General features: G+C 37.0%; 6 protein-coding genes and 3 pseudogenes across 6 annotated transcripts in view; 4 read left to right on the forward strand and 5 right to left on the reverse strand.

Moving 5' to 3' along the window:
• Window positions 1-455: 455 nt before the first annotated feature.
• thoc6 (THO complex 6) lies at window positions 456-4,707 on the reverse strand. Its single transcript, XM_042720960.1, has 13 exons — window positions 4,571-4,707; window positions 4,250-4,341; window positions 4,045-4,109; window positions 3,815-3,918; window positions 3,629-3,666; window positions 3,441-3,489; window positions 3,145-3,216; window positions 2,092-2,194; window positions 1,933-1,982; window positions 1,738-1,794; window positions 1,379-1,489; window positions 1,148-1,276; window positions 456-1,040 (listed from the first exon to the last, which is right to left on the reverse strand). Exons 1-13 carry the CDS (start codon window positions 4,583-4,585, stop codon window positions 960-962), a joined length of 966 nt encoding a protein of 321 aa, XP_042576894.1. The 5' UTR covers window positions 4,586-4,707; the 3' UTR covers window positions 456-959.
• A 594-nt stretch (window positions 4,708-5,301) lies between these two features.
• LOC109058474 (serine/arginine repetitive matrix protein 2-like) lies at window positions 5,302-19,041 on the reverse strand. Its single transcript, XM_042720961.1, has 14 exons — window positions 18,844-19,041; window positions 17,144-17,398; window positions 16,408-16,503; window positions 16,116-16,301; window positions 15,846-15,929; window positions 15,686-15,751; window positions 15,060-15,089; window positions 14,868-14,975; window positions 14,489-14,621; window positions 10,566-12,403; window positions 7,229-7,939; window positions 7,033-7,140; window positions 5,945-6,055; window positions 5,302-5,855 (listed from the first exon to the last, which is right to left on the reverse strand). The coding sequence occupies exons 2-14, from the start codon at window positions 17,389-17,391 to the stop codon at window positions 5,801-5,803; spliced, it is 3,774 nt and encodes a 1,257-aa protein (XP_042576895.1). The 5' UTR covers window positions 17,392-17,398; window positions 18,844-19,041; the 3' UTR covers window positions 5,302-5,800.
• Window positions 19,042-22,648: 3,607 nt separating this feature from the next.
• Window positions 22,649-25,122, reverse strand: LOC122136608 (annotated as a pseudogene).
• Window positions 25,123-26,031: 909 nt separating this feature from the next.
• Window positions 26,032-29,754, forward strand: LOC109058482 (mucin-5AC-like). The gene is made up of 2 exons (XM_019075679.2): window positions 26,032-26,233; window positions 27,319-29,754. The coding sequence occupies exon 2, from the start codon at window positions 27,327-27,329 to the stop codon at window positions 28,833-28,835; it is 1,509 nt and encodes a 502-aa protein (XP_018931224.1). The 5' UTR covers window positions 26,032-26,233; window positions 27,319-27,326; the 3' UTR covers window positions 28,836-29,754.
• A 1,626-nt stretch (window positions 29,755-31,380) lies between these two features.
• On the forward strand, window positions 31,381-35,108 carry LOC109058578 (location of vulva defective 1-like). Its single transcript, XM_019075779.2, has 2 exons — window positions 31,381-31,698; window positions 32,715-35,108. Exon 2 carries the CDS (start codon window positions 33,038-33,040, stop codon window positions 34,331-34,333), a length of 1,296 nt encoding a protein of 431 aa, XP_018931324.1. The 5' UTR covers window positions 31,381-31,698; window positions 32,715-33,037; the 3' UTR covers window positions 34,334-35,108.
• Window positions 35,109-36,553: 1,445 nt separating this feature from the next.
• On the forward strand, window positions 36,554-42,658 carry LOC109058608 (tetraspanin-4-like). The gene is made up of 8 exons (XM_042720962.1): window positions 36,554-37,019; window positions 37,871-37,940; window positions 40,273-40,464; window positions 41,347-41,421; window positions 41,520-41,615; window positions 41,693-41,806; window positions 42,214-42,297; window positions 42,390-42,658. Exons 2-8 carry the CDS (start codon window positions 37,872-37,874, stop codon window positions 42,456-42,458), a joined length of 699 nt encoding a protein of 232 aa, XP_042576896.1. The 5' UTR covers window positions 36,554-37,019; window position 37,871; the 3' UTR covers window positions 42,459-42,658.
• Window positions 42,659-56,061: 13,403 nt separating this feature from the next.
• On the reverse strand, window positions 56,062-61,753 carry LOC109061686 (annotated as a pseudogene).
• A 5,310-nt stretch (window positions 61,754-67,063) lies between these two features.
• Window positions 67,064-69,862, forward strand: LOC122136609 (annotated as a pseudogene).
• Window positions 69,863-72,057: 2,195 nt separating this feature from the next.
• LOC109058641 (nitric oxide synthase-interacting protein) overlaps window positions 72,058-72,089 on the reverse strand; it is a 3,254-nt gene continuing 3,222 nt past the window's right edge. The window contains exon 8 of the mRNA XM_042720963.1: window positions 72,058-72,089. This exon is cut by the window's right edge and continues 125 nt beyond it. The gene's annotated coding sequence lies outside the window, so the exon portion shown is untranslated.

Raw genomic sequence — 72,089 nt, forward strand, 5'->3', positions numbered from 1 at the left:
TCATTGTGAATCAAATCAATCGAAATACGAGTTCTAACAGTATACACTGATCCCATTCAGAAATCATTCTCGTGTACTGCTATCATTTTGCTGTTCAAAATAAATCCGAAACTTTTATTTTCTATTAACATCAATTTCAGATCAATAGAATAGAAATAGAATAGAAATGATATCTGAAGGATCACTGTGAAATGAAGCTTAAAATTCAGTTTGATAACTGAAAATTCAGCTTTGAAATTAACAGGAAAAATCACATTTTTCAAATGTATTCATTTTTGGATCAAAACTAAAAACAGTCTTTGACTGAGAATGTAAAAAAGACCACTGGTAATGTAGGTCCTATGAGACTGAAAATATTTTCAGTCTGAAAATAAATTTATCCTCAAATGTTTTAAAAAAGAAAGTAACTAGGTTTCTTTAAAAAAAGTTTACACAAAGAAATGAATAGTGCTTTAAGATTTTTTTTAAATGATCATGACATACATGAAATGAATTTTCCAGTTATATCAGCAGCTTAATAAAATGTATTTTTACATGGAGCCGGTCGCCTCATGCTGCTGTTTTGACAAATGACCAACTGATACTGCTCACACGCATTTCTGTTACCCGGTGTTTTGACCATTTTCCTTGAGATAATACCGTTTAGATACAGTAATTAACATTGTAAATCTAACACAATTTTTCTATATTTTAATTGTAAAAAAATAATAATGTACATGAGTAATACTATACTTTGTGTATTTTACTAGTGTAACACAAAAACGACCAAGTGCACCTTCAAAGCCCTTTTCAGGGTAAAATGCATGATTCAAATGTAAAGCTAAAAACACACACAAGCGAACAATAACCAAAAAACGAATTCTTATAAAAATACATTTGTTTAGTTGCATTCTATCAAATCGTAATTCAAGAGTCAGCCTCAGACTTCAAATCAAACTCAAACAAATGTTGAAGTGTGCTCAAAATGAGAGAGAAAAGGCTCTGTAACTGAAGTTGGTGAACACATCAATTTGGTGACTGCTGCCCCCTACTGTCATAACCTGAAAGACGAATATTGGGTAAAGGTTACGATCATTCCATTCACAAGTCTTTACTTTCCACACAAATAACCAGTGAAGATGAAGAATATTTGTATATATGCACTGACCCTATGTTCAGTGTTCTTGAGATTGAGAGCCAGTGTGTTGAGTGAGGAAGGAGTGCAGGGAATCTGAGCTTTCACTGTCCCTCCATGTAAACAGTGGGACACGTATGGACCCTCACCTACTGACATGATCTAAACACAACCACAACATAATATATATTTTTATAAAACTGTAAATAATTGTATATAGATATGTATAAAATAGTGCTTTTTCTGTCAACTAGTCCTTCTCACCAGGTCCTGGTGAAAGACAGCTTCCCTTTGACAGCCGGGCAATGGGAAGACAGAGGTGGGGGACATGGAACGGAGGTGCCATAATGAAAGCGATGGGCCTCCACCACAGAGCTGGAGAGGAAATAGATAGCATTTTATAACAATAGGGGCCTTATGCCATTCTATCTTCACATACATAGAGGGGCATTCCAGAGGAGCAGTACAGCGGTACAAGCATGCAGATATTAACTGAGGTATTTAAAAACAAGCATGTCAATGCATATGCAGAAAAATGAAGCGAAATCAGACACGAGATAAACAAGAACAAATAAAGACAATAGCTTCACTGTCCCTGCCAACCAATCACAAGTCCATCTTACCATCCAATCAGAGTCCGTAGCAAGACAGCTAATCCACTCCAGAGCACGAGCGCATTCCTGACCCACCATTCCAGAGCAAGTTTGAAAGCGAGAGAGTGGGATTTCAGTGCTGTATTTTTTTTTTCTTACAGGCATGAATGCATTGTTTTAGCTTATTTGTTTATTCTTCATCACAAGTAGAGGAGTGTGTTTTACCTCGTATTTGAAAACTTCAATACAGTGAACTGGGCGGTTTGTCCGTGAGTCTGGTGGAGGAAGTGTATACTTTTATTAAATAATGTTTCTCTATTCCTGGTTTCATCTTCATCAAAGAAGAGTAAGGGAAATAGAAACTGCGCAGTGTTATACACTGACCCCATATCCTCACGGCACCATCCTCCCCTCCAGAGAGGATCTCCTCTTCCCTTTCTTTAAAGCACAGGCAGTGGATGTAGTCAGTGTGGCCCTTCAGTACAGACTGCAGGACAAACACAAGGGGGAGAAACATTTAGAGGATCCTACTGTGTTGAAATTTATTTATTTAAAAAGCTGAATATGCAGCCCATTAGGGGCCAAGACATTCAAAAATAACAATAAATGCTGTTCTTTTTAAACTTTTTATTCATCAAAGAATCCTGAAAAAGTATAGGAGTTTCCAAAAAAAAAAAAAATATTTGGCAGCACAACTGCTGCCAACATTGATAATTCTAATAATAAATCAGAATACTAGAATGATTTCTGAAGGATCATGTGACACTTTATACTGGAGTAATGGCTGATGGAAATTCAGATATTTTAAAGGATATTAAAACAGAAACCAATATTTGATATTGTAATAACATTTTGCAAGATTACTGTTTTTTTTCTGTATTTTTGATCAAATAAATGCAGTCTTGAGCATAAAAGACTTCTTTAAAAAACACATCACAAGTCTTACTAATCCCAAACTTTTGACCGGTAGTGTACATATTTTATTTTATTTTATTTTTTTCTCCCAATTTATTTTTCAGTGCTGTAAACAGCATTTGCACAAACTAGTGACCATTTTTTTGTGACATTTGCCCTCTCAAAAACAAAAGCAACTGTTAGTGTACCTCAAATATGTTTTTTGGCTAACTTTCTGTTGTTGTTGTTTTTTATTTACAGAGCTAGAAAAATCCTTAGATACTAATAAACAAAAATGTTTAATTCTTTAAAATTCTTTAAAAATGTCTGCTTGCAAAGTCAGTATGGGGTGTGTCTGCAGTAACAATTTCTATAGTTGGAGAACATGTCAAATCATTTGTTTTGTTAGATATTTATTTTATTATATTTCATTTTTTTGGACAACAACCCTTGATATCATTTAAGCAGATGTCCAAGAAAGAAAATCATAGCCTGTGCTTCAAAATAATGCTCCTGGAGTTATATAGGTGTAGTCTAACTAACCTTAAAGATGCCAGTCTCCATGTCCATGATGTGAATGTTATTGTCACCTCCTCCAACTATCAAGCTGTTGTCCTGAGAGAAAATAGAAAAAAAGAGCATTAAATCAATAAACTTTAAGGTACTTAGACATACACAAATACATAATTAAACTTCATGGAAATTAAGCAAAGTAAACTAATGTTGTGTTAAACAATCAAATTTTAATAAAACCATTTAATACACGTAACAACAAAATATGATTACTTAAGGAAGAGCATGTATTAGGAATAACCAACAAAAATAGATGAAGTACAAACCTTTGGGTTAATGATCATTGCATTGATCTCTGGTATTTCAAGACTAGTCCTGTATGGAATGAGGCATTGCACAAACATTTGACATCCCATTCAGGTAGTTCCCACAGTAATGAAACTCATAGAACCGAACTATCACTATCTTGAGTGTCTGCAGTACACGTGAATCAGAATGATAATCAGTTTCTCACTCATAACTGGGTTTCCTTGTCCATGCAGCTTTGGTGCTCTATGGAGACAAAAATATCAAATATGCGCTGAGCAAATTTTTGTTGTTTTTACAGGATCCATATGTACAAAGCACAACAATGAAAAGAAATATACATTTTCCCCAAACCTAAAAAAATACACATACATTTACTGAACAACTGACTCACTTTTTTGATGAGCTCTGCCCAACTCCAGGCACTGATCTCTCCGTTCCCAGCACTCAGCAGATGAGTGTCCGTGGACAGAAGAGAGAACACCGGACCATCATGAGCTGAAACAATTAAAAAGCCCTTGCACTTGTCATTGTTGCAACACTGGAAACTGTAATGTTTGCGAGTTGGACAATCAAGGACTGTAAAGGTAAAATGATCTGTGAGAAATTCAATCTGAGTCTAACCAGTGAAGTTAAGGATGGGCTTCTGGCTCCCCTCTGATGCATCTGGACTCAGTGCTGCTGAAAGACTGTGAGAACGAGAACACTTCAACATCAACACGCACTATATACAGACAGAAGATGCTCACACACGAACATTATGAGACCTGCTGGCCAACAACGCCACCTGAGCTGCTGTTATAGCTGCAGGATTAAACTCTTCTCTTACCTGAACAGCGCGATCTCTCCGTAGTTGTTCCCCGCTGCCAGGAAGCGACCGCAGGGAGAGAAACTCTGCGAGAACACGGACATGTGCAGCAGCTGGAGAGAGACAGCGTGTCACGGACCAGGGGGACAGTTATTCACACACTTCTATGTGCATTAATACAGTTATTGGCATATAAAAATGTGTATGAGCCATTTGTAGAAACCGCTAAAACTTTATGAGTAACGTTACACTGCAGGATGAACGATGTTTTCTATAGTTTTTGGTGATTTGAAAAATTCGGCTTGCTGATAAATTGAATGAGATCCTGATTGTATTACTCACCTCAACTGGACCCATGTTGCTGGAGTTTATTAAACTATTAATTTAATAAATCTTCGGCCAATTCCCATACAAAGCCTTTTCGTGCTGCTCGTTCAAACAGCGTCGCGTAAATATGACGCAATATACAGACTCGCCCGCTACAAGGCTTGACCAGCCACATTACCTTGTTTTTATACAGCCTATGGTTATTACTGGTGTTACGGTTGTAATCCAAACATGAATATTGCAAAATATTATATTAATCTTTCAAAATAATTTATTTTTGATGAAAGGTGTGGTTAATGTCACATTGCAACAATTTTATTATTTTCCATAGTATTTTGTGGGAAACCGCTTACACCCTTAGCACATTTACACACTTAGCACATTTTTGTGAGAGAGATGGTCTTTATATACATATATATATATATATATATATATATATATATAGAGAGAGAGAGAGAGAGAGAGAGAGAGAGAGAGAGAGAGAGCTTTGATTAATTAATTAAATGTAATTCAATGTTAATTTTTTATCCAATCCCTCATTAACCTTCAAACAGGCAAGACTGTAAAATAAGCAAATAAGCCAAAAAAACCCGTCACTTTTTATATTATCTTAATCATTTTATATAATTGATATTGTTTATCTTGATATAATAACATCAAACACATGAGAAGGGGTCAGAACCAACCGTTCCTCTTACCAATGAGAAAATGCCTTTATGTAAAATTTACACTTCAGTTCAGACAAGAAGATTCTACTGCCATTTTATTATTCATAATTCTTTTTTCCACAAATAAACAAAAAGGAACAGACTCTGTCCACATATGCAGGAACAGAATACAGTCCATTCTGATCCCCAAATTACAGATGTTCATCTACATTCAGAACAATGTAGCAGACAGAAAACCACAGGACACGTGTGATTTTGTTTGTGTGTGTGTGTGTGTGTGTGTGTGTGTGTACAAATAGCATCCAGCATCTGTTGGCACAGAACAACAGTTGTCGAGATATTCAGTCTCTCAGCTGGCCTCTCCTTAAACATTAATTACACCATAATAAAAGTAAAAATAAATCCTCCCTTTTGGGACGAGTTACAAAGAACCAGGTTTTGAGAGACCTTCCTCTACTAATGGTGAAAATATCACCATTAAAACTAATCACATTTCCAGTCTCATCCGTGTGATACTGAGATGATTCAGTTCAGTGAGGGTCAGATAAGAGAGTCCAGAAAACAAAAAAGGCTTCACTTATTTCCTCCGTCGACTGTCTGGAGATCTGCTTCTCGACTTCCTGCTTGCAGTGCTGGTGGAAACCAGAGATGAAGATCAATATCAGCAAGAGTAGTGGGTTGAAAATTACAGTAATAATATGTAGATCTGTTCAGAACTGACCGTCGTGAGGGTGGAGAATGTGCAGGTCTTCGCTGCCTCGCTGGCGGAGAGTAACTGAGGGACCGAGAGTCTCTCAGTGAGTCTGCTGGCACTCTCTTGGGCCGTGGAGGACTGCAGAGTTCAAAGGAAATCATTCAGACAGTGTTTTAGTGTACAGCAGTGAAATGGGATGCAATTCATGTGAACAATTTATCTACTGCGACTTATTTCAGTTTGATAAGGGATACTGCATGGGCAAAGACCATATTCATAACCTATTTTTATCATCTAGCATTAAATTATTGTTAACTTTTGACAGAAAGTTTAAAAAAAAAGCTACATTTCCTATATTTTTTTTTTTACTTGTTCATTATTCACAGAAGTTTTTTTTATGATCAACTGCCACTTAAAATGTGTTTTTTTTTGTTTGTTTGTTTTTTTAGAGATCTAAGCTATAAAAAAAAAAAAAAAAAAAAAAAAAAAATTACTTTTTTTTACTACTAAATAATAAAAAACAGGAAATATTACCATTGTAAATTAACTGTAAAATAAAAATATTATAAGAAAACCAATATTAATTTTTATATTTTACAGCACACATTTTTAAAACATAAAATAACTGGGATTTTTTTTTTGTGGAAAAGTGCAGAGAGCACTTAAATCTTCTCGTTTGTTGACAACAAGCAGTTCATAAGCGGTCCTCATTAAGAGTTTGGGAAGATGGTTCATGTGTTCCCAAAAAAACATTACAAGTGACCCAGATTCAGAGTAGATGCAGAAAGGAATGTGTGTGTAAACAAGACACTCTGAGATGGTGAAATCACTGGATTACGAGCTGCTTTTGTGTAAAAGAACACTTTGAAACACACAATGCATATTTATTTTTTAAATTAAGTCACAGCCAATGTAATTTGGCATATGGCATTTTCAGTTATTTCAATAATTCAGTAACCTAAAACTGAAAATGTAAGATTGTTGGTTCATGCATGCAAACCTGGAGGGTCAATTTTGAATTTGAATTAAATGCAGTGGAAAATTCTACATTTCTTTAGCAGAGGAGCGAAAAAAAAAAAAAAAAAAAAAAAAAAAAAAAAAGGAAAATATTCTAACTTTTTGTCTTATCTTCTTGTTCACTTTCTGACGAGGATGATGATGACGAAGAAGCTCGGCTTTTGGCCTTCTTGCTTGCTTCTTTAGTTGTACTTGCTTTAACACTCCTGGAAAAATAAACATTGAAACGAAGGGTACCATTTATCATTTATATACACATTTAACTGAATAAATGCAGAATTATTTGGCACTTACCCTTTGGCTTTCTCTGTCTCAGAGTCTGAGCTGTCGGATGAGGAGGATGATGAGGATGAAGATGATGATGAGGAAGAGGACGACGATGAGGAAGATGAAGAAGAGCTTGAGCTGCTTCTCTTCTGCTGTTGGCCAGAGGTCTCCTCCTCTGGTTTCCCATTCACGGCAGTCTTTCCTCTCACTGGCGGTCCGTGGTGCCGCTCAAGGACAGATGATGGGGACTGGCCTCTTGATCGGTCACCAGGTGGATCCCTGCTGCATGACTGGTTGGTCATTGGTGATCTAGAACGGACAGGTGGTTCACGAGAGCGAGAGCGATGATGCGATTGGTTGGAATGGAGACGGGTGTCTTTAGGAGGAGAAGACGACGGATGTTTCGAGTTCTTTTCTGGTTGCTTTACATCACTTTCCCTTGATCTGTCTTTCTCTGCATCTGTAGACTTCACACCCTTCATCTGTCTTTGAGGAGAGGGCGAGGCTGAAGAGGACGAACTGGAGGAAGAGGATGATGATGAAGAGCGGCGTGGAGGAGTGGGATCTTTGGGTGGCGCCCTCGTTCTTTGTTCTCGCTCTCGTTCTCTTTCTTTCTCCTGTTCACGCTGTCTCTCTCGCTCTCGATTCCTCCTCCTCTCCTGCTCTCTCTCCCTTTCTCTTTCTCTTGACAGTGAACGACTTCTGCGCCGGCGTACAGGAGAGGGTGAACGCCGAAACCTGGGTGCCGGGAGAGAAAATCTTTGTAATGATAACAGCAATTACAGAATTTTATTCTAAACTTAATTTCACACGCTATTTACAGAATGAACCGTAAGCTTTTTTTTTTTTTTAACATACATTTTCAATGGAGGAACAGAAAGCTCTCAGACTAAATCTAAAATATCTTAAACTGTTTTCCAAAGATGAACGGAGGTCTTACGGGTTTGGAACAACATGAGGGTGAGTCATTAATGACATAATTTTCATTTTTGGCTGAACTAACCCTTTAATGGTTTCAAAAATAAATAAATAAATAAAAAGCAGAACATTAAATAATAAATGTTTTTTTTAAAACCAGCATATTAGAATGATTTCTATAGGTCATGTGAGAAATGGGTTTTTAATCAAATAAATGCAGTCTCAGTACGAATTAATAGAGATGTGTGTGGGTGTGTGTGGTGTGGGTGTGTGTCAGATTATATATATATTATATAAATAATACTATATTATATATACAGGCCATATATATATATATAATATATATCACTGGAAAGACACTTGAAACCCATGTGGTTTGTATAATAATAATACAGTATTTGAAGTGGATCAAAATAACTCAAACTTTGATGAAGGTCTTTGACGTGTATATTGTTCCAACATTGAGGGTGTAAAATGTCATAATGCATAAATAGACATTCTATTATTCAATTCTCAGCCCAATGGCTTCTGTCCCCTCACTGAGGCAGAAGTAAAACCTTCTTCTCAGGCCACCTTACAATATGCCCTCTAGACCCAATCCCCTCACACCTCCTCCAAGCAATCTCTCCACCATTTTACCAGCACTCAACAAATTATCAATTACGTCAACAGGCACAATGGTTCTCACTGCATTCAAGCAGGCTAATGACCGCAACTGCTCAAGAAACCTGAATACAGACTGTTCACTTCCTTCCATCTTAACTGTCATTGTTTCTCTCACCAGAACAACAAACTGGATGCTTATCAGGGCCAACTGAGACTGTGCTTGGTGAAACCATGCAGATTGGGCAAAAGCTGATTCCAAATCATCAGTCCAATTTACAGATCCTCCTGTCTGCCTCATCACTGGGCATCACAGGGATTCCACTTCGGTGGTTTGAATCCTATCTTACTGGTAAGTCTTTCAGGGCGGCTTGGGGAGAGGAGGTATCCAAAGCACATCAACTTGTCACTGGGGTTCCTCAGGGACCAGTTCTTGGACCCCTCCTCTTCTCCATATACACAACATCACTGGGTCCCATCATACAGGCACATGGCTTCTCCTACCATTGCTATGCTGATGATACACAGCTCTATCTTTCATTTCAACCAGATGATCCAACAGTAGCTGCACGGATCTCAGGCTGCCTGGCGGACATCTCGGCATGGATGAAAGAACATCAACCGTGGCTCAACCTGGCAAAGACTGAGCTTCTTGTCTTCCCTGCCACTCCAACTCTACGGTATGATTTCTCCATCCAGCTAGGTTTTTCTACAATTACCCCATCAACTTCAGTCAGAAATTGTGTAACCTTTGATGACCAGCTGACCTTCAAAGACCACACTGCAAAGACTGCTCGATCTTGCAGGTTTGCATTGCACAACATCAGAAAGATCAGGCCCTTTCTAAAGGAGCATGTGGCACAATTTCTTGTCCAGGCCCTTGTCATTTCTAGGCTGGACTAATGCAATGCTCTTCTGGCTGGACTTCCATCAAGCACAATCAAACATCTACAAATGATTCAGAATGCAGTGGCACGACTGATCTTGAACGAGCCCAAAAAAGCCCATGTTACACCTCTCTTTATCTCCTTGCACTGGCTACCGGTTGCGGCTCGCATCAAGTTCAAGACATTGACTCTACATCCCCTCTAGAAGTCTGAGATCCGCAAGTGAGCGACGCCTCATGGTACCATCACAGAGAGGCTCAAAATCACTTTCCAGAACATTCTCGTTCACCATTCCTGGCTGGTGGAATGATCTTCCCCGGATCTTCCCCTATCCGGAATGTGGAATCCCTGACAATTTTCAAACGACAGCTGAAAACTCATCTCTTCCGAAGCTACTTGGTTTCATCATCATCAAAAAATAAAAATAAAAAATTGTCTCTCTCTTTATTTATTCCTTCTCTTTCTAGCTCGTACTTATTTGTAATAGCTTTGTAATTATGTCTAAAACTTGGTATTACAAGCACTTCCTGTGTCTGTTTGCCTCTTTAAGAAGAATCGCTTTATGTATCCCCCAATTGTAAGTCGCTTTGGATAAAAGCGTCTGCAAAATGACAATGTAAATTAAATCAACATTTGGTGTGAGCATACTCTGCGTTTAAAGCAGCTTTTGCCCTAGATGCACTTGCACATAGTTTGTCAGATAGCTTTGCAGGTAGATTTCTTGAAGATATTGCCACAGTTCTTGTGGATCGAGTCGGTCTCAGTTTGTTCTGTTACTTCATGTAATCTCAGACAGACTGATGATCAGATCAGATCTCTGTGTGGAGCACTGGCTGTTGTCAGACTCCTTGTGCGTAAATAAAGTAAAAAAATAAATAAAATAACCACAGATTGTCTACTGTAACTACTTTTAAGGTTGAGTTTGGCTTTCCAAAAACTGTGGTTCTCTGACTAACCTGTAAAGAGGACTTGGTCTTCGGGGGCTCCTAGATCTGCTGCTCCTTGTTCTCCTCTCTCTGGAACGTTCTTGGTCTCTGTCCATTGGCCTTGCCCTAAATCTGTCTCTCTCTCGCTCTCTGAGGCGCTCCCGGCTGCGGTCCCTTCGGAAAGGGGATGAGTTTCGTGAAGGCGATGGTCTCCTCGCTCCTCGTCTGGGGCTGGGAGAGCGTGAGCGTTGTGGGTCCTGGTACTGTCGTGGTGGAGTACGTTTCGGTGAAGGTCGAGAAGCCGTCTGTTTGACCTGTGGCACGTCATTCCTTCCTTTCCTCCTCGGAGACAAAGGTGACGCATCTTTCTTTCGGTCACTTGGTCGGTCTCTTCCTCTGCCAGGAGAGGGAGGTGAAGACTCTCGGTCCAGCTCTGATGGGGTGTATCGCTCGCCTCCTTGATCTCTGCTCTGAGATTTGGTTTCTTCTGGAGGCGTGTACTTGTCCCCACTTGGGGCTCCTCTGTCCCGGCCTCTCTGCGGGGGTGAGGGAGGTGGGCTTGAACTCCCAGTGGGAGTGTACCTCTCTTTTCCACGTTCCCGGTCTTTGGCTCCTGTGGAAGGAGACGAGGAGTGGCCAGGTCTTCGCTCTCTCTTATCAGCATCATCCCTTTTTCTCTGGGACTCAGGAGGTGAGCTCTGTCTTTGTGTGGGAGGGTACATCTTTCTGCCTTCATCACTCTCTGCATTTCTTCCTCGGTTCTCCTTCTCTCGGCGTGCAATAGCCTGAGCTATGACAGCATTAGAAACTGACCTACCAGCAGCACTGCTGTCTTTTGAACTTTTCTTTTTCTTCTTTTCATCTTCCGAGGATGAAGATGATGAAGAAGAGGAGGAGGATGAAGATGACGATGAGGAGCTGTCACTGTCACTCTCGCTGCTACTGCTGCTGCTGCTACTACTACTACTACTGCTCGCAGCTTTTAGTTTGTCTTTCATCCCGGGCTTTTCCTTTTGCATCTGTTTGTCCTTCTTCTGGTCTTGAGGACTCCCGTCTTTCTTGGCCACCTCTTGGTCCATCTCACTTCCTCTGGCACCTCGTCTGTCCTCAGGCTGACCGCTAGAGGAGGACTTCCTGTCTGATCGAGACACTTCTTCTCTTCTGGTGCGGTTTCTCTCCTTTTCTCTGTCACTCTCTCTGGCTTTTCTCAAAGCTTCTTCTTTCATCTCCTCCTCCCGTCTTCTGTCCTTCTCTCGCTGTTCTTCTCGTTCTTTCTCTAGTTCATGATTTCCTTCTTTTTGCCTTCCGTTGGCATAAGGTGAACGCTTAGCAGGAGACATGGAGTCACTAGATCGGTTTCTGTCTCTCTCCTTCCCTTTATCACTCTCCCGTCCTCGGTCATCTGTTCTAGTAGATGGGATTGTATCTCTATCGCTATTCCTCGGTCTGTCTCTCGCTCTGTCCCCATGCCTCTCCTTCTCCCTGTCCCTGGGGGAAACAGCTCTCTCTTTCTCTCCACTGTGTCCTCTTCTTGTTCTATCTTTACGTGGAGAGGGGGACGGGGACGAGGACGAGTCATGTCTTCTTTGACCTTTGTTCTTTCTCTCATTGTCCCTTCTCTCATTGTCCCCTCGGTTCTTGTCTCTCTGCTGCTTAGGAGACGGAGAGCGAGACAGAGAGTTGTGTCTTTTCCGCTGAGAGGGTTTCTCTTTCTCTTCGCTCTGTTGTCGCTGCTGCTTGCGTGGAGGAGATGGTGATGAGGACTCCTGTCGTCTTCTCTGAGGTTTTTCTTGCACTTGTTCTCTCTCGCGTTGTCGGCCTTTGTCTCTTCTACTGTGCTCAGGTGTTCTTGAGCGTCTAGGTGACCTCTAAAAATGGGGAAGACAACAAATGAGGGAGGTGCAAAACTACTTTTAAAATCAACTAGTCAGAGGGTTGCTTGAACAACTGCTCAACTAATCTAGTTCAAGGAAGGCCTGTATAACTCGGCCAAGCCATCAAGTGTTTACAAGACAATTTCTTGCATTCAATGTAGAGGTCTTGAGGTGCATTTTTAGAATATGGACTATTTTTATCTTGACATACTATATTAAAACTCAATGCTTTTTGTGGCAATGCACTCAAAAAAAACAACAACGCAACACAGGAGATGCAACAAAGGCCAATGACCATCTGAATGTGTTCAGCTGTAATTTAATGTGGTTATTGTTTAGAATAGAATACATACTAATAATAGGGTTGGACCAGAATATTCGATTATTCAAATATTCGTTCGGTGGGTTGGCATTCGATTTTCATTTTTGAGATTCGAATAATCTTTTTTTTTGTTTTTGAGCACCTGGCATCCCCCACGAAACAGTCTTCATTCGCGCTTGAATATAGCGTTTTTCTTTTCTTCTCTCCGAACGGTTCTAAGGACTGTCAGGTATGGTTACAGTTGTATTTCCACATGAGCCTGGTATGGCGCGGCACGGTTACAAACTGTTCTCGGCCCGGAATTCTAGGCACGGTTAGACAGCAGTGCTTAATGTTAGAGGGCGTGTGCATGACTCCGCCACTCTGTTGCCTGGCTACCAGTTTCTCCAAACAGCCAAGTAAACAGCTACGCTACGTTCAATATAAAAAAAATGTCTTGAGACAGTTTGGTCTATGGTGAAAACATTTGCGCTTATTGATATTATACCCGTCGTCGCCTTCGGTTTATTTTATTTTTCACGTAGAGAGTTGTCTTTTTTCTGTTAATTGAACAAAGTAAATATCAAATTTAAAAAAAAGGAGTCACAAAAACAGAATTATCTGATCATCGTCCATGTCGCTGTTTATATTACACTTGTGTTACCAAGGGAAGGACTGACGCATTTGTATTGCATTTCAATGAGGTCTATTATAAGCGCCACAGTGGAAAATGAAACCGTATCTGTGCTAACTGGCCCGGATCGGCACGGAATGGAACAGTTAAGCAAAGAGCACCGTGCGGCCCGATAGTAGAAAAGCTGCTTATGAATCGCCCATGAGTGAACGTCATGATTCAGTTCATCTGGAAGAGAAGACAAAAATGCAGAGGACCTCAGCTGTGTGGGAGCACTTTAAATTGAGTGAGGACAAGACAAAGGCAGTGTGCCAGATATGCAATTTGAAACTGACCTACCACAACAGCACATGAAGTTTGAAAAATCACCTAATAAAAAAAAGTAGTACGCCTAAAAAAAAAAATTGGTGTAAAAAAAAAAAAAAAAAAAAAAAAAAAAAAAAAAAAAAAAAAAAAAAAGAGCTGCATTTATCCGCCATGTTAATCAGTAATTTTACACATGATAAAAAGCCGCACTTAACGTGCCTTTGCTTGGAAAATACTTGCAAATATGGCAGTCATAAAAAAAAAAAGTAAAAAAAAAAACAAAACATACAAAGACCAGCCTAATAATAATTTGTCTATATTAAAATATTGCTCTTAACAGACCTGTGTGTTTCTCGGAGCATATAAGCCCTGCCCGTGTGAGGCGCGCCGCTTCTGGCTCACGCTGTTCTGTAGTTTATTAAAAGTTTATTCATTCTGAACGTGTCTAGTGTCCATATTGCACCAAAATGCGGCACTGCACTCCCTTGGGTCCGCAGCAACACACCCGCCACGCGTGAAGTTGATTGGATGAACGGTTCTTGACACAATAAAAATGCAAACAGACTGACACACAGAGATTCCTGTCTTTATTATAGAGAAGAATACGTTCAGCCCCTCCCTCCGAAGCTTCGAATATTCAGTGTTGATTACTATCGAAGCTTTGAAGCTCAAAATTGGTATTCAGATCAGCCCTAACAAATAATATGTTTACTTTAAAAATATAATGCATATTTAAAAAGGAAAGACCATATACAAGAATGGGAGGAAACAAACAATGAATAAATCAGATTAAATAATTACAGCATATGCCTCTATGACTTCCAAAACAACACATTACCTCTCGGACTTCCACCCGTTTTGGACTTTCCTCACTACGTCCATGGCGCCTTCTGTCAGGTGATCTCCCTTTCCTCCCCTCATCTGGACGAGAATCTGATTTATTCTGTGGTTTCCCTCTTTGAGGGGATGGGCTGAAAACAGACGTCATGCATATATATTTACATTAACTTTCACTAATTAGGAACTACACCATTTCAAATGCTGAGCAAGCATACATATTTGATGTATTTTAGAACAATTAAAACAAAAAACATTTAATAGGAGAACTTTAGTTTATAGAGTGGAAAAATGTTCTTGCAATTGCTATAAGAATATAAAGAGTAAAATCTGAAGGCACACTGTTTTATGGATCACATGGTGTGCACATGTAATGATACCTGTGAGCTGGGCTGGAGGATGCACTCTGCCGTTTTCGGCTCTTACTGGGAGGTGGAGTCTCATTGTCACTCCTTTTTCTTTTGGTTGTTTCTCTGTCATCTGATGAACTGTGGGAAGACAAATGATAACATTTAAATTATAATACATACTGTTATCAAAGGTAACAGAGTGATGAGGAGGAGAAAACCTACCTCTCTGTGTCACTCTTCACTGATTCCTCTCTGAAAGCAACAATGTTTTAGTTATTTAAGCAGTTTAAGAAATGATGCAGAATCATTAAAGTTCTTGATCATTTCTAATGCTAAAACATTTTTCACACACATAAAACTAATTTTCAAATGTATCAAATGTATCCAGGTCTAAAATGTTGGTGATTTTGCAATGGATAAAATCATTCAAACTATGGGTCAAACATGACAAAGCTCAAAATTATTAAATTAAGGATTTTTCTCAATATGGCAGCTATAGGGTAAAGTGTATGGACAACATGCCTAAAAGCATCTCAGTTAATAGTGATATTATTACCATATGCAAATAATCTGGTTATTAAACCTTTTCCTGGATAGGTTATGAAAATGCAAATGATGTCCACACTGTCCAGCAGTGTGAGATTTTGAGAATCATTTTACATATGTAAAATTCATTCCCAATAAGGTTTTTTTTTTTTTTTTTTTTTAAATGGTTCACATATTCCAGAGTGACTCAATAAATAAACTGAATAAAATCTATTTAGGTGTATTGATTTGACCCTAATTTACTACATCTTATCCCAATATGAATTAACAGAATATTGTAATTTAAGGGCTTTAAATGAAACCTTTTCTTTTTCTTCTTTTTGTCCTTTTTCTTCTCTCGTCGAGGAGAAGGTGAAGGGCTCTCAGAGCTATTACAAGAGTGAAAATTGACTCATTAGTATATTATTCTTATAAAACTCACGCTTAAAGTGTTCCAAATTACTTCTCCATTCTCCAGTTTACCTTTCTCTGCTTTTGTTTTTCTTTTTCTTCTTCCGGCTCTTTTTTCGCTCAGGAGATGAATCAGAGTTATCAGACTCAATAATTCTGAAATAAAATGATGAAAGATAGAACAGAAAGTAAGTCCTCAGATAAGATACAACACGTCAAAGTCTGTACTTCTGAAAGTTACAGTACGCTTTTGCAGAACATCAAGCTCTTTTATCTCAAAAGATAAAGGAAAAAGTGATTCCTCATGAAAAGACCCCTTCAATCTCCCCTCCATCTACTCACTGGTACTTCTGCTGCTGCTGCTTCTCTCTTTCCAGCCTCTCCTGCTCCCTCTTCTCCTTCTCTCGCTCCTTCCGGTCAGGATGAAAGGATGAGCCATCAACGTAGTCAGAGCTGATACCGAACGCTTCTCTCAGACGGTCATTTTTTTGCTGGTTAGCAGCTGCCAGTGCATGAGTCTCAGTCACACTGTGAGAAAGAGCAAAACATGGATGGGAATAAAACTACTAACAGTGCACAGAAAAGGCCATTAAAGCGCCTTTATTTCTGTCTGGATGATCTGAAGTGTACTCACACTGGCCTCTCTGTTGGAGGAGGGGCAGGTTCTTGTTTTTCTTGGAGCATCAAGCGGAAGGTGCTGACTTTCTCTTCGATCTCCTCTGCAGAGTACCTGTCACACAGGAGGACTTAATATCTGCTCCTGAAGAATGCTTTCCATAACACAAACCCAAGCAAGCCGTAGAGCACAGGAAAAATCACAGTGCATACACTACAGTTCAAAATTTTGGGGTCAGTAGGAGTTTTTCAAGGTTTTGAGAGAATTCTCTTATGCTGCCAAGGCTGCATTTATTGATCAAACATACAGTAAAATAAATGTCATTTATTTTAAAACATATTTCACTGATGGCAAGGCTGAATGTTCATCAGCCATTACTACAGTATTTAGTTAGAGAAATCATTTTAATATGTTGATTTGATGCTCAAGAAACATTTGTAATTATCATCAATGTTTAAAACAGCTGCTTAATGTTTTTGTGGAAACCGTGATGCATTCTTTACTGGACTCTTTGGTGAACAGAAAGTTCAAACAGCTTTTATTTAAAGTAGATATTTTGTATAACATTACAAACATTTTTAATGTCACTTTTAATCAGTTTTAAGTGTCACAGTTGAATAAAAAAAAAGTATTACATTATTTTTTTTAAATCTTACAGTATCCAAACAAAACCCTTACAGTGTGCACCTAGCTTAAATCATTTTAAATACAAACCAGAAACACAGGGAATTTTTCATATTTTCTCTCATCTTACCCCTGCTCCTCCATCATGTCCTGCAGCTCGGCACATTTCACCTCCAGCTGTCTCTTCCTCTGGTGCTCAAGGATGTCAGCGTTAGGCTGTCTGTTCAGCTGGCTCTCCAGTCTCTCTCTGTCTTTCTCATCCCGCTCTCCTCCGCGCTCGTCCCTGTTCCTCTTCACGCGTACGCTGGACAGGTTCCGCTGAACGTAGCCATTCGTGCCACTGCCTCGCGGCGTGGTCAACCCAATACCGTTATACATCTCTGCTCTGAGAGGCCCAGACACAGCATGATAACTCAAGAGTAAGCACTGAACTGAACAACTTTGCATATCACAAACACCTTAAGTGGCCAAGGGTGGGATAAAAGCATTTGATACATATATAACGTGAATAAATGAGTGCTGCTGGGAGACATGGCACCTTCTGCATTTGTGGTTAACGGTGAGTTTTAACCACGAAAATAAAAAGCATTATGATTTTGTTCCTTTTTGATTTTTTTTTTTTTTTAAATGTACACTAAAACATGTAAACAGTTAATAGAGAAGGAAGGAAGCTAATTGGAATTAAAACTACAGAACTATTAGTTTCTGTTTGCCAACTCATCACAATGTAACAAAAACAGATTTAACAGAAATGACAACTTATTGTGCTGACTTCCTTTTTTTTAATCTTGCAAAAATGCCAATCTTGAGTGGATTTATCTTTATTTAGAGACCCTAGCAGAACAGCAAGTTTGCATAAAACAAATAATACCCAACATACACTAAACGGGTAAAAACTATAAAGAACTTGCTAAGGTCACACAAAACTGTGCCAGGTAACTAACACAATTTTTAACAGAACAAATGTATCAAATTGAAATGTTCTTTCTATGTGCCTAGTGACTGGAAAACGCTTACAATGGCCCGAGATTTTGAACAAAAATTTGAGACCTTTTTTGAAAGGCGTAGCAAAAAAATGCAATTACGGGCCTATTTTCCCCCCCCTATTTGTATTGTACTTAATGTCTCAAAAACATCAGTGAATTTATACAGCCCTAAAATGCCCAGAATGGCAAATTCACAATGTTATTCCAGATCACACCATGACGCAAATTTTGCCAAAACGAATGGCTTTCTCTAAAGACGTGTACATTAAGTACATCTTTTAATGTGCTGAATCACTAACAAAAATCTGTCCAGAAATACAAAAAATTTAGCACTTTTCTCTGACATGACTGGAAAGAAGAAAAAATTATCACACGAATATGGATCTAAAGCAGTCTTGGGCTGTTAATAATTAACGTTACAGAGACTGTGTTATACTCAAACTGATCAAACATATGTTAAAAAATGTAGCATTAAAGGCGAAGTAAACGATCCTAACATCCCATACTATGTCCTGCTGTCTCGGTAGCCCGTTTACTGTACTTTAATAACGTTACAGACACTGTATCGCGCCCCACAAGTCTTAAACAGTCTTAAACCAGCAAAAGGCCGAGGCCTTCTGTGCTGTGCTAATGCTTCCTCCACACAACAATCCGCGGATTCTCTTTCATTTTAAGTGTTTATGTAACAACGTTACTCACTAAATACCCTCAGTGTCTACTGTGTAACAGCATTTGAGTTGTTTACAGCGCGCTAACTTTGTCCTGTGTGCTAGCACGATCCCTGAACAGTACAGCATGCTAACTGCTCGTTGAGCTTCAGTAACGTGAGTGCTACGTATCTTACCTCCGGGATCCCGCTCAGGGAGAGAACAACAGTAGAACCGTTACAGGCCAAAGACCGAGTAACTGTGGCACAGCAGGCGAAAACCCAGCGATTTTATATCAAATAATCCTTGTAAAATAAAAACGATGTGCGCAACGTTGCCTAGAATGAACAGGTAACGCTCATTTGGACGTCATCGTGACGAGCCTCGCGATAATGTTCGGGGATTTGACTGTGGACTACATTTCCCACAATCCATTCACTCGCTTCATCCAAACGCAAGCGTGTTTGTGCTTCAAAGTGAGTTGTTTTTTAAAGTCTCTTATACTGCATAAGAGACTTTTAAACTGGAACTTTTGATCAATGTATTGCATCCCTGTGATGAATAAAAGTATGATAAAAATAAGAAAAGGGAGTGCATTTATTTTTATGATCTCCAAAAATTGTTATTAGTGGGCTACTTTGTGGGGAAAAAAAACATCAGTGTGCATCTGGCTGAATTTCATTTGTATGTAAACAACAAACAGAGGAATAACCCTAAAGTGTTTTATTTTACTACATTATTTCATACAATCTAATACAAAAGAATAAATACATTTAATCTTTATTTGAAATGATATTTTGTTTCAGAAGAAAATCCAATACTGATTAAAATATTGTTTTTTAGCTTTTAGTCCCCTGTGTGTTAAGCTTGAGACTATCTACTAGTGTACTTATAAACTTATTTATAGTGTGTAGTACAGTGTATGCTATATAGTTTGTAGAAAGGAGGATGTCACAAAAAGATGCCCGAATACACAGTATTCAAGAAACAGACAAACAGTCTCTATATTACACATCTGCTGAGATTCTGAAGTGTGCAACCAGTGGACACTTTCCAATCCAGACGATGGCGGGAATCTGCAATTAAGTAAAAAATCAAGTACATTTTCACTAACTTCACAGGCCAATATCACAACATTAAAAAACACACACAGTAAATATACAACACAAATTCATATGAATATTATCAGTAAAACATATAAGAACCAAAACCCCAGCCATGATAACTGAATATATAACAGATGACAAAGCACATATCATAGCTGCTACTGCACTCTGGACACAAGTACAATAATCTCAACCTCAAAGTTGAAAAGTGATCAACATTTTATATATATATATTCTGTAAAATTTTTGTTATATATATATATATATATATATATATATATAGTTTATATCAAAAGTTCACAATATATATATATATTCTGTAAAATTTTTGTTAAAAAAACAGCAACTATGATTACCAGAAATTCACCATATAAAGGTGATACAATACAAAGCCACAGGATGAAACAGAGTTTATCGTAAGTGGTCAGTATACTCGTGTATACAGACAAAACACCATCATTAACACAAATTACACTAAAATAATGCAATAAATATTAACTATTCAACATAAAATGTATCACAAAACATAATGTACATTTACAGAAATTAGCAGTAAAATTATTTCTGTAAAATATATAATATATCTGGGAACTTGTCCTTTTACTGTAACTTTCACTACAAATGATATTGTAATTCATAGTTTTTACTTGCAAAAACCATAAATCAATTACAGTTTTCAATGTATGGTAAGACAACTTAGTTTACTGATTATCAGGTTTTTAAATGGTTTTTTTTTATGTTTAAAATATATTGCTGGAAACTTAAAGATCACACCCCTTCAGCTTCTCTTTACCTCTCCACTTTCCTTTCAGCAGATCCTCAGAGCTGACGGTGTGCCGGAGAGAGCAGCGAGGTCTGGCCATCAGTTCTAAAGTGGCATGATCTAAAGTTTGACAAAAAAGGACAAGTGGAATCATCAGAGCTAGTGACAGAAAGCTTATAGTGCTCTTTATCTGGTTGAACCTATAAAGCATTACAGTACAAATAAGTGTAGAAAAAAAAAACTGTCACCTAGTTTGCCAGTCTCTTTAATAGCAGCAAAAACGCTGCATTTTACGGACGACAGCTTCTTCAATACCCTCCCTGGAGTGAAGTTTGACCAGTTAGAGTGTCTGGAGATGGTAAATACCCATACCGAATCAACCAGTCCTACACACACAAACACACACACACACACACACACATACATTGTTTGATTAATATATAGATTAATATATATAAAAATACATGTTCTGAAAGCACTGAAGCACACAAACTTGAAAATCACAAAGACTGTATATAGAGAGATGCATAATCTAATATATTTATTTTTAAAATCTACACAGTTTATGTTTGAGATTTTTTATGATAGCTTGTTTATTATTTACAGTTACTTTTGTATTTGATGATGATTAGATTATATCACCCAAAATCGATCAGATGGGTCATTTATTTAATTTGGTTTTTCACTGATTTCTTTAAAACAACTTTTAATGTTGAAATTTTATGAACATGATCATGAACGTAAAATTTTAACCTGAAAATTAATTTCAGGCGACAAATAGGCCTATTGCCCCTTAAAAACGTTTCTGACACTTATCTAATCAACACTGCATTCGATATACATTAAAATAAATTATACATTAAAATACTGTATTACATTAAAATATTTTATTGCATGTTCTTTTTCACACAGAGAGTATTTTCTTACCACTCCTCGCGCGTACTGATCCGGCATCATCACAGGTCGCGCGCTCACAACACTGAAGCGCGGCGCCGATCATTGTGAGAACAGCGGTCATGGTCATTCATTCAGTGTGATATCCACGCACTGTTCACACCCTCAAAACTACCACAGTAAGTAAACCAGCAAAACTATTAATAGCGAATCACGAATATATCCTAGAGCACAATTCAAACAGCTGAATTTTGTTAACATTAGGCATCTACAACAATAACAACAACAACAAATGATGTTGAAGTCACTGAGAATAGTGCATGTATTCTTCATCCACACAGTCACGCTTTGACCGCCGCTTCAGGTTCCTTCCCAAGAGCTGGGAGTTGTTTTGATCAATAACGTCCTGCACCTCTCTCTCTCTCTCTCTCTCTCTCTCTCTCTCTCTCTCTCTCTCTCTCTCTCTCTCTCTCTCTCTCTCTCTCTTCCCCTCAGTGGGAGTGACCTCATGAATGCACGTGTAACTCCTGATCATGGCTGCTGTGTATGAATAACCATATGACAATTGTTTGGGGTTAGTAGTTTAAAAATAAATAAATAATAGTAATTAATTAAACATTTGGTAATGTTACAAAAGACGCTAATATAATAATGTGAAAAAAATGTTTCCACAAAAAATTGTAAGCAGCACAAACTGTTTTCAAAATTAATAACAATGACAAATGTTTCTTGAGCAGCAAATCAGCATATTAGAATGATTTCATGTGATTAGCTATAAATATGTTGGAGGCGTAAGACCCCCTGATAAGAGGAAAGGGTATATGCATTGTGTTCTGATAAAAATAGGCAGGATGCTATGAGCTTCGGCGTGATTGAATGAATAAAGGGAAACATTAACTGCAATAAATAAATAAACCATGCATGTAATGGATCCTCAAGATATTTGTTCTCTTAATCATCATCAGGGCTTCCCTTTACCTCATCTATTCTTGCTGAGTTGACAAAACATCAAATCACCAGCATGTTTTCTGATAACGTTTTTTTTATTAGTGTGCAAGCAACACAACATCTCTCCAGCACAAACATCAGGAAAGTAACAAAGAAAAGCCTTTTCTTGTTTGCCTATAGCTTATGGTTTATGAAACCAAAAATACAGCACTACTCTGTATATTATGTTACCAGTCTTCTGCTGCCATACTGTGATTGATGTTCAGGTTTGGCTAGCTGAGGCTTGAAGGGTTAGTACTCTGCCTTATGATGCATGATTCTAGTGTGTTATTGGCGAAGTAGAAGCTGTCTGACCGGTCTCAAAAGGGTGGTTGATCATCTCCTCAACTGAAAAAAACACAACACAGTCAACATTGTACTCACACTCACACGTATATATTTCACACACATTTAAAAAATGTGAAAAACACAACAAAATTTTGTGTTACACACACTTGTGTGAAAACACATATCTTAAAAAGTAAATGTGTTCACAGGTGTTTCTGCTGTGTGGGAGGATACAGAAACCGATTTCAAAGTCAAATGTCTTCAGCAGCAGATCCCTGAAGTAATGCCTCTCAATTAGCCGAAAACTTGTTGACTGCCTTACCACCCACTGTAAACTCAAGCCTGTTCCCAAGAGAGATTACACATTATGCAAATACTGATTTGGATGAAAAAAAATCAATCTATTCTAAAGGCTCTAAAGCAAAAAAAAAAAAAAAACATACGTGGCTCCAATCTCCCTGAGGCTGAGAAATGCAGGACTGAAATGATACTGAATGAAACGGCCTGCATCCAGCTCTATGACATCCTTGATTTCTGTGAGAGAAAGAAGAGGAATTCATACCATGTTTAGGACAGTGTTTGTTCTATTTGAACTGAAAATGCGACATTTTAAATGAAAATGAGAAATATTGCATCTAAAATAAAAAATATATTAAAGCAAATCTGTAATAATAAAAATGACAAAAGCACATTAAAACACTAAAACGTAACCAAAAATGAAAATAAACTGCAAATGTAAAATTAAATGCTAATTCAAAATATTGATAAATACTATCATAGTAAAAATACAATGCTTTGACATGGTATTATTTGACAAAACATGACAAAAAATCACATTATGAAATCACTAAATAAACTGAAAATATAAAAATAAATGGTCATTTAAAGTGTATATAACTACTACAATAGTACATAAATATACATTGATACATTGTATTATTTGACAAACAAAATCACATAACAAAATCAGTAAAACTTGAATGAAAACAAACCGAAAATATAAAAATAAAAGCTAAAGCAAAATCTGAATAAATACTATAATGGTATATAGATACACTAGCACTGATTTAGGAACGAGTGAAATACATTTTAGACATTTGTTAAATGCTACTACACATAATGTCCACTAGAGGTCAAATGACATGTTTGGCTCCGCATTAGCATAAAACACATTTCTATCTCAAACGCAATCTGAACTATATCACACAGCCAAGTTATGTGTCTTTTACAAAATCACCCATGTGAAACAAAAAAAAAAGTTAAAAAAACACAAAAACACACCTCTCACACTGTCGTTTTAGGTCCAGAATGACCAATCCTCCTTCCAGGTCTCTTATTTTGAATCGTGAGAAGCTAATATTGTAGATATTGTCTTCTGGGGAGCACAGGTAGTCTGTACACATAACCCCATAAGAGTAAAGTAAAGAAAATATTTGCAGTTAAAGAACAAAAGCACACAAATAAACTGGTGTCCTCACCGTCTGTGTATCCTGGTAGCCTGAGGACATACTGAGGGGTCACGGGGTCACCTGGCGTCCAGTCCAGCAGCGCCTCCTCTTCAGCTGCAAGTCCTGCTCCCGAAATAAACCCATTCCAGACCTCCACGTCCCTCAGATCCCCTCTGTCCTGCATTTCTGCCATTTCTTCCTCATCCTCCTCTGCTTCGTCTTCCTCCTCTGGTTCGCTGTCCTCGTCTTTGTCAGAGGACATTTCCTGCTCCATGTCTTCCTCACTCTGTAGTTCTTTGACACCCTCACTGTCCATCTAAAGTCTTTGCCCAAAGAGATCTGCTTTTCCACGAACGTTTCTCTCAGGTTAACTAACACAGGCGCATCTGTTGCCTGGCACTCTCTGTGATTACCCTCAGCTCTCCTCTCATAAACTGTGTCTCAGTGACTCAAACAGATTAAGGCTTTCTCAAACAGCTAATCCAAGACAATCCTCAATTAAACACGGACACAGCAAGTATGGCATCAATGAAAGGACAAAAAGGAATTGGAGATAAACAGACAATATGGAACAATATGGAGTTGTATAGCAGAATTAGGATATGGAGAATAGTGAGTGGAAAAGGAGAATGAGATCTGCAGGACTGAAATGAATAAACAGGGATGACAAAAAGAAGTGTAATAAAAATGAGAAGTTGTAAATGAAGTCACAGTGCTTCTCAACTGGTGGGTTGTGGCCTAAAAAGGTACCAGCAGGCAAAAAAAAAAAAATGCAAATAATGAAATGCAAGTTACCATACACTGATGTTCAAATGAGTTCAGTAATGCAATTTTGAAAGAAAGCAATACTTTTTAAAGCAAGGATACAAATGAATAAAAAGCGATAGTAAACAAACAAGTTTTCAATTTCAAATAAATTATATTCTTTTGAACTTTCTGTTCATCAACGAATCCTGAAAGTGTGAAGCAGTGCAGTTATTTTCAAAAATGTTAATAAATGTTTCTTAAGCACCAAATCACCATATTAGAATGATTTATGAAAGATCATGTGACAGTTAAGACTGGAGTAATGACTGCTGAAAAGTTAGGAATAAAATGCATTTAAAGCTATACTGAAATATTTAATTATGTTTTTTTTTTAAATATTATATTATGCAAAAAGTTATTTTAAATTGTAATAATATTTGACAATTCTACTGTAAAAAAAATAAAAAAATAAAAATAAAATGCAGTTTTGCGGAAAATAAGAAAATTATTTTTAAAAATCTTTTAAAAAATCTTACTGATCCTAAACTTTTGAATGGTAGTGTATGTCTGTATGTCAAAGTATGTATATCCAATCCAAATCTACAGCATTTAACTTATGTTAAAATAAGAATCAGAAAGAGCTTATTGCCAAGTATGCTTATGCATACAAGGAATTGTTTTTAGTGACATAAGCTTCAAGCAGTACACAGAGACAACAACAACAAAAAAAAAAACAAAAAACAACATGTGCAAATAAATAAATTGTATGAAAAGTTGTGCTATAGATGATAATGGATTAGAATAGAGTAAGAGCTGCAGAGATGTACTTGGATGGGGAGGGTAACAAAATTAAATATAAGAATATTGCACATTTTTTTGCATATAAACATTTATATAAAAACATACATAAACACAAAACATAAACAAAAACATAAACACAATACAAACGCATATAACATGAAAAATATATATACACATACATACACACAAAGCTGTAGTGACATGTTCATCACCTTGTCAACGCATCTTTCTGGTAAGTTTGGTTTCCTCATTAGTGATGTGCAATTGATCAATCTGAATGTGATATGAGTCAACAGGATGTGTTCACATCTCTGTTCTGTTTTTTTTCCACAGCAGCACTGATGGAGAGAAGAGGAGGAGTCACTGAACCACATCCTGCTTTACTCCAACCTCTCACCTCATCCTACTGTTGGCATGGTGATCAAACTGTCATTTCCTCATGTCATTTGAAAGCTTCATCTAGGAGAGAGAAGTATCCCAGCAGGCACCACAGCGCAAGCGAAGAAATCATGGTGCATCAGGAAGAGACGGCGTGATGAGTTCTGAACATCAGGTAGAGTTGATTTGTTTCTATCAATAGCGTAAAACTAAATGTTAAGTTATACAGACGAAGCTTATGTAAGAGTTCTCGTTTATTCTTAGCACATCCAAGCATAGTATGAAGTTTATGCCATTTTATGACGTTGTTTTGTGTTCATTGTAGGCCTGGAGTGTTTGTCAGATCAGTTAAATGAAGTGAAAAGAACTGTTATTTAGCAGAAATCAGACTATTCACAAGCGAATAGCAAGATTTCAAATGTTATAGAGTTGACTTGTGATTTAGTTATGTGTTTATGTATGTGTTATGTACTATGTATGTTTTATGTACTTTCGTCCCTTTCACTTTTATGTGTATGTATGTAAGTATGTGTGTGTGTGTTTATATATATATATATACCGTTCAGAAGTTTGGAGTCAGTAAGATTTTTATATATATATATATTATATACATATATATATATATATAGTGCTATATGTATCGATAGTAATATATGTAGTCATATAAGATTATATATATATATATATATAATATATATATATGCTATAATATATATATATATATATATATATGTATATATATATAAATATGTATCACAAATGACAGAGCAGACATTTATCATGTTACTAAAGATTATATGTGTGTGCACTTTATGTTTATGCTACATTGTGGAGACCAAATGTCCCCACAGGGATAGTAAAACCTGAGATTTTTGACATTGTGGGGACCAGCCTGCAGTCCCCATGAGGAAAAAAAGATATTAAAAATAGTAAATGATGTTTATCTGAAAGAGTAACAATGCAAATGTAAGTTTAGGGTTAGGGGATAGAAAATATTGTTTGGTTAGTATAAGAATAATAGAAGTCTATGGAAAGTCCCCACAATTCACAGAAACAAATGTGTGTGTGTATATAAAATGTATACAAGTATATTCAATTAACACAATTTAAAAATAAAAATGTAAAAATTTTCATTGTAAGTTCATGAGGACAGATACTTAATACACTGTTGAAGTGAACTTTGTTTTTGTGTGTTTTCATTCGTTTTCCTGTCTTGTTGTCACGTTGTCTGTACTCATGTCGTCTCTTGCTCTTTTACAGAAGTCAGAATGGAGATGACTCTATTGTCCATCACAGTGTGGTTCACTCAGTTCCTCATCGTCTCTGCTCTTTATTTCAACACACAGCCAACAAACACCACAAGTGACTACACTGAAATAACTTCAGCAACAACAAAAACAAACTCAGAACCAAAGATCCTTATGTATGCAACATCATCGTCACCTCTGACCGCATCAACAACGCAGAAAAGCATAACCAGTCTACCCAGTGAAGTGCATACACAGACAGATATAACCCCAAATGTGACACCCACACAGGAAACAGCATCCCTGCATCAACTGAGCAGCATTACTCCATCTCAAAATGTCACGATGGATGATGGCGAGAGCGTAAGCAATGCTAGTAATGTGGCTATGAGCGATGCGAATACAAGTCATACAACAGTTTCCACTAACTTTGCAAGACTGACGGCACAAAAGGATGACAGTAATGAAACTGGAACAACATCAAGTGTGAGTTACAACTCTGACGGGCACACCGTTCAGACTGCAGACACTTTATCAGACCCAGTCGACAGTGTCTCAACAGTTCCTTGGAAATATTCCACAGAGAAAGAGGATGAGAGAACGAAAGCCGATGAAGGAAATGATGAAGCTAACTCCACCCAGGCCACATTTGCAAATATGAAAGGGGAGTCGAGAGGAACACGAGGCACTGAGGGAAGTTACACGTTCTCAAGTGAACACAGAGAGGCACATTACAACACCACAGCAAATACAGTCAATGTCAGTGATACAACAGCAATAGTGAGTAACAATTGGTCAACTTCACAAAACACAGATATTCCCATGACCACACCGTCTTACACCACAGCACAAGGTTACCCCACAGTTACAGATGCACCTGAATATCACACCCCTACAGGTGGAGTAACTCACTCTATGACTCAGGAAAATATACACATGTTCACAAACTCCACAGCAACCACAGGAAGAGAGAACAGGACAGAAACAGACACACCCGGTGGTACCACCACCAATATCAGCATCTCTATCATAACTGACAACAGCCTTGATGCCACAAACAACAGATCAAACCAAAATGACACAGAAAGCAAAGTGAGGCCTACATGCTTGAACCCAAAACCAGAAAATCATTTTTGGCCATCCAAGCTGGTCTGTTTCCTCACAGTGTGGACTTTAGCAATGACCGCCACCATATTTCTAGGAATAACTATTTTCCTTTGGGTGCGTCTGTCGGTTTCCAAAAAAAAGATGAAGCGGAGAGTAAAAGGAGGTCAGAAGAGTGAGAAGGAGAGCCTGTGGACCGACCCCAAAGCTTCGGTGCAGGACAGAGTGGAGTTCTGGTACGTCAATGGATCCACGCTGGAGGCCGACAAGAAGCAGAAGGACAAGAGGAGGATGAAGAGGAGAGGACAGGAACAGGATAATGAGGAGAACAGCTTGTGGATTCAGCCTAGAGTGACTGTGGAAGACATAACAGACTTCTGGTACGCAAACAGACGCATGAAGGAGGGCAGGACAGAGGACACATAGTTACAAACTTTGAAAGGCTCCATAGGATACTATTTGGACAGCTATGCCTTCAGGCTTATGCCTAAAACACAAGGGGATTTTGATGGAGCCTTTATTTGAGTTACTAAAAAAGTGAATAAGAAGTCTGAATATTGTGTTTGTGATCCTACATGCACCTTTAATCATCAGAGGGATTTGTGTTCAGCTGTGCCCAAAAAATAAAACAATAAATAGAAATAAAAAAGACAAACTCTAGGTTGATTGAACTATTGCATATAGACATGATGACATTAAATAATGAATGAAACAGAACGAGCCTATGCTGCCATCACTCATAAATAAGAGTTTCCCAAGCATAAACTGGACATAATGGCCTTTTAAAAGTCATATTTAGATCATTGTGATACACAAGTTTCTGAATTGGGTGGACCATAAGCTTTAAACATGATGGAGGAGAGAACCACCGATAGTGACTGTTAAGGTTTATTCGTTTTTCCCAAAACATTTGCATTGCTTTTTCTCGTCACTAAACTTATGTATGTTTACGTACATAAATAACCATTTGATGCATATTGCTTGTAACATTTTTTTTGACCACAATTCTGAAATTGTCAACAAGATAGAAAGCTGAATGTATACAATAGCGCGGGTAATGTTTATAACAATATATAATACAATATATATATTGTATATAACAAAATCTGTTAGATATTGACTAAATGTCTTCTTTACATTTTGGCTTCAGTAAGATTTCCTTAAGAAATGGGCAAGAATGAGCCTACCGTCTTCCAGGATTTCTATTCTTTTCAACAACAAAGCACTTCAACACAACAAACTCGTGACAACTTCAGAATTGGGAAGTAGGACATTCAGATCACACACGAAGGCAGCATTACAGTCTCAAGTTTGGTGGTGAGGGTCCAGCTGACAGACATCAGAACACTCACATTTATATCTCATAATACAAAAAAATTTGTTTTTTTGTCAAAACAATGGGAACTAATAATAAAAAAAATATTTGTTTTTCAGAATGAGATGTTTTAGCTCTATGTAATGCTTTTGATTTGATTTTGTTGTGTTTCATTTCAAGTCACCATTAAAATGTTCTCTGTGAAGTTCCTTCCATTTCATGCGAGTATACACATGCACAACTTGTTTTGGTGTGTAGATATAACTCTGTATAACCTTTTCAGTTTGCTCAACAAACATATACACAAGCTTGACAATCTAACAATGCTCTACATCACTATTTTGTAACATTAATGCTCATCTTAACTTAAAATACAAGTTTACATATAGAGAATACAGAACTTATATTATGTTTGATAACAGCACAGGCCAATTAATTTAGGTTAATACATCATTTTCCCATAAGTATATTCAACAAAGTCCTGAAGCTTGTTGCCTCAAGTTTTCAAGTTTTTTCAACTAATTTTTTTTTACAGTGAAATTAAATGGATGTGTCAGTAAGTAAAATAACACTTCTCAGAAATCAGACAAACTAAAATGTGGACAAGAAGAGTGTCGTGACTCCAGAAATATAAACAGTACTTCTCCTTACTTGGAAAAGTGAAGGGGCGGCCCACACCAACTACACACATGTTTGATACACTGCTGAAATATTCAGAATTTTCTAGGTTATTTTTGAAGAAATTCCAATCCCTGAAAACAAATAAAAATTAAAATAAAATAAGCATTTGCATGGCTTTCTCTTGCCATTACACTTTACATAAAAAATACACATTTGTGAGTTACCTTTCAATGAATAATAATATGCAGTTTTTTATATGCAAATTCTATTGATATGAAAACAGTACAGAATGAAAAAACATAATTTAAAAAAACCTATTCAGAGGCACACAATTACATCTTGTGTTGCCACCATCACTAGATCAGGACTTGCAATAACTTGCCCAAGAAAAATTCTAGGGGCAGAAATCTCTGATAACACACTGTCTTTTGAAATCTCACAGTGCTGGCTTGCACTTGTTAAGATTATCACATGAAATAAAGTGAAGTAAAATAAATATTGATTCTGAGATGGTGTAAATCATTCATTTTAAAGATTTACAGCAGATGATGCAGCTTTGTGTCGTGTCTGAGTGGTGAAAAAGAGATTGAGAGACAAACATCATGAAAAGGTGCTAAATGTTCAGAAAGAGGAAATGAAAGTGATTAGTCTCAATAGTTTTCTGCTGAAGTCAAACACTGATAGAAAGAAATAAAAGCTGTTATTAAAGTCAAAGTCAAGATATCGTGCTCATGTAAAATGCCTAAATGAACCTTCTTGAACCTCACTGAGAGTTGCAGTTGATAAAGTTGCCAAATCCTGTATTCATTTTAGATATGTAGTCATTTAGATTGTGAAATATGAAAGAACAGGACGTACATCTCAGAACTGTTTGAGCAAACCTTACTTTAGACACAAATTTTCACACTTCTCGAAGTTTGCAATACCCTTCACCTAACCAACGCATACTCACGCACATAAACATGTGCACACTCAAACGCACAGCAAAGTTGTGCAGACAAAGCATATAGTCAAAACCCACAGAAGTGTCAACACACCCTGCACAGAGCTTCCCTTTCGAGCCTGACTTCCCTTTTTCTACTTCAGCCTCAGATAATAATTCAAACTATAGCCTAAAACTTTTGGCATAATATTTTTTTTTTTAAATCTTTCGGCTGCAGCCTCTCTCAGATGCAAGCAGTGATATGACATCTTCAGAGGGTGGAGAAATGAAAGAGGGCATGTAGGAGTGAGAGAGGAAGAGAAATTTACAGGATATAGGTGTGCTCTGCATGCATGAGTGTGTCGATTTTCACATGTGTAGTTTGGTCTTGGAGGTCGGAGTTTGCAGTGACTTTTCTCAGAGGCATGAAGGTAAGTGGCAAACGCACTTACTCATAAAGGGAGCAAATGGGGCACAAACTGTAAACAGTTTGTGGGTGTGATGGTGTAAGATGCTTGAGGACAGGTAAACAAAAAAAAAGAAAGAAAAAACACTACATGCAGCATAGAGAAACATTAACATCATGCTGGCACTCGAATTGCATTTTAGTAAATGTGGTAGATATGCACTGAAATAACCTGAGGATGTACCTCTGTTCTGCCCGTCACATGAAGTGTAGCTCATCTGGTAGGTAGAGCATTGCACAAACAATGCCAATTTCATGGGGCTCCCAAAACTCCCAAGAAAGTAAATTTGGATAAAACCATTTGAACTTAATTCTACCTTCCAGCAAAAATAAATAAGTAAATATTATTTAGAATGATAAATGATATATATTTGCATTCTGAATAATTCTGAATATTTTACGGGAAAATACAAAGTAAAAATGTTTATTGAGCAGTAAATCCGCATATTAGAATGATTTTCTAAAAAATCATGTAATTGCTGGAGTAATGGCTGCTAAAAATCCAGCTCTGCCATCACAGGAATAACTTATATTTTAAAATATAATAAAATTGAAAACAGTTATTTTGAATTGTAACAATATTTCAGGACATTACTGTTTTAAATCTATTTTTGACCCAATAAATAATGTAGTGCCGTCAAACGATTAATCGCATCCAAAATAAAAGTTTTTGTTCACATAATGTATGTGTGTGAACTGTGTATATTTATTATGTATATATAAATACACACACATGCATGTAAATATTTAAGTAAAATTAAATTCACCAGATAATTAATTATTATTAATTATTTGACAGCACTAAAATAAAGCCTTGCTGAGCATAAGAGACATATTTAAAAACATTACAAAATCTTACAAAAAACAGAATTAATATAAAATATATATTCTTGATAATTTTTATTTAATTTTTAAAAAATATTTTTAATAACTGTCTTTTTCTTCCGGTGTCTTTTCTACTGTCACATGTTTATTTGAAAGCTGAAATTGCCCATGCTACACTGAGAGAGAGAGAGACAGAGAAAAGGAAAAAGAAGGAGGAACAGGCTTGTGTAAAACTTCCGGCCAAGATTCACGCAAGATTACCACTCTAAAACACCAACCACGCAGAGAACAAGTAAAAAAGACAAATTTCTTCTACAAACAGCTTCCCCTTAACGCATAGTCAACAGTTTTTGATCACATTCTCGAGGCTCAAAAGTGGATCTCCAAAGACAATATCAGCTCACCTGAGCACCTCTGTTGCCCAAACACTGAAACTGCTGTAGGAAGCTTCTAGATTGAGTGGTGTTTTTTTAGGCAGTATGCTCACTATGAGGCTTGTTTTGGGTAATTTGCTTCTATTTATTGCTCTCGGACTCTGTTTCAAGTCCACTCATGCACAAGAGACAACAGCACAGACAGATGAAAACACCACCATCCTATTACCAAATGATTACACTGTGGAGTCAATGTTGAGTTCTGAAAACATCAGCACCACACCTGAAAATACAGTTACTCTACTACAGACAGAAACCATACTTGGTAATGAAATAAACACCATGCTTGAGGAACCAACAGGTGGGAGTACTCCACCACTGAGTACTAATCAAACATCACCAGAAACTGTTCCTGAAACAACAACTGTACAAACGGAGCAGACCACAGTGACCACCACTACTTTGCCTGTTAATGTGGAAACAACAGTGATTGAACAAATAACTTCAGACGCCCCAAGCACAAGTCAGAATGAAACAACTGTTAGCTTCACCTCTCCTGAGCCGACCAGTCCTACAGAACGTCCTACAGATGAAATCACCACAGCAGCTGTGGCCATGACTACCGATTCATCAGAAGCCCTCAAACCCACATCCATCCTGACCACACCACCTGCAGACTGGACTGAGTCTCCATCCATCGTGTCCAACCCTGTGGAGACCAGCACTGAAACCTCCATTACAACTTCAACAACATCAACATCAACTACACAGCTCCCTCAAAATACTGCTGATTACCCATCACTGAGGTCTGACAAAGAATCAGTCTCCACCTATTTCACCACCACAATAACCGGCGTGCTTATTGAACCAAGTGATATGCCCATGAAAACCATATGGTTAATAATAATAGTGTGTGTGGCCATCATTTTTGTGCTGTGTGTGAGCATGACTGTGTTCATCCAGCGGCGAAAGAAAACCGCCTCAAGGAATTTCAGCCCCATGTATATTAATGGACAAAGTAAACGGTCCAGAAAGAAAAAAGGGGCAGAGGATGATGCGTGGGCGGGGCCTGTCAAAATGGAGGCGGGGGTTGAATGTGATGCTGTGGTACAGGAGGGTCTTATGCCCAATAGTGGGAAACAGGATGGAGATGATATGGTGCTCAGCACATTCGTCGCTCCGGATGCAGGAGATGCATCTAATGGTCAAGTGGGTGGCGACGGTACCAAGGAGGCTAAGAAATTGGACGAGCAGGAGCCTCTGCTTTACATAGATGAGGATGTGAATGAAGACAAGGCTGGAAAAACACTGGAAGAGAGCGAGAAACAGAATGGAGTTGAAAAAAGTAAAGAGAAGGAGATGAACGGAGGAGAAACATATTGTCTCACCACAGCTGTCTGAAAGTCTTCTGTTGACTAAATGAACATTAAGGAATTTGTTGGAATGACTTGATTACGTAATTTGTGTTAACAAATTAGGACTAAAAGGACTAAGCCATATAGTTTTGTATATATTATTTGACTGTCGCAATTCATTATGAGCAATGGTGCAACGTTTAATGATGTTCTAAAATTCGTACTCATTTTTCTCAGTTGTTTTATATTTAAAAGTGCGGTCATATTAGCCAAACTTCTGCAAAATTTTGCCAGCAGAAAAAAGTAATTATTGTCAATAGTGTGCTGATTTGTGAATCACAGTTCATATAGAAATTAACTTTGAAACCAAGCAGCACTCCATTCGTTAAAATGGCGAATTCATATGACCAACTGAACCCACTGCAAAATAGGCTATCTGTGGGGAAAGCTTTAACCCTCATGCAAATTTGCAGACTGCATGGATTGCTATTGAAATGACTGGAATTCACCAATGAAAACTTGTCAATGTGACCGCACTTTAAGTTGAGATATTAATGGCTGAATTAATTAAGCATCATTCATCCATTTCAAATGTTTGCTATGATGTTGCTAAACATCTAAGGTACAGTTGTACTTGGCTACAGGAATGAGGTTATTGACAGTGCACATAAATGCATTGATTACAATACTGGTGTTTAAAAAAACAGCTAACCTTTAAGATTTTAAGACTTACATTCTGAGAATGAAACATTTGTTTACTGTAAGCATAGAGAGTTATGGCAAAATATGCAATAAAAATGTTCATATTTTTTAAATACAAACACTTTCCATAGTTTCTTTTTAAAATCTTTTCTTTGCTGATCTTGCAGGAAAAACTGCTACATTTTCTGGTGAATGTGTTAAGCAGAAATTTCTAGACTCTTAACATTATCAATTATAATCATTACAATTCTGTGTAATCCTGAGCTGTCATGTCTTATCTAGAAGTGGCTAACTGGCACAACATTCAAATCAGCACTATTAAGCTGTGTCTCTTTTACCCTATAATCACATCAAGAGACCCAAGGACGGTTGAAAATAAAATATTGCTCGGGACGTATAGCTAGCAATAGATCCACACCTATCTCACTAAATTAAAGTAAATCAGAAGACAGCACCCATCTTGGAAAGGAAAGGGTGTGCCTAACAGAAAGTAGATATGTCACTCAGTGATGGCTACAGGAAGGATGTAAAGGTGGGGTATTTTTATTTGAAGATTTTTTTTTTTTTTTTTTTAAAGATATCAGACTCCAACAAGATATTTTTAAGATACTTCCTTGGGGATTTTTGACATTGTAGCACATAGTGTGAGATTCCTAACACAATGACATTGCTAGTTATTGTTTAAAATCTCATTGCAGCAAAAACATTCATTTTCCTCTAACGAAATGACACCTTCTTGAAATGATCAAAATACAGAAAGGCATATTCAACTAAATAAAGTTATATTCCAAATGACCACCAGATGGAACACACAACAAGATTTCCGACAAATATTCTCACTGCAAATTTCACATAATTGTGATTAAAACTGACTGACATTTACATGAAACTCAGCATTCAGCAATATATATATATAGTGTGTATATTACTATATATATATATATATATATATATATATGTGTGTGTGTGTGTGTGTGTGTGTGTACCTACTTAACCATATTCTGGAGACAAATTTGTACCCAAAAGTGAGGTAACCCTGAAAAAAACTCCAAAAACCTCCCTTTGGGGCCGTCCTCATTTGTAAAACTGGTTTAAGTTTTAGGTGTAGGTACAAAAACCATTACACCTATGGAATGTCCCCATTTAGATAGCTAAGTATAAGTGTGTGTGTAACAGAATTATATGAATAATTCCCCTTCTCCCCCTATGTCACATGAATAAATTTCAACTACAAATGTTAATAACAAAAAAAGTGTTTCTGTTTGTTCTACAAAGGGTTAGTATTGTGTTTAAGAGATTAAAGATCTACAGTCTAAACAGAAAGATACACACAGAGAACTGCAAAGCCTCAAATGTGCGTCTGCTGGCCACATCCATCAGGATTGTTTGGACAAAACCAAGAGAAACGGGGAGGGAGAAAGATTCAGGAGAGGAGGGTCTTGGAAAAGAATGGATTCTCTGGAGACCAGCGGGAGGAGGAGAGAGGGAAAGAGTGAGAGGGGAGGGCTGATAACTACATCTGGAAGTTATTTGGAACAAGAGATGGAGGAAAATAGCTGATAGGAAAAGATAGAATGCCAGGGAGAAACAGAAATATGTAATTAGGCTTCAGGGAACACACTAACAAGCAAACAAATACTTTGACGTTGTTTGTTACATTAAAAAGAAAAATATATTTTGGAACCTTAAGAGAAATCCGGGAGAGAAATGAAAGGAGTCTGAAGGAATTATACAACAAAGAAAGAATAGCTTACGAAGAATTCTGTAACCCACAAAACTGCATGACCAATATTTCAATCCTTTATGATTTTTTGTACCTTATGAAGAGTCATTAACAAACCAGAAGAACTGGAGGAATCACATCTGCAATGTGGATCATTTTGATCTATTAATAAATAACGCAAGATCTCATGAACTTCATCAGTACGAAACAAAAAGACAATACAGGAAGCTTTGGATTCAGGACAAAGTGAAAATAGAAACTCTTCAATTGCCTGTCAATCACTTTTTCTGTCTCCATCTACATCAAGGTAAAGTGACTATCTTTGCTTCACATTTAATATAAATTTTGCAATTTTAAAAATAAGGATTTGTGTACCGTTAACGAACCTCTTGATCAGTACTGAAATGTACCTTAGAAAACAATGACAAATTTTATTCAATATCATGTTTATGGAACCCAGATATTTACTTAGGGGATATTTTGTGTTTGTTATTTAGATCAGAAAAAAAAATATTTTATGGACTTGTAGAACTGTTAAAAAAATAGGCTGAAAAAAAGAAAGAAAAAAATTGTGTGTTATGCTTCGAGCTAATTCCCCTCTTTTTTTAAGCATTTCTAATAAAAAAAAAAAAAAAAAACTAAATGTAGGATTAGGCTTCTGTGTTCTCAAATTTAAATAACACATTATAATTCACAAATTCATATGGTGCCAATTGCCAGAACCATTACTGACATACCACTGGAATCAGGTCATAAATCCATGTGCTGCCTAACTTTGAGGAGGCTTATATGTTTACATAGGTCATAAATCCATGTGGTCTGCCTCACTTTGTTGAGGGCAAAATATGATGCTGCCTTTCGCTCATGGAAAATGAAGTGGAACATATTATTAAAATCCACAACATTTGTTGAGTTTAATGTATAAGAGAGGCCCTACATGAGTGCATGTTTCAGACATGGATCATAGCTTTAATTGTAATAGCTTTATAGTTAATGCTATCAGCAGTACAACACAAGGGTGGTTTCTTCCTGTCTGGAAACAGCACTTCCTCTCCATGCTACAGTTCAGGAGAGTGTGAAAGTTTACACGCTGAAAGCACACACAATACGTTTATCGTCATTTGGTGACTCTATTCCTGTCTTTCTTCTTTCATGCAGAATGTCTGTGTCACGAGGTTGCCTCTGCTGTGTGAAATACCTCATGTTTATTTTCAACCTCATCTTCTGGGTTAGTTCTGCTTTTCTCTTCTATCAAACATCAGTTTGGCTGATTGTGGAAGCTTATTCAGTAGAACATCACCATTGATCAAACCCGTAAGAGTTTCTTGAACTTAAACCAGTTCTTAATGATATGAGGCTATTCAAATGCACAAGGCTGTGTTATTGCATTTAAACAAAAGGGGCTCTATTACAGAAATATCCTAACTTAGATATTCTGTTTGGTATCCATGGTAATTTCACTTTGGAAACAAAAACAGTTCCAGTCTTAAATCAAGAATCAAGATAGGAAGTATCTGTAATACCGCCACAGTTCAGTAAACAATAAGTTAGTTCACCAAAAATGAAAGCTCTGTCATTAATTACTCACCCTCATGTCGTACCAAACCCGCAAGACCTTCTTTCATCTTTGGAACATAATTAAAATATTACTGATGAAATCTGAGAGCTTTCTAACCCTCCATAGACAGCAAGAGTCCTACCACGATCAAGGCACAGAAACATAGTAAGGACATTGTTAAAATCGTCCATTATGTGACATCGGTGGTTCAACCGTAATTTTATGAAGCTACAAAAATATTTTTTGTGCGCAAAAAAAAAAAGACTTTAGTCAACAATTTCTTCTCCTTCGGGTCAGTCCGCCGCCATTCACAATATGTTTGTGGGGTTGCTGACGTATAGAATAGCATGCACTGCATCTTGTTTACAAGCAGAGGAACACACATGCATGCTTCAAGTAATGAGTAATTAATGACAAAATTATCATTTTTGGGTGAACTATCCCTTTAATATCAACTGTTAGCATCTCTGAATAACAGGACAGCAGTGGCTTTCCTGAATGAGTGCTGTGGATTGAATTATTGAATCATTCACTCGGTGAATCGGTTCATTGACTCACTTAAAAAAAAAAAAAAAAAAAATAAAACGTCACTTGTAGCCACCTACTGGTGCAGCGTTTGCAGAAAACAACCGAGGAACGCTGCTTAGCCAAAAACTGAACTAAAGGGCGATGTTTAACAATGTCCTTACTATGTTTCTGTGCCTTGATCGTTGTAGGACCCTTGCTGTCTATGGAGGGTTAGGAAGCTCTCAGATTTCATCAGTAATATCTTAATTATGGAACTGATTTCCCCCTGCGTACATCTCAGATTTGACAAAATGGTGCTATGCAGATTTTGGATATTAGAGTTGACAGTTTTCATAGAAATCACGTGTCTAGCTTAAAGGGCTCCACCGCAAAATGAAATTTTTGTCATTATTCACTTACCCCCATGTCGTTCCAAACCTGTAAAAGCTTTGTTCGTCTTCGGAACACAATTTAAGATATTTTGGATAAAAACTGGGAGGCTTGAGACTGTCCCATAGACTGCCAAGTAAATAACAGTGACAAGGTCCAGAAAAGTATGAAAGCATCATCAGAATACTCCATCTGCTATCAGTGATTCAACCGTAACATTATGAAGCGACGATAATACTTTTTGTACACGAAGAAAACAAAAATAACAACTTTATTCAACAATTCCTCTCCTCGCAGGCAGTGTACGCTCTTCAGCCGCGCCACAAGGATACGTTTTATACATATATTTACGCTTTGGTTTGAAAGAAAACAGTGCAACAGTGCAGCGCGTTTGACAAAACTGTTTTACCATCGCCTGCGTACATCTCAGATTTGACAAAATGGTGCTACGCTGATGTGGGGAGAGACAGAGGAGAGGAATTGTTGAATAAAGTCGTTATTTTTGTTTTCTTCATGTACAAAAAGTATTCTCTGTTTTAGTATTATTCTGTTTTTATCCAAAATATCTTAAACTGTGTTCCAAAGACGAACTAAGCTTTTACGGGTTTGGAACGACATGGGGGTAAGTGATTAATGACAAAATTTTCATTTTGGGGTGGAGTATCCCTTTAAGACTACAGTTTCAGAACTCATATCGTTCCATTTGTCATTGGTCTCCTGGCAAAGAGGCACATGTTTCTGCTTAAGTTTATTGTGTTTGGAATGACTTGAAAGTCTGGTAAGGTGTGATGCTCACTCCTTTAGTGTATAATGCTGAGGTCCAACTTTTCTCTAAAAATTTAGCAAGTATATAGCATTTTAAAATCTGTTCAGAATTTTAAAGTCATGTATTGTATTCCAACCTTAACTGTTTAACATGTATAAAATATGCAAGGCCATGCAATTAAGTAGCCTATTAGTTAATTAAAGTCTATGAAGGTCATGCAGGCCTACTACAATTGTCCCTCAGAACAACCTAAACTGCTTTACACCGATGGGAAGTGACTTCTCTGAACATGATGAGGATGGCATTGCTATCTTTCTTTACGTGTGCTTGTTTGTGCAGTTGGGAGGATGTGGTTTATTTGGTGTTGGGGTGTGGCTCGCCTTCACACAGTCAGAGTTTTCATCTCTACCACTGTCCTTCCCTTCACTCTCTGCGGCCAACCTGCTGCTTGTTGCTGGAGGCGTCACCATGGTAACAGGGTTCCTCGGATGCCTTGGTGCTCTGAAAGAGCAGAAGTGTCTATTGATGACGGTAAGATACCTGGATCCTTACTGACATCAGTAAAACAGAAGTGTGCAAAACTGCCCAGAGGTCGACGTTCATTCAAGTATCATCTTCAAGGATCAGGTGACACCGAAGCCTGGAGTTAAGAAACAAAAATCAGCTTTTCCATCACAGGAATAAATTACATTTAAAAATATGTGGAAATAGAAAATAGTATTTTCAATTGTGATAATATTTTATAATGTTATTGTTTTTTACTGTATTTTTTTGATCAGTTCCTTCCTGAGCATAAAAGACTTCTTTCAAAAGCCGTTAAAAATCTTACCGACCACAAACCTGTAGTATGTTTATGTGATATACAATGTGTGTAGTTAAATCATTTAAATTTCATGTCAAACTGTTTATTTATTTTGAATATAAAGATGTTCATTCAGTTGTATCATCTTTATCTCTGGTGTTTCTCCTTAGAGGACATATAAATAAAAACAAATGAGAGGCAGTTATCGAGTACAGAACTGTGAAACTGGTGTCTATAGCACAGTTCAGATACTTTGGACTATTTGATCTCATATTTTAATCGAAGAATGTCATTGATCTTGACAAATCTGAGCCCAAAATAACACGTTATTGAGATCTTTTCTGAGCAGTCATATGTGAGCAAAGTAGGGTTTTTTTTTTTTTTTTTTTTACTTTAGGAGAAAAATCTTAGAAACAGAAGCAAAAGTTTCTAAATGCTCTGTGTTTAATCTCATTGCTGCCTAAGAGAAACAACTGAGATATATAAAAAAGATTTCATTAGTGATTTTTCTTTGCTAAATGGGCATACTGTCAGAATACACCATGTCTGTTTATCTTAAATATATACTGTTGTCATTCGTGTGGTCTAATAGTTCTTTCTGGTTCTTTCAGTTTTTTGTGATCCTCCTGTTTCTAGTCCTGATAGAAGTGGCACTGATTTTGGTTTTGAGTGTGTATCATGAAGAGGTGAGGGACTAACGTCTGAGCCTTGCAAATATTTCAGCCCTTCCTTTCAGCCTTAAACTTCCTGTTTATCCGCTTCTCTCTCTGTTTTACCCATTTAGTTGGACAAGAAAGCCAAGGATGACCTAAGAGAGGGAATGAAAGACTATCGCACAAATGAGGGGCTAAGAGATTCCTGGGACAACATGCAGAGAATTGTGAGTTGAATTTATAACAGTCACAAATATGAAGGCTGAGATTATTCAGCATGAATCATGGATTCTGTTTCCTTCAGTTCAAGTGCTGTGGTGTGAGCAACCACACCGACTGGCTCAACAAAACGTCCAGTGGCAAACTCCCTGAATCCTGCTGCAGAGATAAAACTGAACACTGCCATCACTGGGAAGAGGTCAGATCATTTCTGGGGTCACAGGGTCAGCTAAGTACCACACATTCCTAAATCTCACCAACTATTGGTAATCGCAACCATATGCTTAACATAAAATGAAAGCAAGAACAAACCCTACATACATCTGGTAATGCTCTTTGTTATATGGCTCCTTGAAATACTTGATTCGTTCCAAATCAGCATACCAGAATGATTTTTGAAGGATCATGTTACACTGAAGCCTGAAGTAACGGCTGCTGATAATTCAAGAATAATTAATAATAAGCAAAGATAATGTACTTCCATTCAATATTTATTTCAAAATAAACTGTTTTAGTGTGATAAGAGACCCTGATTGTCATGTCAGAATTGATTTTGTCATAATGACCAGCTGACTGAACCTGATTACTCTTTATTTTGTGTCTTAGCCGTGCTATGAGAAGGCCAAAGACTGGCTTCTGGCTAACATCACCTCAGTGCTTGGGTTTGGAGTTTGCATTGGAATCGTTCAGGTACTTTGAAACTCATGTTTCTCATATAGTCTGTTTATTATACAATTGCTGCATGCACTCAGATATAATGCGACGGCACTTTCTCCCTCCAGATTCTTGCTTTGGTGTTCTCCATGCTGATGTACTGCCAAATCCTGCGTGCAGAAAAATACATGGACTGACCCTACCTTCGCCCCATTGTGCCAGGGGCTCTTTAAAACATTATTCTGAATATGTAATAAATGTTTAAATGGACTTGCCTATTAGAGATACTGTATGTGATATGCATGTGCACATAAATTATGCCGTTGCACAGCTCGGATGAATTTCAGATAAATGAACTTACCAGGTAAATGCCTATATAATTAATTTGTGCTTAAGATGATTAAAATGAATATAAAGTGAATGTACTGTTACAGTAGGTGGAAAAGTAAATCCTAGTATTATTGCACTCTTTGTTAAATACCCTTATAACTGCTTGCAATGAACTTGTGATCAAAAGTGAATTTCTTTTAAATGGAAATCAGATGATTTCGTTATACTAAACCCAATTTTCTGTACTATATTAATGTCTGTTAAGGTCATTACAACTAAATAGGATGCAATACAACAGTAGATGATTGAAATCATGTATTTTGGTATAAAACTCACATCAAAAAAATTTCAAAACATTCAAATTACAAATAAAAAAATAAATACATCAGCACAAAACCCATATATAATCAAATAGTGTCAATTGTCCAGCTGGCTGGTTCTTGTTGTTCCGTTCCTCACAGAGGTCATGCTACATGATCCAGAGTTCATAATGAACATAATGAGGTCAATCAAACTCCAGCACCGTCATCCAATTGTGCAATGTTCCCCTGTGAATGAAAACAAAAAAAAAAACAGTTTACTAAACAACTCTGCCCCCTTCGAGGAGGAAAGTAACAAATACAAAACACAGAATATCATAGTGAGACTGAGGAAAATGCTAAAAGTACTGCTCACCCATCCTCCGTGACTCCTCACCCACGGTGCGAAGCTCTCCATGTAGCGCTCAGCATACCCTGTCAGACGCTGAACTCCAGTGGCCGTGACCACTCGTCGAGACACATCCATGGTGATGGCGAGACGCCGCAGCGTAGGGCTGACCGGAGCCGGAGCGGGGGGCTCCTCACTCTGACTGGCATACGTGTCAAGGAGTTTGGCAAAGGATGGGTAGGAGAGGCGTGGGTGAGGGTGGGACCGCAGGAAGGGGGTTGGCATTTATCTACAACATTAACAATGATCAACAATGACTACACAATCACACACACAAAGTAATTAACTAAAAATAACCATGAACAGTCAAAACTTATGTAAGAAAAACTTTATTATAAGAAGCTAAGAATACTCTATATCCCAGTAAGACTTAGGGATCACTAGTACCTTTCCGTTTATGGCATCCCCCTCTGAAGTTAATATCTGAACTAGTTGTTGAACCACAGCCTCTTTGTCATTGTCTACGATGAAAAGAATAAGTGTAACATAATATGCAAACAATACAAGTCAAAAAGCATCAGCCTGGACCATCAACCCATTATAACAATAAGCTATTGTTAAAGGACCTGAACATGAGTTTCTGTACCTAAGACAACAGGTTCAACTGCTCTTGCTTTGATACTGACAATGCATCTGCTGCACACATTAAGATCAAATTTTAAACATAAACAAGTCTGGCTTAAGGGTTTACTTGTACCTTTGAGTGTACTGGCACAGCCTCTGGTTTAAATGGGGATTTCTTTTTCACACTGTGTTTGTGTGCGATTCTGTCCAGAGTTTCTGCCACACCGTCATAAAAATGAGGTGGATGAGCTGAGATAAAAACAGATCACATCACGTCACATACATACACTATCATTCTAAAGTTTGGGGGTCGGGCTAGGATTTCAGATTTTATTCAGCAAGAATGCAATAAACTGATAGAAAGTGCCTTTTTTAAATGTTACAAAATATTTAGATTTTCAATGAATGCTGTTGTTTTGGAAATTTCTGTTTAGCAAAGTATCATGGAAAAAAAATTCATTTATTATATTAAGAAATGTGTCTTGAGCAGCAAATCAGCATATTAAAATGATTTCTGAAGGATCACGTGACACTGAAGACTGCTGAAATCTTTGCTTTGCAATCACAGGAATTAATTACTTTTTAAAATAGATTCAAATAGAAAACAGTTACTTTATACTCTAATAACATTTCATAATATTGCTGTTTTTACTGTATTTTGAATCAAATAAATGCAGCCTTAATGAGCATAAGAGACTTCTTTCAAAAAACAGACACTTTTGAACAGTCATAGTAAGACAATCTAAAACATCCTTAACTGTGTCTCAACTGTATCCATAAAACAAGTTAAAGAAATTTATTTACGTCTGAAACTTACATGGTGAAACAGAACTGTCCTCAGGTTGTGAAACCTCTGTTGCACTGTTGAGAGGCAGAGAGGCTGGGTGCTGAGGACGAGGCTCTTCTTTTTTGAATGACACTTTTTTGAGTATATCAGATATTTTCAGTTTTTTCTTCTTTTTCTTATTTTTGTCCCCTGATTTCTTGTCGCCTTCCTCTTCAGATGCAGAGGATGGTGTGAATATCTCTCCCTAAAAGAAAATGTCTCATTAACAAGTAGTTCTGAAGAGCAATGTTAATGCACATACTGTTAAGAAAGAAGTTAAAAAAACGAATGCATTTTGGCTACTTGGCTGGTCAGTAAATTTGTAAAACTGAACCCATGAAAGTTTTTAACTAGCTTTGAAGTTCATGCACCAGATGAAACAAGAGCCAGTTTTGGCCTCTACAGATATAGTCAACAGTGTTTGCTTGTTTCACACTGCATGTTAGGCAATGCATATTTATTTGGTGCCTATATTAAGAGGTTACACACTACCAGCATGAGCACAAGTCAGTGTAAAGCTGAAAGTGTAGGAGCCTACCATTCATTTTAAAAATGCACTTTTAAGGTTTTGATTATCAAATTCATTTGCAATGCAAGTTTTTCTGAAGCTACATAAAATGAGCAATTTAAATATTATATGACAAAAAAAAAAAACACTGTTGCGTTGCATTATAAAAAAGTCCTTGTGATTTTACCTCTGTTTTTCTGGGGAAACTGTGAGTTCCATTGTTGATGGCTTGTCAGACTGGCCCGGCTGACTCTGCTTCTCCAGGGTGTTGTTTGGAGTCGGGTCAGAACTGCCGTCTTTCTTAGCACGGCGGATCATAGACGAACGGGATCTCAGTCTTCTTTTTATTAAATCTTTAATGCCATGTTTCTTTTCCTCTGCGGCACTGATCTCCTCATCCAAGGAGTCCCACCCATTTGCATCTTTCTTTATTTTGTCTTTTGTTGAGGCTCTAAAAAGAGAAAGATGGGTCATACTTCTCATTTCCATGTTAACAAAAAATATTCAACTTTTTTGAACAGGTAAATTTTCTTTTAAAGGATAGTTCACCCAGTAACTAAAATTCTGTCAACATTTACACATCCTCATGTTGTTCCAAACCTGCCTGAGTTTGTATGTAGTCCCCACTGACTTCCAAAGAAGTAAATGAGGACCAGCTATCTTTTGGTTAAAGTCATTCTTCAAAATATCTTCTTGTGTGTTCAGAAACTCATGTTTAGAACAACTTGAGGGAGAATAATTTATGACAGAATTTTCATTTTCGGGGTAAACTACCCCAATTTGCATGTTTATATATTTAAGGATAATAGAATGGCTTTTGGTCCAAGATTAGATGACTTGACCACTAAAAGTTCCCCAGGAATACTGAATAAAGTGGTAGAGTTAGTAGTAAGGATCCTTGAGAAACTGTCACATTAGTGAGGTAAGCAACAATATATATTATATTATTGTAACAATATATATTATATTATATTATATATTCAACTAATTATTAATAACTGACAGATGAAAAAATAATTCATCTAGCACTATTCCAGCTTCCACTATTCTTTCGAAAATAGGTTAAAATCAAATAAAATATTTCGTGAATGATTTAAAAGGAATTTAAAACCAAAAAGGAATGAAAGAGTCCAAAAAATACACTTCAGAGACCGGTCAGATAGATTATTATAATCTCTGGTGCTTGCTGTATAATTGTCTTGTTTATGTCTGTGATGTTCAGTCATTCTTACAAAATGAGTTGTTTTATTTTGTGTCATTACAGTGTTTAATTCTGTATCAGTTTGAATGACTGTGTCACCTGTATTTGTTTGGGTCCTTGTATTCTCCTCCTATCCTTCCAGGGCGCTCACCAGGAGGAATCGAGAGAGAGTGACGCAGAAAAGACTTCAGCACCAACCGCGCCTCCGCTTTGATCTCCAGGAGGGAGATGGAGGGTGAGGGGGAAGCAGGCCTGACTACGTCTGCCATCGCTAAGAGAGAGAGAGAGAACTAAAACTCTTTAAAATGTGAGGACACTTTCATATTATGCAACAATACAAAACACCACTCAAGAATTCCAATGTTCTTTCCACAAGTAAAAAACTTAACCAGAGCCTCAACTCTCTGTCAAGACAAACGATTAACTGGAGTTCAATGCACACTTTGTATGTGTAATGTTCAGTGAAGAATTGTGCATTCAAGTGCCCCTATTATGGATTTTTGAAAATGACCTATCATGCAGTGTTTAACACAGCTCTAGGTGAATGAAAACATCCTGCAAAGTATTAAATCTAAAAGTGCACTGTGTATAATGTTATTGTCTCACAAAAGAAAGAGTCAACTCTGAATCATTAAAACGAGTCATTTTTAAAATGAATCCCAAGCTGTTTCATGTTGACGTTGGTCTGAATGGAAATGCAAATTCATTCTTTAGGTTTCATGATCAAAATATTGTAAAATGCTAATAAAATAATAATAATGATCTTAATAATAATTTAAAAGGCATACATTATTTTGAATGTTGTTAAAGACATTAAGTTCAGAATCAGAGCTTTATTGCCAAGTATTCTTGCACATACAAGGAATTTGTTTTAGTGACAAGGTTCCAGTACACAGAAACAACAACAACACACAGACAAAAAAAAAAAAAAAAAAAAAGACAAAATATTGCTAAATAAATAATTGTATGAACAGTTGTGCTATATATGATAATGGAATAGAATAGTGAGATGCAGGGATGTACTAGGATGGAGGGGTAAAAAATAAAATATAAGGATATTGTATATTTTTTATTGCATGAGTTGGGAACATTTAACTGTTCATGAGGTAGATTGCCTGGGGAAGAAATTGTTCTTGTGCCTGACTGTCCTGGTATTTGCGGCTCTGAAGCGCCGGCCAGATGGCAAAAGTTCAAAGATGGGGTAACTTGGATGTGAGGGATCCAGAGTGATTTTCTGAGCCCTTTTCCTCACTCTGGATGTATACAGATCTTGAAGGGTGGTCAGGGGAGCACCAATAATCCTTTCAGCAGTCCGAACCGTTATCTGTAGTCTTCTGATGTCTGATTTTGTAGCTGAACCAAACCAGACAGTTAGTGAAGTACACAGAACAGACTCAGGGATGGCATGGCTGTTTCAGCAGCTCCTGTGGCAGGTTAAACTTCCTCAGCTGGCGAAGGAAGTACAACCTTTGTTGGGCCTTTTTAACAATGGAGTCAATGTGATTGTCCCACTTCTGAATGGAACCTGAATGACTCCACTGCAGCCACAGTGCTGTTCATGATGGTGAGTGGGGGGAGTGCAGGGGGGTTCCTCCTGAAGTATCTAAATCATCTCCACTGTTTTGAGAGTGTTCAGCTCCAGGTTGTTAAGACTGCACCAGACAGCCAGCTTGAAGTTGATTCAATATACAGATCTTGTAAAAAAAAAAAAAAAAAAATCTTTCAACATTGAAACAACTGTCATTATTCGAACCATATTTCAACGTTGAAGGTCAGTCATGTGCCGGCTGGGTTGCCACTAGGTGCCGCTTTTGGAGCGATAAAAATAGCTGATACCCCGGTAACACTGTACACAAAACAGCACTGTGCTTTATCAGGCATTACAGGCTCATGATGAAATTAAAATGAGACCAGTCGACCAATCACTGCAGTTTAGTGTCACGCAAAGGAGGGGTTTGGAAAAATGAGAGTCGTTGAACAAATAAGGTAAAAAATAATTGCATATTATAAGACAATAAATATTTTTTTTGACCTTGTAAGCATGTCAACCTGTTTTTGGGGCCTCCCAAAACCAAAATATGAACCTTTCATAACCCATAATAGGGGCAGTGGGGCACTTTAAAATAAAACCAATAATCCATCCAATCGAAAGAGAAGTGAGTTACTTCAGCAATTAATAGTGGGTACATGAAGGAAGTGAAAGTACAACTACAGACACAGAGGCTACTTATGAGCTATTTCTCACGCAAACATACAAAGACACAGCATGAGAGCTGGAAGTTCCAGTCTGTTTACCTCAGTTATTTTATCATTTATAGCCTTTCACAAACATTTCAAACATGACAACAACACATACTGCCCTCTAAGTAGGGTTTTCGATAACTTTTGGTGGAAATGCATTAACGTTAAAAATGATCACTGAAGACAAGTAATAACAGTTTTCTGTTTGATTGCATAACGGAAGCACCCCATTTAGCAGATATGATGCCTGATTACTGGATTAAACTTGGAATTTATCAATATTTTATTTAATATGTTCTCTAAATGTAAATGTCTAAGGAGCAAAAATGAACTATATTAGCAACACTTCAACGATTCTTAAATCAAGATACACTGGGAAAGAAAAATGACAGAGAATCTGACCAAAATGAAGTGAGTTTATGATTTAAAAAGTACAAATATATGCCAATGGGCTCAGAAAAAATTACTTAATTGAAAGGGAAAAGATTTTATAGCCCACTGACAGATCTCTGTTCTCAATTTTGTTTCATTTCTAAGAAAACAAGACTTTGTGTCTTCCTGGTAATATATATTAGTACATATCAGTGCATTTATGTGTGTGTGTGTGTGTGTGTGTGTGTGTGTGTGTGTGTGGTATATAAGCCTAATATCAGAGAACTGTCATCAGAAGAGCACCATGACAGTTTTTGTAGAACATATTATCATCATTCCATTTATTCTTCTCATTCACTGTGAGCATTTTGCTCATAACTCACTCCTCTTTACAGGTTATTACGATTCATCAGAGCCTGTAAATTCCACTGTGGGTATGCAATTGTTTTTCTCTTTAGCAGAACAAGGCAGTTTCACAACTCAGAACACTTGACATGTTTTCATGTGTTTGTTACTTGACCGGTCCACCTTTCCCTCCTTACCCCACTTTTATGAGACTAGACCCTGCCAGTTTTTATTGCACACATAAATGAGAAAATGAGTTTTTTTTATTTAATATATTAAACTACTACGCTACTTTTGGACTTTATGTGTGGAATAATGAAATACTATATTATGTGATTACTTGAATTATTAAATATACCCATAATTGTACTAAAATGCAAAATAATAGGCGGTCTAAAGACTATAAGTATACGTTTACATAATACCACAAAAGGCTAAAAATATTTAAACAAACACAATTCTAACCAGTTTCCAGCTTAGACATGCAAGTGTGGATTTCACAGCAGAAGCGAGATAAAACCTCGTCATCCAGCTTCTGCTGTAGTGGCATGTTTATCACTCACAATACATTCATACGTACTCTAGATTAGAAGAGGAATTTAGCTCATTGCAAAACTGTTAGACTGGCAAACTCCTGACCAGGCTGGAATAGCGTTTTACGTGTTCATGACAAGTAAAAAACAACGTCCTTTCATTTCACTTGTCAAGTGAAACAAGCACAGAAAGTCAAACAGTCTAGTATCCCAGTGTCATCAGGTGACTGTGGCTCCCTGCTTTTGTTTTTCACACACTGACGTGTAGAGACGCAACCCTTGTTGTATGTTTTCAGTTTTTGCAGTGGCCTTCTACGTGGAAAAACTTAAACCCTAGTAACTAACTCTGTAGATGTCTGGTCTGTCTGTATGTTAATTACTATAGGCTACTAGGTTGGTTAGTAGTCTATTGTAAAGTCACTAACAGACAAAATAGACATCTACAAAGTTCATTATAGATGTGGTTAGAGATGTGGGCTGTTTGTGTGTCAGAGAAATATCAAGCTGGTAGCACTGAACGCATAAATGAATGACTGATTGAAACTAATTGCTAAGATACAAAAGGGAAAAACATGTTTATAAGATTATTTACATTAATTCTGCCTCACTCTTGACATACATGAACAATTCGTGATACTCTTTTTATGACACACTGTACAATGCCACCATTTACACCTGAATTCAAGTAAATATTCACAGTCATAAATATGACTGTCAGGATAACAACAGACTGTCTTGGATGAAATCAAACATCACCAGAAAATACCTGTCTTACAAAAGTTCATACCTGGTAAATAATGTCACCTCGACGTCCGAAGGAGTCAGCTGGGTCGCGAGGGTTAAAACTGAACGCAACCAAACGCAACGACAAAGACAAGATTATTAAAACAAGATTAGCATACTTAAATCAAAAACAGATACAGTACGCGCGAAATGTGTCAAACTTCAGACGAGTTAAGAGTCGCTTATGTCTGATGCTATTGGAGAGTTCAGATATAGGTCAGATCTCACGGCGAATCAAATCAGATCTGAAGCTGTGATTCATATCGGTGTTATAGATACTCCCTGTCGATACCGACAGCGCTTCACCTTCCCTCCCTGCAGGTTTCGCTACTACCGCGTCAATTATCCGTCCTACGGAATGACCGAGTTTTTTAGCTGCGCGAACTGCGCATGTCACTGAGGAGAAGCAGAGGACGAAGCCATTTTCCCAGTGGACAGAGTTCAATATTACAGTATGTTCAATTGGTACAGTAACAAACTTTCATAAAATAAATCACGTGTTCCATTGGCTATAATTTTGCATCAGCGCGACAATTTTAAGTAGCCTGTAGCTACTCTTAAAAAAAAAGGTGCTTCACGATGACATAGAAGAACCTTTTTGTCTTAATGGTTCCATAAAGAACCTTTCTGTTTCACGAAAGGTTCTTTGTGGCGAAAGAAGGTTCTTCAGATTATAAAAAGGCAAGAAAGAGATGGTTCTTTAAAGAACCTTTGACAAAAATGGTTCTTCTATGGCATCGCTGTGAAGAACAAGCACCTTTATTTTTAAGTGTAGAGCTATTTTACTCCTAATTTTAATGCTACTTTGCTATTTTGTAACGTATACATATGCCTATTTGCAATGTTTACTTTTGTTAATAGGGTTTATTTACTGTTCACTTCTGTCTGTCTTGTGTACTGCATGGTGTTAAAGTACAAATTTCTGTTTTGATGAATTGAATGCACTCTAAATTAAAATAAATGAAAAAAAAAACAAGGTAAAATAAAAGCACTCAGTTATGTGTTTCACCAAATAGGGTTTATTTTCAGACAAAAAACAACAGAATTGTCAGCCACTGAGAAAAGAGAGTTATTTAGTGACTGGTACTTTTCTGTCTGTATTGATGACAGGAAAGTTGGGGAGCATTTGTCCTCCCTCAGCACCCCCCAAACCCCGTCCAGCGTCATCTGTAATTCAGACACTGGTACAAGGATGGGAGAGACAGAGATGGACGGTCGGTCAGACAGAGAAACAGAGACATGCTAACATGTTATGAAATCAATTGTTGAGAAAGTTTGGATGAGCATTGAAAAAAAAAAGTAGCAAAAAAATAAAAAATAAAAGTGCTGAGAATGATTCAAGCTGAAAAGACCAAATAAAAGAGCAAGAGGAAATTGAGATTTATGAGAAAGTAATGAGAGATTAAGGAGTATATCAGTTTGCAAATATTCTGGGTTAAGTACCGTTGAAAGTCTACAACATTTTAAAAGGTCACAGTGTTGTTCATCATTAAGAAATTACAGAAAATATCAGTACAGAAATTAAAATAAAATCTGTAGTTACCACAAAAGCCTCTCAGCAGCAACATTCTTCATCATCCAAAGTTGACTAACTCTCAAGCTTTTTCTTCATAGCTACTTGTAAATTCATATCTGTCCGTGCAGCTATGTTTTTCTTCTCTGAAGCTTCATCTGCTCTCTGATGTCTTACCTCAGAGTTATTTCCTCTTTAGCAGAGATGATATGCTCTCGCGTCTGCACCCTCCTTCACTTGCTCTCTTCATTTGACTGTCTTTATTTAGCTGTGCCACTCTCTTCTTCATGCCTACCCTCTGACCTGTCCTGACTGCTTGTCCCTCTCTTCGCTCCGCACTCCCTCTATCTATCCCTCGCTCGGCCACCCTATCAGCCCCAAATCACTGTTCTCCTGATCGTGAGCCAATAGGGAGCAACACACAGCTGGGTGAGGCACTTCCTCTGTGACAGGAAACCAGCAAAGAACTCTCAGAGACACACACACACAGAGTTTGGTGGACTCTAAATGTGGTGCAGAGTTCAAAATGGCTACCCCTCTATGAGAAAAAAAAAAGAAAGATGTTGTGTTCATTAAGGAAAATTAAATGTAGCCTATCTGAATTGTTCTTATTGTTTATTTTCTATGCTATATTGCTATATAGTAAAAGAACCCCAGTGACCTAAGCTGTGTGCTAGAATTATACCTGAATACCTTTACTTTGTTTTATCAGGCCAACCTGGCATATATGCTCAATATTTTAATCATTTTTAGATTAGAAAAGGATCTGTCAAATGAGGTGAGTTGCTGGAGGGAGTATCTGGATTCTGAATCAGCAGCATTTTCATGCGTGGCATAATGCTGATTAACACAAAAATCATTTTGACCTTTGTTTTCTTTAAAAAAAAAAATCAACATTGGGGTAAGGCACTTACAATGGAAGTAAATGGGGCCAGTTTTGGGGGGATTTAAAAAAAGCAAAAATGTGAAGCTTGTCATTGTATATCTATTTTTATATTTATTATATAATGTTATTAATGTAAATTTATCTTAATTTTTCTGTTAAAATTTTAGCTATATGTTGTTTAAATCATAATTTTTACAGTAATTTTTGAGGTTTAGGGTTTACAGAGTTACATTTCATGGTGACAATGTTGTAAAATTGGATATAATTTTGCACAGAAATGTTAAGCAAGCTCTTTTTCACACTATAAAATTGTTTTAACTTATTGTTTATGTCTTTAGGCTATACTTCTGAAAAAAGTAAGTATTTTACATTAACATATTTAAAAACAATCACCTTACACACAAACACACAAAAAAACACAAAAACACACACACACACACACACCACACACACACACACACACACACATATATATAATGTATTTTTGCGGTAATCAACATTATGCCACAAATGCTGTCATCTGAGCTTAACTTGTACTCAAACAGAAACATCCTTTTAATATTTAAACAAAAGTAAAATGCATCAGAATGTGTATTTGTCACATTCAGCTGTTCCAGGGATGTTTGCATGAGAAACAGAGGATGTGAGAACCACAGGCCACGACTGTGTGCAGAGGGCAAGAGATGAACAGATAGAGGGAGGGGTAGAGATGGAGCCATGATATTGAGGGAGGAGACCCCATGTTCACACAGACTAGATAAAATATGCTCTGATTGGGGACTCAAGGCCTTATGGGAATAGAAGAGACGTGACTATTATAGTGACCTCTGCACAAATTAAGAAATTTGCGTGCTTTGCCCTCCTGGTCTCTACAGCCCGTTAACATCGGCCTTAATTAAACTCATCAAGTGTAGTGCACCAGAAATTTGGAGGATAAATCTCAGATATGGGCAGAGCCAGACCTCTAAGTATCCGTATCTGTATCCGTTCCAGTTTCCGGAATTGCATTGTGAGTGCCATAAGAAAATTCTGTTAAACCAAGTTTTATTTGAATATATCTTTGGTTATTGTATACAAATATATAACCATGTGGCAGTATTTTCTAGATTTTTGTTCTGGTATGTGAGATGAAAATATCTTATGACATCAAACTTATTCATAACTCCTGTGCTGTCTGAGTCCCTGTGAGAATAACTTTGTCAGAACATTATTTTCAATGGGTGTGGTGATGTAAGTAACAAAAACAGGAAATCCACCAGCACACAGGCAGGAAATGCTACTGATCAGTGACAGCAATAAGTAAACACAACCCAAACGGCCGCTATTGAACCAATTCACAGTTACTCTAGAGAAAAAGATAAAGATGAGGGGGAAAAAAAAAGAAAATCATAGAAGAGTGTTCTTGGATATGCACCAAGAATGAATACAAATACTTTGCATGATGAAGACTGAAAACACACAAACACACATGCATGTTGTTCTTTTCAATGTAATATTTTTATTTCAATGTTTAGTAATTCCACAAAAGGGTTTACACTAAAATGTTCACAATTCTAATGATAAATACATGTTAAAATGTTATCACTCTCTCTCTATTGCTGTCTCTCTCTTTCATATTCACACACATTCAAACATACAAATCTACAGTGAGTTCATGGGATCTGACGGGGAAAAACCTATGAATGTTACAGAGTGATGAAATAAAGCAAGAATCAAATCACCAGTAATGTCCATTTAACAATGTACAGTAATAAATCTTTAACTTAACTTCAGTATATTACACATGGTCAGTATGTTTGATTGTCTTTGCAGCCTTTTGCAATAATGCATTTTGATTGTCATTGGCAACAGCAATTTATATTCAGTTTTGATTCTTTTGAGCTACTTTGTGCACTTGATTGATTGATTGTCACTGCTTAGCTTGTGCAATAGCTTGATTGTCATTGGTTTCTCCAAGTCTGTGGAATATTATGATGGGCTGGTAACTGATAGACTCATAACAGACTTCTCAAAATCTATCATTTTCAATACCATCATCACCACTCGAAAGTTTGGGGTTAGTAAGATTTAAATAATAATAATAATACTTTTATTTGGCAAGGACGCATTAAATTGATCAAAGGTGACAGTATAGACATTATAACATTACAAAATATTTTTATTTCAAATAAATGCTTTTCTTTTAAACTTTCTGTTTATCAAAGAATCCTGGAAAAAAACAAATTTCACAGTTAGGGTTATAACAAAAATATTAAGCAGCGAAATTGTTTTTTTTATATTGATAATAAGAAATGTTTATTGAGCAGAAAAGTTTTACATTTATAAAAATAAAATAATAAAAAAGTTAAATTGTAATAATATTTTACTATGTTTCCTTTTTACTGATTTTTTTCTTATTAATATACTTTAAAATATAAATATTTAAATAATATTATAAGTTATTTTAAATTGTACAAATATTTCAGCATTTACTGTATTTTTAATCAATAAATGCACCCTTGGTAAGCATAAGAAACATTAAAATATCTTACCATACCCAAACTTTTGAACAGCAACTACAGAGGCAGTTTTAATACATCCTCATTTTTGGTCACATGCAGTTTATCACATTGATTGTTAGCGGCACATCTATTAAACAACATTTTTCATTGCATCAACATGAGGCAAGGTGTTTTGTAATTTTTTAGATGTGCACTTAACTCCAGTAGCTGAGAATGTTAGCCAGACTAGCTATTGTCTGGCATGGTGCTGAGTAGGCCTATATAACTATGCAGCTCAAAAAGGCTGGAGTCCATTTTCTCTTCCATCTGTGCAGGTCAGTGAGGTCCACATTTTTTTTTTCCACAGGATTATGGCTTACATAGACTGCTTCCCTGATGTGTACATAATCTAAATAAGCAGGGTTTCCTGACACACGATTTGTTAAATAATTTGCTCAAAGTTGCTGATTGAAGCTCTGCTGGTTTTGTCTGATAATGATAAGGTGTTTTTTACTGCAGTCTCGTCCAGTACTGACCCCAGCTCCTGATCGCTGCCTTGAACTGCAGTCTGTCCTGCTGCGGAAACACCTGGAAAGAATCCTGAAAGAAACACAAGGCCTTATCAGTGCGCTCTTCACTCGTGGCCAGCTCTAATGACTTATTTGTAACACAGAAGGAAACCACAAAGTGGCTAAACCATATTCACACACTGTTTGCTCATGCAGTGGTTTGGCCTGTGGATTAGAGTATTCATTTGGGCTGTGAGGGTGGAGTATATGTTACAAAACGTCACTTACCTGTGTTTGCGCTGGCCGTGGGTGGGGGTGGGAGGTGGGGAGAGGTGTAAGATGAGGAGTCAAATTTACGGGAAAGAGGGGGGAGGGCGAAGGAGAAGGAGGTAACATGCAGGAGTAAGTTGGAGTGGACTGGGAGGGCAAAGACTAGAGGAGAGAAGAGCAAATAAAGATAAAAGATTAATCCCACTTCAATTAGAGTATCAACAGATTCAGTAATAAAACCATTTGACAGCTTATTATGCGAGAAACACCCCTCATAAGTGTAGTCTGTGGTTTTTATGATGTTTTAGCTCAATGTGCCACTGTCCTATCAGAGCAGCAAACTGGGTGTGTTGCTGTAATTTAAAAGAGTGCATGAGGTCATTAAATATAAAGAAGATATATTTGTTTGACTAAAGGGAGCGGATTTATGGACTAAATCGGACCTGTTGAACTGTAAACCTGCTGTATACGTGCGAGTGATTATTTTTAGAAACTACAGCAGGCTGCGTGTAATTCCATAAGAAACACTAGAGGGCGCTTTTAAGCTATTTTAAATTATTTTGAATGTCAGGCGGACTCAGGGTTTACCTTTCAGTTGCGTAATAGGTGCGTCAACTAGAATTGTTTGTCTGCATTATTTACTGTTGTAGAAAGCACTTTGTTTTGCATGCTTTAAAGAAACAAAAAGTCAGATGCTGCTATGTTTGAGAGGACATCATTTTTTAATTAAGACATTAAAAACAAATATTGTCTTCGATAGAATAAATCGTTTATTTTGCATACAGTAGCCGACTGTACTTTAAAACAGTTTCCCCCCAAACAGTTATCATCGTTTTGTGTAACCAATAACTCGCCTTCACTAATTCAGTGAGTTAATTTGTGGGGGATTCTAAATTCGAACGGTCTTTAGTTTGTGAGATTTGTAAACAGAACCTGTAGCGTTACACAACCCGCTCGTGCGTGACTAGAGCTTTAAACGGATATTTATCCCCAAAAATAAATAGGCCTATCATTAGTATTAATTATTTTTCCCTCTCGCGGCATTCTTAAGTGGTACTCAGAAAAAGTTATTTTAAATAATGTTGGTAGGCATTTGCAACATCAAACGTTTGCGTTTGCGCACCACTAGGTGTCACTATTATAAGTCAAAACTAAAATTACTGAGTACACTATCCAGTACTGATGTAGAATTACATGTCTATTTGGTTAGACATCTTGCCTATCAAGATAATATGGTATACAGCAAGGGAAAGTCATCATGATTTACCTGCATACTGGAGAAGACAGACAGAGAGCTGTAGCCTGAGAGAGACGAATCACTCCGACTGTGCATTGAGCCTTATATGAGAGAACACAAGAGGATAGAAACATTAACAACAACAATTATTACTACTACTACAACTACTACTACAACTTATCACTGCTTTAGCATTTATGGATGCTTTGGTAATATTGTAAGTAACAATCATGGCAATACAGAACTTTGAATTGATATTTGATTTGAGGAGTTTGAAGAAAGAATAGTAACAAACAGATCAAAGTGAACAAACACCAATTTATTATGCATGAAAATAGGAGAGAAAGTAAAAGACGTACCTGAGCTGTTGCTGTGATGGGAGTGATATACAGGGGAGGTAAAGGATGTGTTCAGGGGAGTGTGTGTCTGAGAACAGGAACTGGTGCCCCCTGATCTCCTCTGGTTTCTCAGCTTTTCCTCCCTTCTCCACTTAGCTCTCCGATTGGAGAACCATACCTGTCAATCACCCAATATAGGTCAGTGCATGATGGACAGTCTCTTTATGTATTGTTTAAAGGCACTTCAGCATTAACACCATAAAACCTCAAAGAGGATCATTAAAATATTTCACAAAGCCAGTATCACCTGAATTCTGGCCTCTGGAAGATCAATCTTTGCAGCCAGTCTCTCTCTAGCAAAGACATCTGGGTAATGAGTCCTTTCAAACTCTGGAAAACACATTTAACAGAAGACCAAACTTTAAATACAAGCAGAATTGCTCTTTTTTTTTTTTTTTTTTTTTTGAAGGGACAGTTTAACCAAAAAAATTAGAATGTTGTCATGTAGTTCCAAACCAGCGTGACATTCTACTGTAGAACATTTTGAACCCCATTGACTTTTATTGTGTGGACAAAAAAAAGAAAAAAAAATTATGCAAAAATATAAGAAAAGGAATGTGGCAGAATATGAAAAAGATCAAAAAAAAATTATGCAAAAATATAAGAAAAGGAATGTGGCAGAACATGAAAAAGATCCATCTTTCCCAAACGCAAAAAAACAATCCCACACAAATGCTTCCTCTCTAGGACTGAGATTATTTTGCATAGAAAGCTCAGCGCGAGCCAGCGCTTTGAGTCACACCTTTCTCCAGGGCATCTATCTGCTCCTGGGTGAAGCTGGTGCGGTTCCTCTGCAGCTTCCTCTTTAGCTGCAGGTGTAGCTGCGACTCGTCCACCTCATCCCTCTCTCCCTGCACCACTCCTTCCCCTGCTCCGGCCATCTGCACATTCAGATCTTCCACACAACCATCTGAGAGAGAAAAAAACATTCAACTTCAGAGAGTCTTGTAAGAGTGCTGCATTTCAGTGTGCAAATGTGTGTTATTACATAAAGAGAACTGTCTCTTTGAAGACTGAGTAGTTCTAGTGCACTGCAGCATCTTGTGTTGGACAGTTTGACCTTATTTGCGTACGTGTGAATAAGCAGCAACTGTATTATGGGCATCTAATTCTGTGTCTAATGTCTGCTCACTTTAGTTCCGCCTCCTGTAATGAAACAGAGGATGTCAAGGCCAGAGACTGCCGTGTTTGTGTGTGGGTGTACATGCGTGGCTGATGGTGTAGCTGTTGGCACCCTCTGTTTGTGCTCAGTCAAGTATAAGAATTGCTGGTTCACCCCAAAGCTGACTTCACAAACACAAGCAGACGTACAGCGTACATTCACACACAGAGGTGCTTTACTAATACATAAAGATATCACTCAGTAACACTCACGTACCTGTTCCATGTTGGGGAGTGATGGTGTCGGCCGGGTGGTACCAGTTGTTTGGGCCAGTCCAGTTGGAGCTGTTTTGTAAGTTCAGCATGGTCAGATTGTCAAACATCAAATGTCACCTGTGAGAAAACACTGACCCTCTCCTTCTATCACCCAGGCCACTCCAACCCTGAATGAAGGACAGAAGAGGTAAAACAGTGAAAAAAGGTCATCGGAAAAATCAAATACAATAAATTCAGTATTTATGTGCAGTAAACAGTGTATTTCATTCTTTAGGCCTATGTTGTGTCACCAATTTAATATTGCATTTCCATGGCTTTGATTAGCTGATTATGTTAATGTTTTCTAACAGAGAATACCATTTAATTTAATTTAATAAATTATTAATAATTTCACTTAACAGGAAACACATCAGGCAACATTTCTTTATTCATTTTTTTTTTAAATTGTGTTTTAATTTTCTATAATGATAAATTTTTTGGCCTTCCTTCAGTCTTTGTTTCCAACATCTCCCTGCTATAGAATACTAACAACTATATGCAGACATTTTAGTAAAAACCTAGATTTTAGTTTTGTGCCAACCCTGTTATTATCATAATTATCCATTTTTAAAATAATCAACTATTCCATATTTGTCATAATGCCATCATTGTCCTTTCAGAAGTTAACTTTCCAATGACAAGTTAAAGTCCATTTACTGTTATCCATTTATATTATGTTTTATGTATATCTTAAAATATCAACCCTGTTTTCATGATTTTCTATAGTAAACATCTGACTTTAAAGTGGTTATGTTAAAAAATCCACCCTGTTACCTTTCTGAAGGAATAGCTACACCCAGCATTTATTAAAATGTAGTAAAATGTAGTATTTTTCTTGAGACGACACAATGCAATTTCTTAACACTTAAAAAAATTACTTATACAAAACTGTAATTAAAATGGTCACATCAAACTAGATCAAACTAGCATGAATGACCCATCTAATGTCTTTAAGTATGTTACTATTGCATCTTAAACTCTCTTTATCTATCTATCTATGTATCTCTCTTTCCCACGTACACAATCATACATACATTTACACCCCCCCCACACAGACACACACACACACACACACACACACACACATACAGCGAGTAATTAAGAAGTACATAACTTCTAGTCTAATATCGTTGTACACACACGCATGACTGGAGCAAGTAATACTGTCCACTAATGTTAACAACAATACACACACACACACACACATGCTACACAGCAGAGAGACACACACTCCAACAAAACAAAGAGATAATTATAGATACACCGCACACAATGGCACACAATCCACGTTTTCGTCTACAAACTCCGACTACACAACAAAGCTCAGTGTGAAAATGGAGGCATGAAGCCACCAACCAAAATGCAAGTGTATTTAAGTTACAAAAAAGCCAGCACCTGCACATAATTTATATAGCAGTGTTCAGCTAAATAAATAAATACTGTTGAAGAGTTAGAAAAAAATATCACTGGTTCCACTGACAGTTCTACGTAAAACTAACATACATGGAAAGGAGGCCGTCGTCATGAATACTATACATCCAGCCATAAATATAAAAGTGCTTGTATAATAATATTTGCATTGGTTTTGAGAGTAAACCATGGCCCTCAAAGGCAAAGAATAATCTGGAACAGAAGGAGAAACAAAATATAGAGAAGTGACGTGTAGCGGAACAACACAGAGCAGGGTGCAAGAAAAAATGTGTTACAGCTGTATTTATTAGTGTATATGTACAATAAATAAAATGTAATATATATTATTATTATTATTACAATACATATGTTTATAATAATAATAATAATAATAATAAACATTATTAGAGCTCATATATACCCAGGAAATGAACAGTTAAAAAATTTATGCAATCCATATACAAAGGCTTCTTTTATATATACATGCTGACTTATGTAGCCTATATAATAAAATATACAATGAATTTATAAAGTATAATAGTAAATTAATAAATAAATAATAAAATCATGCTGACATGTATATAGAGGTAAAAATTTGGAAAGGTTTTGCACTAATTGAAATGAACTAGTTCAGTTAATTAAATATGACTTTGTATGAGTCTCAAGCAAAGATCAATTGAATTATTTAAATGCTGCCTTTGGTGGTGTAACACAACATATTGTTTTAGCCTATACAAAACAGAAAATGTCAAAGGTCAAGTCTTCCATAACCTTTCCACTATTAACCAGTAATTTTCCCAAATCTATTTATAAAATCTGTTAATGTCTCAGTCGCTGTGAAGGCAGGAGACTCACCTGGTAGATGAATGAATTGTAAAAGTGGTCCACACTTGCTCAGTGTCTCTATCACTTTCTGTTCATCCCTCTCTCCTTCTCTCTGTTCTCTTGCTTTGTTAATGTTAGACTGTGTTCAAGAGAGAGAGAGAGAGCATGGGAGGAGAGGAAAGCGAGAGAAAGATGGAGAGAGTTAGACAGGGCGAAAGAGAGGAGGCGAGGGAGGGGTAGTGGGCTACAGAGAAATGCATCTGCAGGCACTCTGGTCCTTGAAGCAATGAGGGAGAGAGGGAAAGAGAGAGAGAGGGATGACACACAGAGTCAGTGTCAGTGTCAGGTCTGGACTTAATGCCAGGAAAAGGGGAGATGAAGTGAGAGAGAGGGGTGGAGGCAAAAAAAAAAAAAACACTGAAAAAGAGGAGACATAAAGCTGTTTCTAAAGTATCACAAAGGCAGTTCGTTTTTTGTAGATAAGGACTTCCAAAAATGGCTAACGTACGAGCTGTGAGACAGCTTCAGATCATGCACCTGCTCTGATGGCCAGCGGCCCCCTGCACTGCTGTGATCAACACAAATGTACATGAGAAGTCATTTCAAAGTTAACTTAATTCAAATGTGTTCCTATGAAATCATTAAAACGTGGTATGCTGACATAAATGAAGCATTAACCCTTTGATTTATCATAAAATATTCAAAATGCATCTCAGACTAACAACTTTGCTCTGTCTGATCCTAGTTACTGTATATATATTTTCAAGCTACTTCACATCAGTCAAAGAGTGATTAAAAAATGTATAGCAGTTTCCACAAAAATATCAAAATTGACAAATCACCTCTGATTGGACACTGCATTCATAAGCTCAACTGACTCGTGTGGATTGGTTATAATGCACAACACTGTAAAAACGCATGAAACATTGAGCAGATCTAAATTAAATGCTGCGGTCAACACTTTTCATTTAATTTTCATTTTATTTGTGACAGCCATAATGGATTTAGTTAACTGTACAGCAGCATTTGTGTCCGTGTGGTGCCATAGTTTCGGAAATTGACAATGCGACAATGACAAGGGACGAGGCATTATTTAAAACTGAAATTTCTCTGGATTTACAAATCCTTGGGAACTTTTGGTATAACATAAATGCCCAACTGTATGAAATATATCATACTTTGTAATACTTTTTAATACCTTTTATAATACTTTGTGCAAGTAGTTTTTGGATATTTTATTACGAAAATCTTACATATTGTGCCTTTAAGAAATGTTTGTTGAGCACCAGATCACCATATTAAAATGATTTCTGAAAGATCATGTGACACTGAACACTGGAGTAATGATGCTCAAAATTCATTTATTATATTTTTTGATTTCAGTGTTATTTAATAAGTCATTTATTCCTGTGACGTCAAAGCTGATTTTTTTTTAAAATGTTGCTGTTTTACTGTATTTTAAATCAAATAAATGCAGCCTTGGTGAGCATACGTATTAAACTATAATTTTAGTATATTTTTAAAAGGTGCTTCACAATGCCATAGAAGAACCTTTTTGTCATATATATAGATATAGAAGCTGCTGTGCTGAAAAGCTCTTTCAGTGAACAGACCATTATATTCTTACATTTTAAAACAAGAGACTGCCATCTACATGAGAAGAGAAACTGCACACATTACTCTGTTCTCTGTATGTTCCATGCTCGCTAGTACGATTACATGCAAACATGAAGAGAGATGCTCTCAGACTTGCGTGTGAGGGCCTCTCTTCTCCAACACACACACACACACACACACACACATCAGAGTGTATACAGCATGTTTACCCTCCACTGCACTTTGTGACAATCCCAATGCTATATTTGCATATTTTATTGGATTAACTTTAAAAACCAAAGAGCCTGTGACACGTTTAAATACGAGAGAAAAAACAGAGAGAGAGAGAGAGACTTGGAGGTCTGATACAGGAGACTCAGCCAACACTACTTACAAGCATGACCATTTTGGTTCTAGTTAATATGAAAGGTTCAACTTAGGCAATATGAGGCTTAATAAATATGAGGCTCACTTTTGAAGTAAGAAGAAGGATCAAAGCTATTTTATTGTGTACTGATGTGTTTCTTTTTTTCATGCATTCTCTCTAAGGTAAATGGTTTTCAACCAGAGGGCCAGGACCCATGGGGGGCATCAGCAAACTTTCAAGGTGGCCCCAATGAGTTGTTATATTACTTTATTAAAAGTTAGTTATATTAACAAAATCTTAATTTAAAATTCTAAGAAAAACCAACTAAAACATGTTTATTTTTACTACAAAATACCAAAGATACATATATCAGCTTAGACAGGAGGGCTTTGAAAAGGACAAAAAGTGGACAAAAACCTTTTTGGACAAAAGTGTGCCTTGAAGACAAAAAGGCTGAGAACCACTGGCCATTTTTTCCCTGCTATCAAATTGGGCATAAATATTATGCAAAGACTTCAAATGAGAAAGTATTATGACACTACACAAATATTAAAAGGATGTGCATCTAAAAATGCAAATTTTGTCATTGGTTACTTACTCTTACGTCTTTCCAGATCTGTATGACTTTCTTTCTTCTGAGCACAGGAGTCATGTGGACTACTGTTATGTTACTTTTAAGTGACGTAACAGCTCCTAGTCACTATTCACACCAGTCATTGTATGGAAAAGAACAGCCTGTGCATTCTGCTAAACATCTCCTTTGTGTTTCAGACATCACATGAGGGTGAGTAAATGATGACAGAACGTTCATTTTTGGGAGGTCCATCTCTTTAATGTGACTAGCACCATCAGGTCAACAGACATTGTTACGGCACAAACAAATCACAAGGAGTTTCGTGCAGTACACGCATGATAGCGAAGGAACTGAAACAGAAAGACAGAAATAGCAAGACATAACGAGGCCATGGATGTATCCTTGTAGAAAAAAAAACAAGGAAGGGGGACACGGAGGGCACGAGAAAGAGAGACAGAGGAGGCGGAGGAGAAGGAGGGTGCCAGCTTTATTTATTTCCGGTTGATAAAACCCTCCGCTCTCTTCCTCCCACCGTACCTATGTCTCCCTCTTTGTCACTCGTTCAGAGGATGCACGAAAAAAAGACAATGACACACGGAAAACAGACAGAGGATTTTAACAGAAACACAAATGGAAGATGAAGAGCATCTCTCTTTATGTGGGTTACTTTTTGAAATAGTTATGAAAGTGAAGCAAATAAGAAGGGATCCTAATAAAACGTTGTTAATATTTAGTGTCAGAGTGTTGCACACATGTGACGTTGAGTGTGTGTTTATTATGTGTGCTGGTGTGTGAGCGTACGCTCCTTCAGGGCACATTTTTTTCAGTGTCTTGTTAGTTCATCTCTGTCACCCTCTCTCTCTCTGCTGGGGGGGAGGGGGAAGAGAGGTCACCATAGCAACAATGCCGGGACAAATTAACATCAAGCGCTCAAAAAAAATGTGTGTACATGTATGAGAGTGCATGTATATGTGGTAAAGGAGCAAGTGTTGTACTCGATACGCTGCGTGTGATGCCAAAATCCGGCAGAGGCATTGATGTTAATGCATCAATTACAAATAATTCATTAGGCCCACAGTCTCTCCATCACTCTGTGTCATCCGTTTGGTTCCTGAGCACTTGTCTTCTTCCTTATTTTGTCGTCTCTGCCCTCCCATTTCCTTTCCCATCTCTCTCTGTGTGTGTTGCTGTGTGCCCCCAGGCTACAGAGTGCCACGTCCTCCCTCTCCCCTCCTCTCTCTCTGGCCCTGTCACCTTCAATTGCTCCATGGTACTAGACACACAGCCACAGGCAAAGAGAGAGACGAGAGGGGACACACACATACACACACACAGAGAGAGAAAAAAGGGGTGAGGACCGAGGGACGAAGCGCTGTGTATGTCTGGAGAGAGACAAAGAGGTAAAGAAAGAGGGCAGGTGTGAAAAGTTGTGCGAAAAGATGTGAGGGAGGATGAGGGATTGAGAAACAACGAAATCGGGAGGTGGCAAAAGTTGAAGGAGGTATAAGCAGACACAAAGTAGCCTTGGTTCTAGCATACATAGGTGCAAGTATCTCATTGTCTCATAAGCAGGCTAACATGGAATGTCGAAGCAAGAAATTCTGCAGAAAACATTATAGATTTTCTGCAAGTTTCTGCAGAATATGAGCTCCCTATATGCACACATTTAAAAAGTTGGGGTCAGTTTTTTAAACTTTTTTTTTTTTTGCATTAAATTGATTAAAAAAAAGGTATAAGCAAGAATTTTGTGAAGCAGCAATTTAAAATAAATGTTTTTTATTTATTCCTTTGATAAAAAGATTAATTTTCAGCCGCCATAACACCAGTCAGTGTCACATGCATTGTGCTATTTTTACGGAAACAGTGAAAAAAAATTCAGATGTCAGGATTCATTAATGAACAGAATGTTCAAAAGATCAGCATTTATTTAAAAAAAAACTTTGAAAAATTTCTACATTTATTTAAGAACACTTTGATAAATTTATTGGATTCTTGCTGGATAAAAGTTTTTTTTTTTTTTTTTTTTTTTTCAGAAAATTTACCCCAAACAGTACAAAAGTTTATGCTGCCCCTTGTGTGTTTGTCATTTAAATATTTTTATTAATTTGATTATGCTCAATTTAACACATTTCACCATGATTGCAGAACTCATAGATTTTCCCCTAAAAACAGCAGAGGAAGGATGTAAAAATCTACAGAGTTTGTCTAGGCCTAATCATGAACCAAGTTAGTACTTCTTGCTTGCTTAGACCTGTAGCTCTACTGGCAGCCTGGTGATAGCAAAACATTGGTCAGACTTGATTCCCAGGGAATGTATAAAACTAATAACATATACTTTGAGTGTATGACACTTTAGAGAAAACCAGGTATGATGTAAATTTAAAACGAGATTTCAAACTTGATAACATAAACTGCAGTATATAAAACATGAACTTTATTTTTTTTATATATATAACTTAAAAAAATACACTTACATGCTAATATTCAATATGTGAGACATTTAACTTGTTTAATCTGACAAAGCTAAAGGATTTGATCTGTTTGTCTTTAATTTACAAAACGACACCGTCACTCAACACTTTCTGACCAGATATTAACTTGCGTCTTAAAGACTTAATAAAACAGAGTTTGCATGCTACATTAAGGTTATTTAACATGCATTTAATGTAAGTTATCTCCATTAATGTTCCAGCCCAAACGCAATTAACACAACGTTTCTGTCAAAGACAAGCAATCCTCAAAACTTTTTCCTAGTTTGCCAAAACGCGCCTGCCTCTCAGAAAGCGCGTTCGCGTGTCAACGTGGCGTTTCGCAGCCAGTAGAATTCAGAATTCGCCCAATCTCGCGCCCAAATCGCGTCTTACAATTGGCTCGTTTTCCTGTCTGTAAAACCTTTTTGAGTTCACGTAACGTGGCTGCCCCACCCCCTTTTACGTGCACTTTAAAGAAGAACAGTGCCAACGCGTACTCCTCAACTCAGGATAAACGGTGTACTCACGCAGAAATCACTGCAGGCTTGGTAAGTCATATATACAGTTTTACATGAAATACTTTACATGTGTTTTTATTTTTAATGGCAACTATTTTTGTACAACTCGTTCAACAGTCATTATATGCTGTAAATCACTGCATAAAACAAAACATTGTTTTTAGATTTTATATATTTGTTATTGTCTTTTATTATTATGCTTTAACACAAAAAATAGTTGATGCTTATTCAGAAAGTTGAAAACAAATGTCTATGTTGTATCATTTAAAAAAATTGAATGAGACCACTGATGAATAAATGTACATTTTGATTGCTATGCATTTGTTGGGGTCCTGTTAGTGTGCATAATCCTTTTTTTCCTAGGGCAGAAAGAATTGATCAGATCTTTCTCTGTCTCTCTACACACACTCCTTAGGGAGAATATGCAGCTGCTCTTTTTAGGGACACTTGCCCTGTTTGTTGGGGTCACAGTTGCTGTGCCTGCACAGGAGAAGCGTGTACATCATAAGCCTGACCTCAGTGACCATGTTCATGATGATGCCCATGGATACCAGTATGACCACGAGGCCTCGGGCAAAGAGGAAGCCAAGACCTTTGACCAGCTAAGCCCCGAGAGAGCAAAGAGAGACTAGGGTAAAATAAATATGCGAGAGAATGGTACAGTAAATAGGAGAATAACAATATTATTAGTGTCTTACTTTATATTTTCTTGTATATTCCCTTTGCAGAAAGATTGTGGATAGGATAGACACGGATAAGGATGGCTTCATCAGTCATGCTGAGCTACACCACTGGATCAAGCACAGACAGAGGAGGTACATCGAGGAGAACGTGGACAAGCACTGGAAAGAGTACGACCAGAACAAGGATGGGAAGATTGGCTGGATCGAGTACAAGAACACCACCTACGGATATTACATGGGTAATTAAAATGAGCCTTTGAATTTGGGCGTGGCTTCTAACTATGTGGCCTGTTTATGTAAAAAGCTGTTTATAGGGTTATCACATTTATGCACAACAGTGCAACATCTTCGCAAAATGAAACAGTTGTATTTTGGATAAATTAGTATTTCATTTAAATAGATCAAAAATGTTTAGTGTTTAAACTCCAATACATACTGCAGAACTAAAGAATACTGACGGTTAACGTACTCTTACTGTATTCCAGATGCAGAGTTTGACGATGTGGATGATAAGGAGACTTACAAAGCCATGCTCACTAGAGATGAAAGACGGTTCAAGTCTGCAGACCGGGACGGGGACGGTGTTGCTACCAGAGAAGAGTTCACTTCCTTCCTCCATCCAGAGGAGTTTGACCACATGAGAGACATTGTGATACAGGTACAAAGAGTAAAGCAGAAGGCATTTATACTAGCATGTTTTACAGAAACCGCTTTAAAAATATGTTTAATACATGCTTGAGAAGATTCACATGGAGGAAAACAAACTTCTCAAAATTCTCTCATTCACCTTTTCACTATGTGAGAGGTTTATCTTGTGTGATCTGACAATAATAATGGTTTGAGGAAGAGGGTTTCTGATGTGATTCTGCAGAATGTATGCTTATGTTAAAAAATACTAATAAAAATTGGCCAAGTGACAGAAGAATTACTATGAGTACTGTAGATTATTAATTTTTCTATCTATTGCTAGCATTTAACATCTTTCTGACATCTTGAGAAGCACTGAAACAGATCACTGTGAACTTTGATCCTTCATTGTTACAGGAAACAATTGAAGACATTGACAAGAATGGGGACGGCAAGATTAATCTGCAGGAATACATTGGTAAATGTCTACTCTGTTCACCTGGGAAAGAAGAAAGCCTACATTAGAACTGATATTTTGTGGCCAGATGAATTGAAACTGTGCTTGTGTTCCTAGGGGACATGTTCACCCCTGAAGATGGAGAGAATGAACCAGATTGGGTCACAACAGAAAAGAAACACTTTTCAGAGTTCAGAGACATGAACAAGGTATGCAGCGGGAAGGAAATCTGTCAGCATCACCTGGGAGTGTTTCCGTATATTTGTTTAAGATTCATGATTTGCTTGCTTTTTGTTAGGACGGTTTCCTTGATGCCAATGAAGTCTCTCATTGGATCCTCCCTGGAGAGGTGGACCATGCTGATAATGAGGCGCGCCATCTCATTCATGAAACTGATAAAAACAACGTAAGTGGCTTTCACTGGGACTTCAATGTGGGTGGTTGTCATTAATTCACAATAATGCATAAATGCCAATAATAATAATCAAAAATCTATTTAAAATTAATCTTTACTTCTGTGTTCTTTCTTTTAATTCACTGCCAATGAATTGCAATGGACTTCCAACTGCTTGGTGTAATTGACTAATCAGGATGACAAAATCACGAAGAAGGAGATTCTGGCAAACTGGAACATGTTTGTCGGGAGCCAAGCGACTAATTACGGAGAGGATCTCACCAAAAGACACGATGAACTTTAATGCGGGCATATCTGGGTACAGGGGAGGGCAACATATTTGGGGTGTAAACAAGAAGATAGGAAACTGAATATGAAAATAAAAGCTCATTTTCATCATTTGTTGGGTAGGAACATTTCCAGAGTCAAAAGTCAGGTGTTAGGCTTCAATGAAGACAGGTATTTTAGTGAGACAGATAAAAGTTTTATTTATTGTCAAACACATTCTCGTCCTTTGAAACAAAATCATAAGGAACACTCACATTCCTTATGAACAGACACTCCAAATTGCTAAGAAATAGACTGATATCTTCCACCTGACACATGATAAATAATCAAGAACTCAACACAGAAAAAATTGAAACATTAATCACAATAAAAAACAACATACCACTTATAAAAACTAAAAATCACAATTCAACATTCAACATATCACTAACAAAAGAGGCATAGCTGAGGAGAGATGAAGCCAGAGGGAGGGAAAGAGGGGCAGGGACTCAACAGATGGGAGGAGACAAAAGTGATCTGACACTGTATTGGTGGAACATTTTTCTCTCTGTGAATTCTAAATAAAGCCATGTTTGTTTTTTTAAATTGTGGACTGGGCTTTAATTTCAGTGTTCTCACAAATACATCATATTGCATTCTGATAAGAGGTCTAATTGTTAATCACAGTAGCACATATACATATATTACACAGTACAGGTCAAATGTTTGGAAGCATTACTATTTTTAATGTTTTTGAAAGAAGTTTCTTCTGCTCATCAAGCCTGCATTTATTTGATCAAAAATACAGAAAAAAAAAATAATTTAATATTAAATTATCATCATTTATTTCTGTGATGCAAAGCTGAATTTTTAGGATCATTAGCACATGATCCTTTAGAAATCACTTTTTTAGGATGATTCATTATCAAATTTGGAAACAGTTCTGCTGCTTAATATTTTTTCAGAACATGTGATACTTTTTTAGGATACTTTGATAAATAAAAAAAAAAAAGAAATAAAAAAAGAAGCTATTTTTTAAAATATAAATATTTTTGTAATAACAATATACACTACTGGTCAGTAGTAATTTGGGGTCAATAATTTTTTTTCTTTCTTTTTTTTTAAATAAAATCAATACTTTTTATTCAGCAATGATGTGTTAAATTGATAAAAAGTGATAGTAAAGAAAATATATTATTAGAATTTTTATTTATTTTGAATAATCAATGCAGTTCTTTTTAAACCTTTTATTCATCAAATATATTAGACAGCAGAACTGTTTCCAACACTCATAATAAATCAGAATATTAGAATGATTTCTAAATGATCATGTGATAGACTGGATGTTACATGTGACACTGAAGGCTGGAGTAATGATGCTTTGCATCACAGGAATAAATTATTTTTTTTAAAGTATATTCAAATAGAAACTATTATTTTAAGTTGTAATAATATTTCACAATATTAAAGTTTTTTCTGTATTTTTGATCAAATAAATGCAGGCTTGATGAGCAGAAGAGACTTCTTTCAAAAACATTAAAAATAGTAATGTTTCCAAACTTTTGACCTGTACTGTGTATATATATATATATATATATCTATATAATATATAATATATATATATATATATATATATATATATATATATATATATATATAATGGATATTTTTTGTTGTTTTTTAAAGAGTCAGTCACTCTCTTGTTCAGCTAAATCATTTTTTGTCCTTTGCACTTTTTTTTGCAAACTGTGTCTGTGTCCTTGTTGTTAAATGTTATGCCAGGATGGTCCATCTCTCTATCAGTGAGATCATGGATAAAACGGATTTCATTAAAGTCAGCACTATAACTGACTATGGGACCCTGGCAGAAGATCATGATGAACTTTAACCTCATTATGACCACAAAAAGCCTAAATGTCTCTTAAAACTATTAAAATAAGACAAATGTGATTTTCGAAGTGTGTAAAACGAATGATTTATTAAAAAAAAAAAAAATAGCACATCTACTGTATATTGTGTACACATGACATTAAAGTATCTTTGAGGGGAAGGAAAAAAAAAAAAACTTCCAACATCCATTCCAATTACCCCTCACCAAACAACTGACAACAAAAGGACCAGCAAAATGAATGACAATATTTACAGGGTCAAAGTGGTGTCCAATCCTCTTGTTTATGCTTGCATAACGGGTCTGGCCTCTTTAGCTTTGAGGTCCACTCCTGAGCCTGCAAAGCCAGTCCCACCCTGCCGATGAGCAAAACACAGACATTATACACTGACTTTTCTCCAGTCAAAAACATTGAGACACTCTTTATAGCATTATGTCTCTCATACACACCCTCTGAAGGGTTATGATGTCCTTCTCTTTCAGTTTGTCTCCAGTCACTGGATCAATCATGTCTTTCTGTATGAGTTTCTCCACACACTCCATAGTGACTACGGCTCCCTTGAGGGAAAGACAGGAAACAAAAAGAGAGAGAAACTAAAAGTGAGGGGGGCACGGCCTAAATGTATGAAAA

Source organism: Cyprinus carpio, chromosome B3, assembly GCF_018340385.1.
Source record: "Cyprinus carpio isolate SPL01 chromosome B3, ASM1834038v1, whole genome shotgun sequence".
Taxonomy (NCBI): Eukaryota; Metazoa; Chordata; class Actinopteri; order Cypriniformes; family Cyprinidae; genus Cyprinus; species Cyprinus carpio.

Coding starts and splice junctions, on each gene's coding strand:
- LOC109058482 (XM_019075679.2), top strand. CDS start 27,327: ATGGAGATGACTCTATTGTCCATCACAGTGTGGTTCACTCAGTTCCTC.
- LOC109058578 (XM_019075779.2), top strand. CDS start 33,038: ATGCTCACTATGAGGCTTGTTTTGGGTAATTTGCTTCTATTTATTGCT.
- LOC109058608 (XM_042720962.1), top strand. CDS start 37,872: ATGTCTGTGTCACGAGGTTGCCTCTGCTGTGTGAAATACCTCATGTTT. Junction 40,465..41,346: donor AGAAGTGTCTATTGATGACG/GTAAGATACCTG, acceptor TGGTTCTTTCAG/TTTTTTGTGATCCTCCTGTT. Junction 42,298..42,389: donor TTTGCATTGGAATCGTTCAG/GTACTTTGAAAC, acceptor TTCTCCCTCCAG/ATTCTTGCTTTGGTGTTCTC.
- LOC109058474 (XM_042720961.1), bottom strand. CDS start 17,391: ATGTATAACGGTATTGGGTTGACCACGCCGCGAGGCAGTGGCACGAAT. Junction 16,302..16,407: donor CCTCCAACAGAGAGGCCAGT/GTGAGTACACTT, acceptor TCTTTCTCACAG/TGTGACTGAGACTCATGCAC. Junction 6,056..7,032: donor CAAGAAGATAAGACAAAAAG/TTAGAATATTTT, acceptor TGAACTCTGCAG/TCCTCCACGGCCCAAGAGAG.
- thoc6 (XM_042720960.1), bottom strand. Junction 3,490..3,628: donor ACAAGGAAACCCAGTTATGA/GTGAGAAACTGA, acceptor CATTCCATACAG/GACTAGTCTTGAAATACCAG. Junction 1,277..1,378: donor CTGTCTTTCACCAGGACCTG/GTGAGAAGGACT, acceptor GGTTGTGTTTAG/ATCATGTCAGTAGGTGAGGG.